Genomic DNA, 68,678 nt, shown 5'->3' on the forward strand with positions numbered 1-68,678 from the left:
CTGTGTACACTTGCACAAACCTACGCATTACATAAAGAAAAGGTGGATGTAATTGAAAGATTACCGGCCCCAATGAATGTGAAAGGAGTCAGAAGTTTCTTAGGCCATGCTGGTTTTTATCGAAGGTGTATCAAAGATTTCTCAAAAATTTCTAAACTATTGTGTTTGTTGATAGAGAAAGATACAGTGTTTGATTTCAACAAACAATGTTTGGAAGCTTTTGAAGAGCTCAAGAAGCGGTTAATCTCAGCCCCAACAATCGTTACACTTGATTGGAACTCACCTTTTGAGTTGATGTGCGATGCAAGTGACTATGTCGTTAGAGCTGTGATTCGTCAAGGAAGAAATAAAGTGTTTCACCCTATTTACTATGCAAGTAGAACTTTGATGGGAGCCCAATGCAATTATACGGTAATCAAAAAAGAACTCTTCGCTATAGTTTTTTCTTTTGACAAATTTTGCTAATATCTTATAGGTACCTAAGTTACAGTATTTACTAACCATGTGGCCATTAAATACTTGCTCACGAAGAAAGATGAAAAACCAAGGCTAATTCTTTGGATGCTTTTACTCCAAGAATTTGACCTTGAGATCCAAGACAGAAAAGGTGTCGAAAATCAAATAGCTAATCATCTGTCGAGGTTGAAGCAAGATGAGGTAACTTAGTCATGTGTGCCTATCAATGAGAATTTCCCAGATGAACACTTATTTGAGGTAAATCAAATTCATGAAATACCCTGGTTTGCTAATTTTGCCAATTATCTTACAAGTGGAATAATTCCTCGACAAATGACATACCAAAAAAGGAAAAAAATTCATTCATGATAGTCGGTATTATCTTTGGGAGGATTTGTTGTTGTTTAAACAATGTACAGATAATATAATCCGAATTTGTGTAGCTGAAAGTGAGATTTCTGAGATCTTGTATCATTTCCATTCATCTCTTAGTAGGGGACACTTTGGTGGTTCACGTACTGCAGCAAAGATTTTGCAAGCAGGTTTCTTTTGGCCTACACTATTTAAAGGTACTTTTGCATATGTGAAGAACTGTGATAAATGCCAAAGGATTGGAAATATATCAAGGAGGAATGAGATGCCCTTGACAAATATTTTGGAGATTGAATTGTTCGACATATGGGTCATTGATTTCTTAGGCCCATTTCTTTCTTCGTATGGGAACAAATACATCTTAGTTGCTGTGGAGTATGTATCCAAGTGGGTTGAATTTGAAGCATGCCCTACAAATGATGCTAAGGTAGTCATGCAATTTCTACATAAGCATGAGTTTACACGATTTGGGACACCAAGAGCTATTATTAGTGATGAAGGTTCTTACTTTGTGAACAAATGGCTTAAGTGGTTGCGTGCTAAATATGATGTGAAGCACAAGATTGGTACTGTCTATCGCCCCCAGTCTAATGGGCAAGTTGAAAGAGTGAATCACGAAATCAAAGATATCCTTGAAAAGGTAGTACGCCCTAGCAGAAAAGATTCGTCTCGAAGGCTCAATGATGCATTATAGGCCTATCGAATAGCATTTAAGACTCCCTTAGGAATGATTCCTTATCGGTTAGTCTATGGAAAGGCATATCATTTTCCATTAGAATTGGAGAATAAAGCTCAGCAGTTGAACTTTGATTTTAAGCAAGCCGGTGAGAGAAGGATGTTTCAACTTGATGAGTTGGAAGAGCTGAGGTTGTTTTCCTATGAGAATGCCAAAATGCGTAAAGAAAGATCAAAGAGATGGCATGATTGTCATATACAACCTCTCGAGTTTAAAGAAGGTCAGAAGGTTTTATGATTCAAGGTTGAAGTTATTTCCTGGGAAGCTTAAATCCTGATGGAAAGGACCTTATACCATCTACCGAGTTGAAGTTGAGCGAATTGAATCCTCGCTCAAATTAGTAGACCCTTAATTTTTCATGAACTCATCTTGTAAATAAATAAATAATTAGAACTTATTTTCTTAACTTATTACATTTAATTAATTCTGTCTTAGGAGATTGAAACTTAAGCGGGACTGCTGTGACCCCTCCAACTAGTTTTTTTTAAGATACAATTTGAGTTTGAGGCCCAAGACAGTAAAAAGGGGGAAAATACATGCCTTGCCATTACACCCATTGCTTGCCGTCCAAGTAACCCTAATGTAGCTAATTTTTGCTACATGTTGCCCTATTTTTTTCCTATATAAACCCCTCTCCATTCTACTAACTTTCATATCCCTCAAAGCAATTTGCTTACACCCTAAAAATCCCTAAATCTCTCTTTTGTGTCGTCGTCCTCAAATCCCAAAAAAACCCTTAAATCTCTTCCCTTTTTGTCGAAATTCCCTATTTCCATCGGAATATTTTTGTCGTAGCAAGTTCTACCTACTTTGCCGATTTCTCTTTTCTTTTTTGTGCAGAAACTTTGCCGAATTTTTGGGAAAAGATACCATGTCTCGCAAAAGAACCAGATCTTCAAATACTACTCTTAAAAACACGATTTTGATCAATAAAGAAGTGAAAGAGAGATTTGCTTCAATATTCAAGCATCAACCTATGATGCCGGAAAAAGATTTTGACTTGAAGAGTAATGATTTGATGGTTGTTCCTACACCAATTAGAAAGAAAATCAATGCTCTCAAGTGGGAACGATTTTGTGATGCTCGTTCACTTCTAGATGATGAACTAGTTCGAGAATTCTATGCTAGTTTGACTACGCAAGATGCTACTGAAGTCATGGTTTGAAAAAAAAAGGTACCTCTTACTTCTAAGTCCATCAATGATTTGTTTAATTTACCTGATGTTGAAGAAGATGAGTACTACTCTATGATGAACAATATCAATTGGGATTGTCTTCAACAAGTGCTTGATTTTGTGACAAATCCAGGATCCCAATGGATTATAAGAAAGTATGGGAGTCATTCTTGTCGAAGAGAACACTTAAAACTAGTAGCAAAGGTATGGTTTATTTTGACACATAGTTCCACCATCTCGATGGAACGGATGCTTTTGTTATATGCAATTTTGACAGAAAATTCCATTAATGTTGGGAAAATTATCCTCAAGGATACTAACGATTGTGCTAAAAAGAAGGCAGGAAGTGCTTATTTCCTGTCATTAATCACTTCACTTTACTTAAAGGCCCATGTAAAACACAAGAAAATTTGAAGGGGCGATATGCTCAAGGATGCATTATAAATTATGATCTTGAAAGATTAGTAAAGGGGGTGCATGAACTGAATCAAGGTGAGATAGAAGAGCCAACTAAGCCGGATACAGAGGAGTCAACAGATGGAACTAAAACTAAAGCTAATTCAGTCACAGACACTTAAGAGGAAGAATCTGATAAGTAACCGAACATTCCTGAACCTAGGGTTCAGCCAAAAGAAGAACTAGTCAAGCTAAGTGTTGAACCTGAATATAAAAATGTCATGTCGACTTCAGGAAGTACTTCAAGGAAATCAGAGTTGTCAATTTTGATGGATATGTGCAAGTTCATGCACAATCAACAACAAACTTACTGGAAATATGCAAAAATTAGAGATAACTCAATTCGAAATACTTTTAAGAATATCTCTAATACTTTTGTTTATGAGTTCCCAGATGCTATCTTTGAGACATGGACGGAAGATACTGACGATACAAGCGGAGAGGAGCTAAAGAAGACAAGGGGAATAAGTCAGCAAAATAAAAAGGGGATTCTTGTCCTGTTATTTATTTAATTATTTTTAGGTCTTTAGGAATTTATTTCTTTCGTAATTAGGATTTAATTTCTGCAGAATAAAATATAGTAAGCATGAATAAACTTAGCACTTCTTTAGAAAGAATAAGACTAAGTGATGTGGTAATAGGAATGAACATGTCTAGGATTGGGTTATTAGGGAAGAATTGGCATTTAAGCAGTCTTAATGACTCACCTCTCTTTCTTTACAACCCTGCCTGGTGTTCAGTTTCCATTCATTACTTTGTTCTTACAATGAGACATTGATTCTTTTTAAAGGGGGTAAGACAAATAAATTGCTCAAACTTTTAAATTTTTTTTCAAGTATGCTTCAATTATTTCTTTCGTAAGTATGTTTTAATAAATGAATGTTTAGAGATATTTTTTTGTTTCTGAGATAGTTTGTATGCAAGTATGAATGATGATTTTATCTAAGTGAAAGTATGTTGTCATGAAGAATGGAATGCTTGTATGATCTTAGCCTTAGTAATATTTAACATGAAAACTTAGTTATTTTGAGATTAAACATGCATGAAGATTTATATCTTTAGAATTGACTTAGTAACTTTCTTGAGGCGAAATCCTAGGGGACATAAAAATCTGAAATGATATAAACACTATTTCCTTGGACCGTTTGAGCCTTTTCAAGCCAACCCTATGATGTTAGACCCTTGAAACTGTAATTTTGAGCTTAAAGGCTTGTTTTTGCAATAAACCTACATTATAAGCTAGTTACCATCTTTTTAAAATTATCCTAATTTTGTGCACCTATCTTAACTAAAGTTGTCTTGGGAATCAACATTTGAGGAAATTTTCATAAAGATGTATGTCTTCATGTTTAAAAAAAAGTGAAGAAAAGTTTGCTCAGTCTCAAAAAAAATGTATGAGTTCGAGTTCAAAATAAGTTTGGGGGTGTTCCAAAGGTTCACTTAAAGAAAAAGGTTGTATTACGAGAAAACTAAGACAAAGTTAAAGGTTAAGATTTTTAAACCAAAATGTCTCATCTCTTAAAATCCTTACCTTTAATTGAGCCCCATTACAACATTATAAAAGACCTGTTGATTTGATGATTATGCCACCTACATTAGTGAAGAGAAAGTCCTAAGTTCAACATATGAAGATCATAAATAAGCCTTGTGATTGTTTGCTTGATTGATAGGAAATTATGTTGAATGAAGAATGTTATCTATGGTTGTGACATATATGCAAACTATGATTCGTGTTGGCATATTTTGAAGCTTAGTATAATCTTAAGGAATGTTTGCATATGAATTACTTGTTAATAGAGAAGATCGATAAGCATGAAGTTGTTAATGCATGATTATGGGACAAAGATTGATGTTCCTTACACAATTAGCAATTTTGCCTTAGCAAGACCTTTTACTCTCCATAAACATTACTCGGGACGAGCAATGATTTAAGTTTGGGGGTGTGTAAATGGAAAAATATATAGGATTTTTCCTATTTAATTTATCACCTTTTATCGTAAATTCATTGTTAAAACTAAGTAATTGTCTAATAAATTAATGAAATATGTGAAAATATGAAATTAGGACATAGAAATTATTAAAATGTGATTTTATGCTTTATTATAGGGTTTTCATCCAATAAATGGCTTATTTTATATTAATTTGAATATATTATATTTTTTAAGACACAAAGTGGGCCATGCATGATGAAATTAAATAATAAAATATAAAATTATATTTAATAATTTATTCTAAAATATTTCATTAATAATTTGGGTTGTTGATTAATTAATTAAATTGGATAAATTTTATTCTTTGGTCCTCTAACTTGTTGATTTATTCTGGACAGGTCTGATAGCTTTGTTGGATTACAAAACTGTCCAAATTGGAGATCAAGTCAACCCAAAATTTGGCTGCACATGGCTGTCTATAAACCACTTTATGGTTTAATTGCACAAGGTCCTTGAAGAGTTGAAGAAATTAGAGATTTACCTGAAGATTTGTTCTTGACCGAGTCTCTGTCCTGAGTTATTGTGGCACTCAAATTGACCAAAAATCAAGGAAAAATCAGCTCAACTTACTAAAATTATGGCCGGCCACCCATGGAAGATGCTTCAAAAGATGGAAACTCCTATTTTTAGCAAACTATTTCTCTCTCCTCACCTATAAATAAGACCCTCTCATTCCTTCATTCATCATCCCTCAAGCATCCATCAAGCATCATTCTCTCTTTTTCTCTTAGCCTTTTCCATTCCCATGCCTAGCATCACCTCTTCATAGAGATTTTAACAATTAAGCCTCTTAAAGAACCCTTGGTCGACCACCTTGGAGAACCATCAGGAAATGAGCAAAGCAAAGGAACGAAGGAGTCTCATCAGTCAGAGTCTTGGGTGACAGTCACTCTGAATTGGGTTTAATCTTTCTTTTCTTTAACTTAATATAAAGATGTTTGCTATGTGTTCTTTGTTCTTGTTTGCAACAATGTTAGCTTAATTTTATTTAAGCTAGGATAATTGCTTTCATTAAATAATATTTATTTGATTCATGCTTATAATGTTTGTGCCTCAATCGATCATGGTTTCAATTAAAGTCAAGTATGTATTTCGCTCATACGTGATTGAAATGCACCTATATTAGCTGAGCGAACGGCTAGTGGACGTCTAATTGAAATCTGCATGCTCAATTTTAATCCTAACACGATTAAATTGTAGGTTGCATAACAACTCTAACTGATGCGATCCCGGTCGCATCTTGTTACGACACAACTCGATGCTACCGAGATTGGTCCAAACTCGAGGGGCCCAAGTGCAAAATGAAGTTTTTAATTTTAGTTTGTCAATTTGGCTGCTGGAAAATAAGGACTTTGATTCATTAATTTTAGTTATTTTAGTTTGTGTTTTAATTATGTCATAGTTTGCACATCATTAATATGTGTTCGCATTTAATAAAGTCATGCATTATGTAACTTTCATGTTAGTTAAGTTTGCATCATTAAATTAAGTCAAGTTAGTTTAATTATGTAACTTTCATGTTAGTTAAATTTGCATTTCAAAACCATGCATTTAAGCATCTTAGTTTAATAAATGAGTTCTTGGACATTTATTCAACTCATCTTAGTTTTAATTAATAAGTGTTTTTGTTGAACTTTATTTAATAAGTGTTGTTCTTAATTGATCTAGTTCCTAGGATTATTTATTGATGCATAAATTAAGTTTTTAAAGTATGCTTCTTTAATTAAACTAGTTGCTGGAATAATTATTGCATATATGTTTTAGTTCATTTATTTAAGTAAGTTTAATGTTTGTTATGATTAATAAGTGTTTTCATTTGTTTAATAAACTCATTTTAATGTGTTTATTGAAGGTGACTTTTTAGCTTATAGTGGTTACAATTCAAGGCTGTTACACATTTAATTAAGTGGCTGTTCAAGTTCTTTTGAGTTACAATTAAAGGGGCTGTTATAAAGGGAGCTTAAAAATCATTAAAGGAGTTCTTAAAGAGCATTTTATGCCCTTTAAAATTCAGCAGCAACTCTTCCACTTCCAGCCATTTTTGGAGCTTTCAAGAGAAATTAATCAAGCCTTTGAATGTCATTAAGGAGCTGGTTAAGAGATGGTGTCTATTCAACTAGCCAAGGACAACTTAAGAGTCATTTTCTAAGCCATTAAAGACATTCAAATAAGCTGAATTAAAGTGATTTTATGGAAGGAATTATTTGGTTCAAAGAATAAGAAAAGACATCAGTTTTTTTATGGCACATTAAGTGGATGTTTTTGACCATTCGGTTACCTTGTTCTAGCATTATAAATAGATGTAATCAGCCATAGAGGGAGGAACTTTTTGCTGAATATAGATGAAATATTTAAATTGTGAGCTATCCAATTCTCTTTGTTCTTTCGGAATTGATTTGACTTATCAAGCATAGCTTGTGGCGTCCATCTATTCTTTGTTGCTGAACTTATCACCTTTGGTGTGGCGTTCAATATACCTTTGGTTCCTATCATAGTTGATAGTGGGTCAAGGTTCCTTTACTGTTTCCTTTAACCGAAAAACACCTAAAGACCATTTTAAGATTCGGGTCAACAATTCGTTATTGTTGGTTCATTTTCGGTCTTAGCCAATTAATTTGTTATTGTTTCCTCTTTATTTTGTTTATTACCTTTGTTTGAAGCCATTATCTCTATTTTGTTTCATTTTAAAACCGAAACGAATCCATCCTTACTCAATTCACGATTGGGCAACACATACGACTCAAAACATCACGAGACGAGTTCGTATCACTAACCAAGCTCTGTTATCTGCATAGTTTTTAGATTTGTGTGATTAAATTGTTTCAAACCTAACATGTCCCTGTTATCTCACACGAATGCTAAGAAACCCTTAGTAAATAAGGATCAGTAAAATGCGTATTTACTAAGTAAAGGATTTCAAAATGACGTAATGTGGTTTCCAAACTCATGAAAGATCGAGTTGCCATGGAATGTTTTTCTGAATGTTATTAAGCATGATGATAATAAATTGAGTTTAATTAATGTAATTGTCCTAGTTTATTTATGTTATAATTGTTGCAAATTGGGTTTAATTTTACTAAAATCTATTTCATTCATATACTTTACATACTTAGGATAATTTGCATTAGGGACATTGCATTTAGTTTAATATATTTTAATCACCACTTCTCAACTATATTGTGTTTTTATTTACCAAATTGTTAACATAATTTTACAAATTAAGTGACTTAGCACAAATACAATCCCTATGGAGACAATAACTCGATACTTACTTATCACTTGATAACGACTTTGTACACTTGCACAAACCTAAGCTTTACATTTAGAAAGAAAACAAACTAATAGAAGTGTGGCTGAACATGTTTTGGGTAAGAAAATTTCTTCTCGCAAAAAATAACACTTTTCGAGCTCACTCTTTTTTTATACAATTCAAGTCTCCCCTTTTTGTATTTCAAATTTGTAATTTCCATCTCTCTCTCTTTCTTTTAATCAAATTTTTATTGAATTTTTTTATATATTTCAATATTGGGAGCTTCAAAAATGTAAATAGTTACTTAATTTGGCTAGCTCTGATACCAAATGATGCAAACTCGTGCTTGGAGTTGATTACGAGTTGCGAATGTTCCCAATCGTAAATTAAGTAGTATCGCAATTGAAGGATAAATCTGACTGGTTTCAAAGACGGTCGGTTTACAAGGGGATGTTAGATGGATAGTTTTGGCGAAGTTGAGTTTTAAATTAAGGTTGAAGAATGAACCAATATTAGATGAGAATATTGACCCGATTCTTATGTCAACACTTAGTAATGGATTGGCTAAAGATAACAAACTGTGACCCTCTACCTAGAAAGATAGGAACCGATCGATATAGGGGTTAAACACCACACTTGCTAGAAGTGATAAGTTTAGAATGAATTAGATTGACGCCACTAGACTTAGCTAGATAAGTCAATTGAGTCACAAAAGAACAAACAGAGTTGAATAACTCACAAATAGCTTAAAATTCATAAAATGTTCAAAAAGTTCCAATTACATGATTTAGACCAAGTATTTATAGGTTGATACAAGGTCCAGCCCAATGGACATGTTCTGAATCAACTTAGTTGAGCTGATTGCCAATTAAATTGAACAATAATATCCTTGAAGATTTCTAAGCATGGAAGACACCAAAAACCTTGTCCGTTGCAATGTCCAAACAGTCAAACCACGTGGACTTTGAAGTTAGCTGAATATACAAGTATCTGATCAGTTAAGGAGGTGTGAACATGAATTGGTGCCTCCTTGGGAAGTCAAATACGCCTCAATGATTTATTACTGATTGTGGTGCACGAATAGCTTTTAGGTGTGAATAGCCGAAGTTGGATGGTCACCTTGGTTTGAACTGAAGTTATCAGCTGATTAATCAAGTGTAAAAACACTTGATCCATTGACTTCCACAAAGAGTTGCTTGGAAGAAAGCAAACAACAGCTCTCTAGTGCATGTATATCCAGATGCAGGCTTCTCCTTAAATGTTGTCCATTGAATCTGTTTAATGAGCAACCAATGCATTCAACCTACAAGACAAAAATAAACTCGGCTTAAATACAATCATAAGACTTAATTTAAACAAAATTTAATTTGTCTAAACATTAGATACAATTATGGTGTATGAACTAAGACCAAATTAAAACACCTAATAAAGCTGTACGAAATAAGACAAAATTAATAAACTTAAGACATATTTAAAATACTCAGATTATGACATATTTTAAACTAAAATTATTGATGTTCAAACTATGACATAATTATAAACCTTAATCTAATTTAACTAACTAACTAGAACTGAATTAAATCTTTATTCCAGCAATTAAATTCTCAAGTTAAAGGAAACTAGAACCGAATTAATTCCTTATTACAGCAATTAAATTCTCAAGCTAAAAGAAACTAGAATTGGGCTCGAAGTAAGTTGCATGGCACGCTTGGAATGCATGCCAAGATTGATGAATAAATCCAGCAACGGCTTCAACCCAAATTCAATCAATAAGATGATACGAACTCGTCTCGTGATGTTTTGAGTCGTATGTGTTGCCCAATCGTGAATTGAGTAAGGATGGATTCGTTTCGGTTTTAAAATGAAACAAAATAGAGATAATGGCTTCAAACAAAGGTAATAAACAAAATAAAGAGGAAACAATAACAAATTAATTGGCTAAGACCGAAAATGAACCAACAATAACGAATTGTTGACCCGAATCTCAAAATGGTCTTTAGGTGTTTTTCGGTTAAAGGAAATAGGAAAGGAACCTTGACCCACTATCAACTATGATAGGAACCAAAGGTATATTGAACGCCACACCAAAGGTGATAAGTTCAGCAACAAAGAATAGATGGACGCCACAAGCTATGCTTGATAAGTCAAATCAATTCCGAAAGAACAAAGAGAATTGGATAGCTCACAATTCAAATATTTCATCTATATTCAGCAAAAAGTTTCCTCCCCTCTATGGCTGATTACATCTATTTATAATGCTAGAACAAGGTAACCGAATGGTCAAAAACATCCACTTAATGTGCCATAAAAAAAACTGATGTCTTTTCTTATTCTTTGAACCAAATAACTCCATCCATAAAATCACTTTAATTCAAATTGATTTGAATGTCTTTAATGGCTTAGAAAATGACTCTTGAGTTGTCCTTGGCTAGTTGAATAGACACCATCTCTTAACCTGCTCCTTAATGACATTCAAAGGCTTGATTAATTTCTCTTGAAAGCTCCAAAATGGCTGGAAGTGGAAGAGTTGTTGCTGAATTTTAAAGGGCATAAAATGCTCTTTAAAACTCCTTTAATGATTTTTAAGCTCCCTTTATAATGACCCCTTTAATTGTAACTCAAAAGAACTTGAACAGCCACTTAATTAAATGTGTAACAGCCTTGAATTGTAACCACTATAAGCTAAAAAGTCATGATACGGCCACGCGTCAAGTCCTACCTCGCTCGAACAAGGAGCCGTTGGAGTTGCCCCAAGGTCCCATCACCCGATCACGAGCTAAACAATTCAAGGAGGCTGTTTCGGCTTTAGTTGACAAAGTTTGGGGCGAGATCTTGGTTGGTCACATCGAGGAAGCTTGGACCAACTCGAAAAGCAATCCGTGCACTTTAATACGAGCTGAATTAACTTCCATTTCAGCTCAATGAGCTCAATTAGCTCAACTTCACTCAAACCTTTTCAATTCAAATTAATATCAACTAGACATTAATTTAATAGTGAATATTTATTTAATTCGATTTAATTAGTTTATTACAGCTTATTAATATGTTTGTTGCATGTTTTTAATATGTCAAGTTTTATTACATGATTTTAAGTTGCTTTAAAGCTGCCGAATTTAATGAGCTGATTTTAGTGATATAGTTGACCGAATTAATGTTTCATGGTTTTAATATTAATTTTGTTCAGCTAAATATCATATTAATTTTAGTTCTTCTTATTTATATAGGTTGGCCGAATGTGTGGGATCATTTAACAAGTGATACGATGTAGCCTAACGAAACAGACTATCTTCGTATGTTACGGATCTAGGAATGTTGTAAGCACGTTCCTGCAACAAGAAAACAGCACGGAATTAAAGAAATAATCATGGTAAAATATGGGTAAAATAAAAGAACGAAAATGGAAGGAAAATGAAGTTGTTGGCGTTTAAAACAAAAAGAAATTCAATCGGTGAAGTCGAACGCTTCATGAACGGCCAAGGCAGCAACTTGAGTGTTCAACAATGGCAAAGGTAATCGTTGGAATAGATTAACGTTAAACTCGAAAGAACTTGCACAATCATCGAGCAAACCCGAATCGAATCTGCTCAACGTCAAAAGGACTTGGACCTCTATATAGCGATCTAGGAACCCAAGTATCAAGAAAATTTGACACAACAAACTAAGTCCGAAATGCCAAGGAAAGTTCAATGAAGAACCAAATTGAGAGAAATTCTCAAACGTAATTGTTTTCATAAATCATCTAACCTGAATACATCATTTTAATATGTATTTATAAGTACAAAAGAGGGTGTTGAATGGAAATTCGTGGCTGTAATCAAAAGGGTTTAAAATAAGGAGTTATAACTCCTTTTGGCGTCATTTAATAATGACCATACATTTAAATTTCAAACGACAACCTCCCTTGTTCTTATCCTTGTATATTCGGCACACATGCACACACACACTCTTGTGCACAAGCGGTCATGTGCTCCTCACATGTTTGGATGCCTCATGGGCTGCCACAAATGCATAGGACACTTGCCATTACATAGGACACGTTTCAGCTGCTTCTGGACTCGTCAGCTGGAGTTGAGCTGGTGGAGAGCTGAGTTTGAGCTAGCTAGAAATGTATTGAGCTGAAATGAGCTAGAAATAATCTTTTAGAACTATTTCAAGCTGAGATGAGCTGCATGCACATATTTGAGCTTCAACCGAGCTAGAAATGATATCTTAAGCTGCTGCCCATTACGTTTCCTTATGGTAAACAAAACAAACATGCATTAAAGTAATGCAAACTTATTGAAAACTTATTAACAAGCTGTAAACATAATGCAAACTTATTCATTAAAACACAAACAACATCAAATCAATACCAAAACATACTTAAATACACACATAATACATAGTAGAACCTAAATACGTCACATATCAAGATGCAACATGTTATAAAGCCTATGTTCTAAGGCATGAACATGATCGAATAAATCTGGAATCGTAGCACAAGTAAGGAACAAGGCTTCCTGAATTTCTTTGCCCTATATCGAGTAATAGGTCCTAATGGTAAGACCTCCGGATCGGTTTGCTTTGTTGGTGTGGCGCGCACATCATCCCCCTTCCGGAAAAGGATTTGTCCTCAAATCAGAGAATCATCATAAGGGTTAAATCGGATACATTAAATGTGGCACTCACATTGTATTCTCCGCAAGTCTAACTTGTAGGCATTGTCATTCACTTTCTCCAACACCGAAAAGGACCATCACTACTGTAATGACTTGGACCGCCTGGTCGGAAATCGTTCCTTTCGAAATGAACCCAAACCCAATCTCCCACATCGAAGGTGACTCGCTTTCGCCCTTGTTTGCTTGCTTTGTATATCGTTGAGTCCTTCGCTCGAGGTTCTCCTTAACTCGTTGATGCAATTTCTTCACGATTTCGCTTTTGCTTTACCGTCCTGTTCATCACCGTTCTCGGCAAAGGCAACATATCTAGAGGCGTAATAGGATTAAAGCCATAAACAACCTCAAAAGGTGACATCTTAGTAGCAGAATGTACAGCATGGTTATAAGCAAATTCAACGTGTGGCAAACAATCTTCCCAAGTTTTGATGTTCTTTTTAATGATGGATCGAAGTAAAGTAGATAAAACTCTGTTAACAACCTCAGTTTGCCCATCAGTCTGGGGATGACAAGTAGTAGAAAACATAAGTTTCATACCTAGTTTGCTCCAAAGAGTCCTCCAAAAATGACTCAAAAACTTCACATCCTTGTCAGAAACAATCGACCTAGGAATACCATGTAATCGTACAACATCTTTAAAGAACAAGTTAGCCACATTAACAGCATCATCAGTCTTATGGCATGAAATGAAATGTGCCATCTTCGAGAATCTATCAACCATAACAAATATACTATCCTGACCTGTTATAGTTCGAGGTAATCCCAAAATAAAATCCATTGAAATATCAGTCCAAGGGGATTCAGGAATAGGTAAAGGTAAGTACATACCATGTGGTGAAACCTTTGATTTTGCTTTCTTACATGTCACACAACGCTCACGATGGCGTTCAACGCCCGGCGCATCTTAGGCCGTAAAAGATGCTCTTTTAAGGTGTGTAACGTTTAGTGACCCCAAAATGACCCATCAATCCACCTTCATGTGCTTCACGGATCAAGATATCACGCATTGAACCTCGTGGAATGCATATCCTGTTTTCTTTGAAAAGATATCCATTATGCCTGTAGAATTTTCCATTTGCACCTTTCTCACAAGCATTATACTTATCGCAAAAATCATGATCATCAAAGTATAACTCTCGAATATATGCAAATCCAATCAAATGTGAATCAAGATAACTCAATAGTACATATCTGCGTGATAATGCATCAGCAACGACATTATCTTTCCCTTTTTTGTATCGAATGACATAAGTAAAAGATTCTAAGAATTCAACCCATTTAGCATGTCGTTTGTTCAATTTATGCTGACCTGTGATATATCGTAAAGCCTCGTGGTCAGTGTGGATCACAAACTCCTTAGGCAACAAGTAATGCTGCCATGTCTCCAATTCCCGAATCAGTGCATACATCTCTTTATCATAAACCGGATAATTCAATGTTGCTCCACTCAGTTTCTCGCTAAAATATGCAACGGGCCTCTTTTCCTGTATTAAAACTGCGCCTATACCAACTCCAGAAGCATCACATTCAATTTCAAAAGTTTTATCAAAGTCAGGTAAGGCTAACACTAGTGCTTTTGTTAAACAATCCTTAATTTTCAGAAAGGCATCTTCTTGTTCTTTACCCCACAAGAAGCTGGAATTCTTTTTAATAATTCAGTTAAGGGTGCGGTAATAGAACTGAAGTTAGGAACAAACCGTCGATAAAAACTAGCTAAACCATGAAATGATCTAACCTGAGTAATCGATGTCGGTCGTGGCCATTCCTGAATTGCCTTTATTTTCTCATGATCAACTTCAACACCCTGTGCACTCACAATGTAACCAAGAAATGTAAGTGCATCAAGACAAAACACACATTTCTACGTTACCATACAATCTTTCTTTTCTCAAAGTCTGCAATACAGCTCTCAGATGTTCTACGTGATCCTGCAAAGTCTTGCTATAAATTAAAATGTCATCAAAGTACACAACACAAAACTTTCCAATAAAAGATCGCAGAACATGATTCATTAGTCGCATAAAAGTACTAGGTGCATTACTTAAACCAAAAGGCATCACTAACCATTCATACAAACCTAGCTTTGTTTTGAAGGCTGTCTTCCATTAAATCGCCTTCTCGCATGCGAATCTGATGATATCCACTCTTCAAGTCAATTTTGGAGAAGATGACGGCTCCACAAAGCTCGTCCAACATGTCATCAAGTCTAGGAATAGGATGACGATACTTAATTGTAATTTGATTCACAGCTCTACAATCTACGCACATCCTCCAAGACCCATCTTTCTTCGGTACTAACAACACCGAACAAAGACATGGACTCGGACTTTCTCGAATATAACCCTTGTCCATCAATTCTGCAACTTGCCTTTGAAGCTCTTTCATCTCTTCAGGGTTAGTACGATAAGCTGGTCAATTTGGAATGGTAGCACCTGGAATGAAATCAATCTAGTGCTCAATGCCACGAAGAGGTGGTAATCCCTTCGGTGTTTCTTTCGGAAACACATCCTCAAACTCTTGCAAAAGGGACACAATCGATGCAGGCAAATCAGCAGGGAACTCAGCCAATAAATAATGATCTTTAAATATTAAAATAAACAAGGATTGGTGAGAGGAAAGACATTTCCTGATTTCTCGACTACTTGCATATACGCTCATCTTTTTCTTCTCCTTTGCAACTTCCTTACTCTTTTTCAAGCTTGTTTGATCTTTAATTACTTGACTCGGTGTCAAAGGAGCCAAAGTAATCTTCTTACCTGCATGCATAAAAGAGTATCGATTTGTAAAACCATCATGCATTGCCCTCTTGTCATATCGCCAAGGCGCCCCAAAAGAAGGTGAGTAGCATCCATCGACACAACATCACAAAGGACCTCGTCCTTGTAGTTTCCAATTAAAACGGTACAACCACTTGTTTCGTCACTTTAAGTTCTCCACCGTCATTCAACCATCGCAACTTGTACGGATTCGGATGCTTTGTCGCCTTAAGACCTAATCATCAACCATCATCGAACTAGCAACATTAGTGCAACTACCGCTATCAATAATCACAACACATACCTTATCTTGAACCTTGCATCGTGTGTGAAAGATAGTCTCATGTTGTTGCTCGTCTTGCACTGTTGCACATTCAAACTACGTTTGACAACCATGATCTCCATAACTTGACCAGATTCAAGAACTTCTAGGTCATTCTCTTCATCTTCTTTAGTCGGAGTTCATGTACATCTTCCTCGAATCGACTCGATCTCTCCATCTTCTCGCATCAACATAACCCTCCGATTAGGACACCGGCTAGCAACATGTCCTCTACCAAGGCACTTAAAGCATGAATATCTCTTGATCGCTCGGTGCCACCATTGGTTGTTTGCCACGTCCATTATCAGCAATGGGAGGCTTTGGTTTGCTGGGTTCGCCTGGCTCTCGAATCCGTAATGGCGGTTGTGGTGCTTGTTTCCTGGTATTGTTAGGGGTGTATAAAGGATTTGAAAAAGATTTAAATGGAGTATTACCTCGAGTAGAAGCTTTTCTACGTTGTTGTCGCTCAATTTTGATCGCCATATGCACCATGTCATCCAACTCAACATAATGTTGCATTTCAACAATGTTTGCTATTTCAGAATTTAAACCTCCCAAAAACCGAGCCATAGTCGCCTCACGGTCCTCAACTATGTTTGCACGCATCATGGACATGTCCATCTCCTTGAAATAGTCCTCAACGCCTGCTGCCTCTGTTTCAAGGTTTGTAATTTCAAATAAATCTCGATGATAGTGAGAAGGAACAAATCGCTCCGCATGATACACTTCATATCTTCCCATGTTCTCACTAGACCTTCACCGTACGTCGTCGACTAATCAAGAATTGGTCCCACCATACCAAAGGCATAGTCAACAAACTCCATAGTCGCTAGTCGAACTTTTTCTGCTCGAGTAGTTATAACACTCAAAACGTGTTCAACCTTGCTTTCCCATGTCGATAAGCATCCGGATCGAACGCCCCGAAAAGAAGGTATGGCAACTTTAATGTTAGAAATATTATCGCCAACTGTAAGGCCCCGGTCGTTGATTCACCCTTGGTGAATGTTCAATGTCATTTTCATCATTATGTTCATTATGGACAAATTGTGAACCACCCCCTTCAATCTTGTCCAAACGAGAGTGTATAGGCTCTAATGCATTTTCTAATAGACGTTGCAAGGTGCGAGTAATAGCTTGCATTTGCAAATCTGGTGGTTGATCTCCACCACGACTACGATCTTCCGATCCCGTCATCTAAAGCAACACACAAAAATACGATAATGAGTTAAGTAAAACAAAAGTAAAAGTCCTCACAAGACACTCTCAAAACCTCTCGCCACTCCAAAGAACTGCACTCTAAAATAGCACTCAGTACTCGTGTTTCACTCGGGAGAATGCGTGAATGACTCTTTTGTCTCCCTTCGTTCTCACAACGCTCAATGTCTTTTCCCTCACAATTTCTCGTGTTTTAGTTCTTTAAAGGACTAATCCAACATTTCAAAACTGTTATAATTGTGTTGGCTATAAGGAAAACACACGGTTAGAGAGAGAGAAAAAATAAATAAACAAAGGAAAGGATAAGAAAAGAGTAAAAGGATAAGAAAATAAAATAAACAAAGGAAAAGGATGGAATTTAAATAATTTAGTTTCATCGCAAAGAAGTGCTTTACAACGTTCCTAGCTCGAACAAATAAGAATAGTTCGTTTGGTTGATATCCAAGCACTTCGCAATTACAGAGTACAAAACTAAACATTATTCAACATTTCAACATAACAAAACACACTTTTTTTTTCTTTCCCAAACTTGATAAATTTCAATTCCTCCTTTATTTTTTTTATTTTTTTATTTTTGAATCTGATTTTCTTTCTCTTTTCTTGTTGTTTTTTTTTGAATTTTTGAAACTGATATATATATATTTTTGTTTTGAATTTTGAATTTTCTTGTTGGAGAAGAAAAGTACAACAATTCCAACCTATGCTCGGATACCAGATGATACGATGTAGCCTAACGAAACAGACTATTTTCGTATGTTACGGATCTAGGAATGTTGTAAGCACGTTCCTGCAACAAGAAAACAGCAAGGAATTAAAGAAATAATCATGGTAAAATATGGGTAAAATAAAAGAATGAAAACGGAAGGAAAATGAAGTTGTTGGCGTTTAAAACAAAAAGAAATTCAATCGGTGAAGTCGAACGCTTCATGAACGGCCAAGGCAGCAACTTGAGTGTTCAACAATGGCAAAGGTAATCGTTGGAATAGATTAACGTTAAACTCGAAAGAACTTGCACAATCTACTGAGCAAACCCGAATCGAATCTGTTCAACGTCAAAAGGACTTGGACCCTCTAGATAGCGATCTAGGAACCCGAAGTATCAAGAAAATTTGACACAACAAATTAAGTCTGAAATGCCAAGGAAAGTTCAATGAAGAACCGAAATTGAGAGAAATTCTCAAACGTAATTGTTTTCATAAATCATCTAACCTGAATACATCATTTTAATATGTATTTATAAGTACAAAAGAGGGGTGTTGAATGGAAATTCGTGGCTGTAATCAAAAGGGTTTAAAATAAGGAGTTATAACTCCTTTTGGCGTCATTTTAATAACAGCCATACATTTAAATTTCAAACGACAACCTCCCTTGTTCTTATCCTTGTATATTCGGCTACACATGCACACACACTCTTGTGCACAAGCGGTCATGTGCTCCTCACATGTTTGGATGCCTCATGGGCTGCCACAAATGCATAGGACACTTGCCATTACATAGGACACGTTTCAGCTGCTTCTGGACTCGTCAGCTGGAGTTGAGCTGGTGGAGCTGAGTTTGAGCTAGCTAGAAATGTATTGAGCTGAAATGAGCTAGAAACAATCTTTCGTAACTATTTCGAAATGAGATGAGCTGCATGCACATATTTGAGCTTCAACCGAGCTAGAAATGATATCTTAAGCTGCTGTCCATTACATTTCCTTATGGTAAACAAAACAAACATGCATTAAAGTAATGCAAACTTATTGAAAACTTATTAACAAGCTGTAAACATAATGCAAACTTATTCATTAAAACACAAACAACATCAAATCAATACCAAAACATACTTAAATACACACATAATACATAGTAGAACCTAAATACGTCACATATCAAGCATGCAACATGTTATAAAGCCTATGTTCTAAGGCATGAACATGATCGAATAAATCTGGAATCGTAGCACAAGTAAGGAACAAGGCTTCCTCAATTTCTTTGCCCTAGATCGAGTAATAGGTCCTAATGGTAAGACCTCCGGATCGGTTTGCTTTGTTGGTGTGGCGCGCAGCACATCAACAAGGTTAGCCAATTTGAAGATTCATTTTAGCAAGGTGCATGCATGTTAGATACATTGCACCGGAGATACATGCATCAAATTGGTGAGTGAATTCAACATTCCTAGGTGACTATTCGCCAAGGGAGCTAATGTTTCCAACTCCAAAGTGCCCATTAATTCCTTTCACATTTCTTGGATGCATCTTGGCTTTTCGGTTCCATGTGTTCACACTCCATGACTCTTCAACGTTGAGCTTTCACACTTGAATTGGCTGCTCATTATCCTCTTAATTGCTGGTCACCTTTCACCAAAAGTTACAACATAAATGACCTAATTTATGCCCATTGGCCGAACCTAGCTATCCATGCATCATCCAAGTTTTTCTAAGTCCAATGCTTCATCTAGAAGGTGTCTAATGGAGCTCCATGTTCAATTGAATCTAGCTAGTTCATTTAAGTGATTCATTTGCTTAATTTTTAAGGAATGTAAGTGACCATTCGGCTAGCTTAGGTGTTGCTTATAAATAGCTGAAATTTTACTTTGTAAAGGACTTTTGACATTTTTAATTAGCGAATTGCTGCCAAAATTGTGAGGCATTTTCTCTCAAATTTCGTTCGAGACCCGTAAGACTTATCTAAGCTTTTAGTGGCGTCTTCCGAGTCTTTTCGAACTTATCACTCCTTAAACCGAGTGTATGCGTTCACCTTTGATACCTTTGGTTCATACTTTCCTAAGTATCGGGTCAAGGTCCTTTTCAACCATTTCCAATTCATTTAGTTCCTATAAGTTTCGGGTCGACACTTTTTCTTTAGTGTTGGTTCATTCTTGACCTCTTTGAACCATTACCAATTCGTACCAAATACCATACCATTTCATACCAATTCCATACCATTTCGTACCAATTCCCAAATACCAAAACGTACCAAAACCAAATACCATTTCTTAATTATCTTAAACCGAACTCTTCCATTCTATTCATACCATTTCGACTTAAACCAAATCCACATCCAACTTTGCACAAACTTGGAATGGGAGAAGAAGATCGAACTGGTTTTTGATTGTCATAATTATTCTGAGATCAAAAAGGTGAAGTTGGCAGCCATAGAATTCTCCGATTGTGCTATGATATGGTGGGATCAACTCACTACGAGCCGAAGAAGGAATGGGGAACGGCCAATATCCACTTGGGCCGAGATGAAGGCCGTGATGAGACGTCGTTTCATTCCCTCCTACTACCATCGGGAACTCTATCAAAAGCTTCAAATTCTCACTCAAGGTTCAAAGAGTGTTGAGGATTATTTCAAAGAGATGGAGATCGCAATGATCCGAGTCGATGTCCATGAAGATCGTGAAGCAACGATGGCGCGGTTCCTTGCTGGTCTCAACCGAGATATCGCTAACATTGTGGAACTCCAACATTATGTTGAGATAGTGGACATGGTACACATGGCCATTAAGGTGGAGAAGCTACTCAAGCGAAAGAGTACCACTCGAAGTTTTCCTACTCCAAGCACCACTAGATGGGGGCAAAGTTCGAGTAAAACTAATCCACCAAGCGGTGCCAAAGAACCAATGTTGCCTACCAAAGCAAACAATCCTATGGGCGATACGAGCAAAGGTAAGGCAATCGATTCATTTGCTAATCGTTCAAGAGATATTAAGTGTTTTAAGTGCCTTGGAAGGGGCTATATTGCAAGTCAATGTCCCAACCGCAACGTCATGGTGGTTCGTGCAAATGGAGAAATCGAATCGGAGGAGGAAGAACTTGAAGACGAGCCCGAAATCGTTTCTGACAACGATGAAGAAGTTGAACACGCTCTTGATGGAGAACTCCTCGTTGTTAAAAGAAGTCTAAGCATCCAAAGCATCGACGATGAACAACAATGAGAGAACATCTTCCATACTCGTTGTCAAGTACAAGGAAAGCTATGTAGCGTCATCATCGATGGAGGAAGTTGTACGAACATGGCGAGCACTCTCATGGTGGAAAAATTAAATCTACCGACAACCAAGCATCCAACCCCGTACAAACTTCAATGGCTCAACGATGGAGGAGAGTTAAAAGTGGTAAAGCAAGTTCTAGTCTCCTTTTCCATTGGGAAATATTCCGATGAAGTGCTATGCGATGTTGTTCCAATGCACGTGGGTCACTTGTTATTGGGCCGTCCATGGCAATTCGATCATCGAGTCATGCACGATGGTTACTCAAATCGATATTCTTTCAAACATATGGGAATAAATGTAACCTTAGCCCCATTAACGCCAAAGCAAGTCTATGAGGATCAACTTAAGCTGAAAACTTCCGTGGATCAAATGAGAGAAAAAGAAAAGAGCGAAAATACAAAAGAAAAGAAAAATGAAAAAAAGAAAGAAAATTCAAAAAAAGAGAATGAAAAGAGAGCGAGAAAAGAAAAAGATGAAAAAGAAAAAGTGAATGAAAAATTGAATGTCTTTGCAAAAGCAAGTGATGTTCAAAAGCGTTTTGGCAAGACAACCGATCCTTGTACTTATGCATAAGGAAAATTTGTTTAACACTAATGACTTATCTGGAGATCCCCTTCTTCTGCTTTTGTCTCTCTTGCGGATTTCAAAGACGTTTTTCCGGATGAAGTGCCAAGTGGTTTGCCACCACTTCGTGGGATCGAGCACCAAATCAATTTTGTGCCTGGAGCCGTTATCCAAATCGACTGGCATACCGAACCAATCCCGAAGAGACCAAAAAGCTTCAACGTCAAGTTAACGAACTCATGGAAAAGGGCTACATTCGAGAAAGCCTTAGTCCATGTACCGTACCGGTTTTGTTGGTGCCTAAGAAGGACGGAACTTGGCGCATGTGTGTCGATTGCCGCGCTGTAAATAAAATAACTATTAAGTATAGGCATCCCATACCGCGCTTGGATGACATGCTCGATGAGTTAAGTGGTGCAAAGTTATTCTCAAAAATTGATCTCAAAAGCGGATACCATCAGATTCGAATGCGCGAAGGTGACGAGTGGAAAATCGCTTTTAAAACGAAACATGGTTTGTATGAATGGTTGGTAATGCCATTCGGCTTAACCAACGCCCCTAGCACTTTTATGAGACTTATGAACTATGTTTTACGAAATTTCATTGGTAAGTTTTGCGTTGTATATTTCGATGATATCCTCATTTATAGCAAATCGATGGATGAGCATGTAATTCATTTGCGAGCTGTTTTAGAAGTACTTAGAAAAGAGACTTTGTATGCTAATCTTAAAAAGTGTACATTTTGTTCTGACAAAGTTATCTTTTTAGGTTTCGTGGTTAGCTCGGAGGGCCTCGAAGTAGATAGCGAAAAGATTAAGGCGATTCAAGAATGGCCGAGACCGACGAGCATAAGCCAAGTGCGAAGCTTCCATGGCCTAGCAAGTTTCTATAGGCGATTTGTACCTAACTTTAGCACGTTGGCCGCACCGTTGACAAGCACTATCAAGAAGAATTCGACTTTTCATTGGGGCGAAGAACAAGAAAATTCTTTTAATCTTATTAAAAATTGTCTTACTAAAGCTCCATTATTAGCATTGCCTGATTTTTCTAAGACATTTGAAATTGAGTGTGATGCCTCAGGTGTTGGAATAGGTGCCGTGTTAACTCAAGACGGGAGACTGATCGCTTACTTTAGTGAAAAGTTGAATGGTGCTGTGCTAAACTACCCCATTTATGACAAGGAGATGTATGCACTTATCCGCGCTCTCGAGACTTGGCAACATTATTTGTGGCCAAAGGAGTTCGTGATCCATTCGGATCATGAAGCGTTAAAGCACATTAAAGGACAACACAAATTAAACAAACGTCATGCTAAGTGGGTGGAGTATTTGGAGTCATTTCCCTATGTCATTAAATATAAAAAGGGTAAGGAAAATATCGTGGTGACGCTCTTTCAAGAAGGTATACCCTTTTGTCGTATTTGGATTCTAAACTGCTTGGTTTTGCATTGTTAAAAGATTTATATCCTGCTGATGATGATTTTGGAGAAATGTTTGTTGCTTGTGAAAGTGTTGCTATTGATAAGTTTTATAGGAGTGACGGATTTCTTTTTAGAGAAGGAAAATTATGTGTGCCGCGGAGTTCCGTACGAGACCTATTAGTACATGAGGCGCATAGCGGAGGCCTTATGGGCCATTTCGGCGTTGGAAAAACATTAGCAACCCTCCAAGAGCATTTTTATTGGTCGAAAATGAAAAGGGACGTCGAACAAGTGTGTGCGCGATGTGTGACGTGCAAGAAGGCCAAATCCAAGATTAAGCCACACGGGTTGTATACGCCACTCCCTATACCCGACGCACCTTGAAAGGACATCTCTATGGATTTTGTCCTTGGATTGCCTAGGACTAAGACGGGGAAGGACTCTATTTTTGTTGTTGTTGATCGTTTCTCAAAAATGTCTCATTTTATTTCTTGTTCAAAAACTGATGATGCCATTCACATTGCTAATCTTTTCTTTAAGGAAATTGTTTGTTTGCATGGCATCCCGAGGATGATTGTTTCTGATCGAGATGCAAAGTTTTTGAGCCATTTTTGGAGATCGCTTTGGGGAAAGCTCGGAACTAAGTTGCTGTTTTCAACCACTTGCCACCCCCAAACAGATGGACAAACGGAAGTGGTCAACCGAGTGCTATCAACTTTGTTACGAGCCATCATACGAAAAAATCTCAAGACATGGGAAGAGTGTCACCTCATATTGAATTTATGATAACCGATCCGTTCATTCGCAACCAAACACTCTCCTTTTGAAATCGTTTATGGATTTAACCCGTTAACTCCTTTAGATTTAGTGTCTTTGCCTAATGATCAACTTATCCATGCAGATGCTAGAAAAAAGGCCAAATATGTAAAGGAGTTACATCGGAAAGTTCGAGCCAACATTGAAGCAAGAACCGAAAGTTATACTCGGAAGGCGAACAAGGGTCGTAAAAGAGTTATCTTCGAACCGGGTGATTGGGTTTGGGTTCACATGAGAAAGGAACGTTTTCCCGCCCAACGAAGGTCAAAGCTACTACCACGTGGTGACGGACCATTTCAAGTTTTGGAGCGAATCAACGAGAACTCTTATCGACTTGATCTACTAGGTGAGTATAATATAAGCGCAAGTTTTAATGTCTCTGACTTATCCCCTTTTGATGCAGATTCTGATTTGAGGGCAAATCGCTTTGAAGAGGGGGAGGATGATACGGCCATGCCTCAAGTCTTACCTAGCTCGAACAAGGAGTCGTTGGAGTTGCCCCAAGGTCCCATCACCCGATCACGAGCTAAACAATTCAAGGAGGCTGTTTCGGCTTTAGTTGACAAAGTTTGGGGCGAGATCTTGGTTGGTCACATCGAGGAAGCTTGGACCAACTCGAAAAGCAATCTGTGCACTTTAATACGAGTGAATTAACTTCCATTTCAGCTCAATGAGCTCAATTAGCTCAACTTCACTCAAACCTTTTCAATTCAAATTAATATCAACTAGACATTAATTTAATAGTGAATATTTATTTAAGTCGATTTAATTAGTTTATTACAGCTTATTAATATGTTTGTTGCATGTTTTAATATGTCAAGTTTTATTACATGATTTTAAGTTGCTTTAAAGTGCCAATTTAATGAGCTGATTTTAGTGATATAGTTGACCGAATTAATGTTTCATGGTTTTAATATTAATTTTGTTCACTAAATATCATATTAATTTTAGTTCTTCTTATTTATATAGGTTGGCCGAATGTGTGGGATCATTTAACAAGGTTAGCGAATTTGAAGATTCATTTTAGCAAGGTGCATGCATGTTAGATACATTGCACCTGGAGATACATGCATCAAATTGGTGAGCTGAATTCAACATTCCTAGGTGACTATTCGGCCAAGGGAGCTAATGTTTCCAACTCCAAAGCTGCCCATTAATTCCTTTCACATTTGTTGGATGCATCTTGGCTTTTCGGTTCCATGTGTTCACACTCCATGACTCTTCAACGTTGAGCTTTCACACTTGAATTGGCTGCTCATTATCCTCTTAATTGCTGGTCACCTTTCAGCCAAAAGTTACAACATAAATGACCTAATTTATGCCCATTGGCCGAACCTAGCTATCCATGCATCATCCAAGTTTTTCTAAGTCCAATGCTTCATCTAGAAGGTGTCTAATGGAGCTCCATGTTCAAATAGAATCTAGCTAGTTCATTTAAGTGATTCATTTGCTTAATTTTTAAGGAATGTAAGTGACCATTCGGCTAGCTTAGGTGTTGCTTATAAATAGCTGAAATTTTACTTTGTAAAGGACTTTTGACATTTTAATTAGCTAATTGTCGCCAAAATTGTGAGGCATTTTCTCTCAAATTTCGTTCGAGATCCGTAAGACTTATCTAAGCTTTTAGTGGCGTCTTTCCGAGTCTTTTCCGAACTTATCACTCCTTAAACCCGAGTGTGGCATTCACCTTTGATACCTTTGGTTCATACTTTCCTAAGTATCGGGTCAAGGTCCTTTTCAACCATTTCCAATTCATTTAGGTCCTATAAGTTTCGGGTCGACACTTTTCTTTAGTGTTGGTTCATTCTTGACCTCTTTGAACCATTACCAATTCGTACCAAATACCATACCATTTCATACCAATTCCATACCATTTCGTACCAATTCCCAAATACCAAAACGTACCAAAACCAAATACCATTTCTTAATTATCTTAAACCGAACTCTTCCATTCTATTCATACCATTTCGACTTAAACCAAATCCACATCCAACTTTGCACAAACTTATCTTACTTCTTTGTACACAAATATATTCTAACTCCTTCTCGTCTAATCTACTTCTTCGTTTACGATTGGGAACCAAACGACTCGGACTCAACTACTAAACCGAGATCGTATCAAGTCACCTGCAATAAACACATTAAAATGAGTTTATTAAACAAATGAAAACACTTATTTATCATAACAAACATTAAACTTACTTAAATAAATGAACTAAAACATATATGCAATAATTATTCCAAGAACTAGTTTGATTAAAGAAACATAATTTAAAAAACTTAATTTATGCATCAATAAATAATCCTAGGAACTAGATCAATTAAGAACAACACTTATTAAATAAAGTTCAAAAAAACACTTATTAATTAAAACTAAGATGAGTTGAATAAATGTCCAGCAACTCATTTATTAAACTAAGATGCTAAAATGCATGGTTTTGAAATGCAAATTTAACTAACATGAAAGTTACATAATTAAACTAACTTGACTTAATTTAATGATGCAAACTTAACTAACATGAAAGTTACATAATGCATGACTTTATTAAATGCGAACACATATTAATGATGTGCAAACTATGACATAATTAAAACACAAACTAAAATAACTAAAATTAATGAATCAAAGTCCTTTTTTCCAGCAGCCAAATTGACAAACTAAAATTAAAAACTTCATTTTGCACTTGGGCCCCTCGAGTTTGGACCAATCTCGGTAGCATCGAGTTGTGTCGTAACATGATGCGACCGGGATCGTATCATAAGACCCGCAATAGCCTTCTTGAACTTCTTAATTCGAACATAAGTAATTGGTCCCGTTGGTAGCTCCATGGGTTATTCGGCACCCTTAAATGAGTCTTGGACCATGATCGTATCAATTTATTTCCTTTCTCAGACTTATCACTCTTTGAGTGTGGTGTTCACCCCTTCATACTGACTAATTCTTATCTTCCTAGATAGAGGGTCACGATCATATCCAGCTATCCATTGATCCCCTTAATAGCCCTATAAGATTCGGGTCTCTATTCCTTAATAGAGGTTCTTTCTGTCGCTGTTAAGAATGAATTCCATCTATCCACAAACTTATCTTACAATTGCCTTCTTTGTTTTAAATTATAAACCTTTGTAATAGGTTTTGTAAAACGAAAAATTCTTGTTACTTAATTTTATGATCGGAGAACTAACAACTCAACTTCGACAACAAATATGAGTTTGTATCATTTGGTATCAGAGCTAGTAAAATTAAGTAAGTTTTATCGTGTTTCATACTTCCGGGATTGAAGAAAAGTATAAAAAATTCGTGTATATAAAAAAATTTTTGTTGCAAAATATAAAAATTGAACAATACAAAAGGGGAGTTCGGTTTTGTGTAATTTCAAACAAAAAGAAAGCTAGCTTGCAAAAGTGTGAAAATTTCCCCGGTTGTGAATTATTGTTTTCTTTAAAACCGATTTAAGCCACACTCCTTGAATCTATTTTCTTTCAAACCTACCTTGTACCTAACATCATACATTTTTTTTAACCCCTTTCAAGCCGACCTACAAGGCTTGCTAATAAGTCTAAGGCAATCACTAAGAACTCTGAGAAACAAACTTGAGATGAAAAATGCTAGAGTGGAGAGTTCATCAAAGAGGTAAAAGACAATATTCGAGCGAAAACACGAGTGGAGTGCTCAGCTTTATTTTGTTTGGGAGAGATTGGTGAGTATTTGTGGTGAGGTTTTAAAACAAAATGTCAAGGAGACCTGATAGGAATGCTATTGATGGAAAGTTCTAGTCATCAAATGAAGTCTCAACCTTCAAAGCATGGAGAACGAGCAGCAACGAGAAAATATCTTTCACACTCGCTGCCACGTGCAAGGTAAAGTCTGTAGTGTCATTATTGACGGTGGGAGTTTCACCAATGTGGCCAGCATAATGATGGTGGAAAAGCTTGGTCTAACTACTACCAAGCATCCACACCCCTACAATTTGTAATGGCTTAATGAAAGAGGTGAACTCAAGGTGACTAAACAAGTGCCCGTTGCCTTTTCAATTGGTAAGTACCAAGACGAGGTTGTATGCGACGTGGTACCTATGCATGCCGGACATCTCTTGATTGGAAGGCCATGGAGATTTGACCTGAGAGTTATTCACGATAGATACACCAATCGTTACACTTTCAAACACTTAGGAAAAACTGTGACTTTAGCCCCTCTTACCCCGGAACAAGTTTATGAAGACCAACTTAAGTTGAAAGTTTCTGTTGAAAATTCAAGAGTGAGTGAACAAGAAAAGAAAAAGGAAAAAGAAAAAGAAAAGAACTCAGAAAAAATAGAGGAAAGAAAGAGTTGAAAATAAGTGGGAAAAAAGAAAATGAGTTGCAAAAAGAAAAAGAGATAGTGATTCTGAAAAGAAAAATTTCTTTGTGAAGGAAAAGGAAATCTGAAAATATTTCTTGTTACAACAGCCTTTGTTTGTACTTATGTACAAAGAAAGTTTGATGGGAACTAACGAACCTAACAATGCCCTTCCTTCTTCTATTTTGTCTTTGCTACATGAATTCGGTGATGTCTTTCTAGAAGAAATCCCGAATGGTTTGCAACCCATACGCAGGATTGAGCATCAAATAGATTTCGTGCTCGAAGCTGCTATTCCAAATAAACCTGCCTACCGAAGCAACCCCATAGAGACTAAAGAGCTTCAAAGGTAAGTGTCTGAGTTGTTAGAAAAAGGCTATGTGCGTGAGAGCCTAAGTCCTTGTGTTGTTCTCGTTCTTTTGGTTCCTAAGAAAGACGGTGGCATATGTGCATGGATTGCCGAGCCATTAACAAAAGTACTATCAAGTACCGGCATCCTATTCCGCATTTGGACGACATGTTAGACGAGCTTAATGGAGCTCAACTATTCTCTAAGATCGATCTTAGAAATGGCTACCATTAGATTCGGATGTGAGAGGGAGACAGATGGAAAACCGCATTTAAGACGAAACATGGATTGTACGAATGGTTGGTTATGCCTTTTGGCCTAACTAACTCCCCGAGTACTTTCATGAGGCTTATGAACCATATCCTTCGTTTATCTATCGGTAGATTCTGTGTAGTTTACTTCGATGATATCTTAGTTTATAGTAAATTAGTGGAGGAACATGTGAAACATTTAAAAGCTGTTTTGAATGTTTTACGAAAAGAGACTTTATTTGCGAATCTTAAGAAATGTTCCTTCTGTACTAAAAAGGTTTTTTTCTTAGGTTTTATTGTTAGTTTTAAAGGTCTTGAGGTCGATCGAGACAAGGTGAAAGCCATACGTGAGTGGTCCTGACCGACAAGTATTTCTCAAGTGGGGAGCTTTCATGGTTTAGCTAGCTTTTTATAGGAGGTTTGTGCCTAACTTCAGCACATTGGCTAATCCTTTGACCGAGGTAATTCGAAAGAACTCCAACTTTCATTGGGGTGACGAGCAAGAAAATGCTTTTAAGAAAATTAAAGATTTTCTAACTCATGCTCCTTTGTTATCGTTACCTGACTTTAACAAGACTTTCGAGATAGAGTGTGATGCTTCAGGGATAGGAATCAGAGCGGTGCTAACACAAGATAGATGTCCTATTGTATACTTCAGTGAGAAACTTAACGGTGCTGCCCTTAATTATCCAACATATGACAAGGAGTTGTATGCTTTAATTCGGGCCTTAGAAACTTGGCAGCACTACTTGTGGCCCAAGGAGTTCGTCATTCATACCGACCACAAAGCATTGAAGCATCTTAAGGGCCAACACAAGCTGAATAAAAGACATGCTAATTGGGTTGAGTACCTAGAATCCTTCCCTTACGTGATTAAATATAAGAAAGGTAAAGATAACATAGTTGCCGATGCCTTGCCAAGGAGGTATGCTTTACTTAAAGAACTACGCATTCCTCAAGGATCTGTCTAAGATATCCTAGTGAACGAGGCGCACATTAGGGGTTCAATGGGTCATTTTGGAGTGACCAAAACCATGGCCATACTTTAAGAACACTTCTTTTGGCCAAAGATGAAGCGAGATGTGGAACGACTTTGTGAGCGATGCAATTCCTATAGGAAGGCTAAGTTCCGCATCAAGCCGCACAGTTTGTATAAACCCCTACACATTCTTGAAACTACTTGGACTGATATTTCTATGGATTTTGTGTTAGGACTTTCTAGGATTAGGAATGGAAAAGATTCTTTCTTTGTTGTAGTTGATCAATTCTCTAAGATGGCTCACTTTATTACTTACCGTAAGACCGATGATGCTGTGAATGTAGCTAATCTAGTTTTCAGGGAAGTAGTTCGGTTGCATGGCATGCCAAGAACAATTGTGTCCGATCGAAACACCAAATTTCTTAGCCACTTTTGGAGAACTTTGTGAGGAAGGCTTGTGGAATGACAGAAATGTGCAAGTGTACACAATCGCAACAAGTAATAAAGTGACAAGTAAATGTCAAGTTATCATACCCACAGGAACTGTGAAAAGAATTATTTATGAATGCTATTTAAAACACTTTGGTGAAGAAAATTATTTTGTTTGAAGAGGGTGATTAAAAATTAAGATTTTATACTAAGTGAACTAAATAAATAAATCTCAATGCACGATTTCAAAATATGATTTTAATCAAGATGACATAATTGTGTTAGATTAATTACATTTCTTAACTTAGAATTATTAAACTCATGTTTATACTATTATGAATAAATTCATGGCAACTCGGTAATTTGCTAACTTATGAACATACTCACCTACCAAAATCCTTTTATCTCTTGACTATATCCCTATGTCAATTCAACCGATTAAACAAATCTTAATAGGCAAATATGTTATTGCACATACATACTTATTAAATCGAAATAATCTCTTGTACATATCCCTACGTCAATTCAAACAATTAAATCGATTTAATAAGCACATAAAAGACTATGTGAGGTAACAAAGTATCCTTACCTTGAAATAGTTTAATCGCAATAATCTTGCAAGTTATGCAAGGCAAATGTATCGTTAGATACCGTTGCTAATCTAACCCTAAGCCACCTTAGATGATTAAACATGCACTGATTAAGTACTATGACCATTAATTAAAATTTCAATCCATTTAAATAATTAATTCATTTGTTACCTAACAATTTTAATGCAAGAATAACTTAGTCATGATTTTACTTAATCAAGCATCTTACCGAGGCCTATAATAACATAAACATAAATTGAATAATTTTAACAAACGAAATGCAATCAACCTAACACGAATTAAATTCAGAAAAATTGATTAAATTAGCCATTCCAACAACATAAATATTCATAGATATGTTCAGCATAACAACAATAGAAATTAAAGAGATAGGGAACAAGAATCAAATCTGGTGTTTTTCCGTGGCTTGACTAGTTGCTTCGTTCTTCCTTCTTCGTTTTCCTCATCGACCAAGGCTACTATGAACACTTAATTGCTGCTCCAAATAGCTGATGAATACCCCTTTCCCAAGAGGAGAAATTGGCAAAAGAGCAAGGGAATTTTGGAATGGAAAAGAAGAGAGAAAGTGGAGAGAAGAGAGGAAAGATGAGAATGCTTGAGGTGTGTTTCTAAATGACTAGCCTAAGGGGGTTTTATAGCTAAGGAGGGCTGCCAAATAGCTAAAATTATCATCCAAAGAGCCCTCCCTTGGCCGGCCACACATGTGGCAAGGTTGATAGTTTCAACTTTGTTAATTTAGGCTTGGGGCAAATCTATAAAGCCACCAACTGTGGAAGGGTTTTAATGCAACTTGAACAAGTCTTCAAGGGCCTCTTTGCAAGCTTAAATAATCAGCTAATAAGCTGATTTGGGTTAGCTCTTGGGATGGTTTTTGGGTTGTCCATTTCTTGGTCGGTTCGGTTCACTCGGTTCAGTTCAACTGGACCACTTTTTCATAATTAATTAATAATAATTTATTAAACCAAATTAACTTGGATATAACTTAAAATTAATTTTATTATGAATTAATACATATAATTTTGAACCGTCTTAGGCTAAAATTTAGTTCACCTCGATACTTCAAATTTCTTCTCGATTTTGTGCTTCTAGTAGTGTCTGTCGAGCCATTTTTCGCCCTTTGTGCCAATTTGTCAAAAATAACCAATATTCATCAAAACTAATTATAAAATTAACTAAAATTCAACATGTTCATATTTTCAACAAGAATTTTATCCAAACTGTATGATTTTAAGTTAAAAAGGGTATGTAAAAATGTGTAAATTTCTGTGTTCCCACACCCCTAAACTTAATTCATTACTCATTCCGAGTAATGCACAAATTAAAAATAATTACTAAAAAAACATCTTTGAAAAATTTCATCGAATAACATTCTTCCCAAAATTATGATTTCAATATACTTATGCTCAACAAAAGAAATTTTATAGTTATGCTACTTAAGTATACATATCGTTCAAATTAATCTCAATAACTATTATGATAGCACAATTAGACTAAATGCTTCCTTAACAAGACATGTTAACCCTTACCAATTTGTTTTTATTTTCTTATCCTAGATTAAGCTGCAATCATTAAGTTTAACTTATACCTTCATATGTTGAACATAGCAATTTCTATCCACTAATGTAGGTAGCATAGAAAACTTGAATCAATAGTTCTTTAAAAAGGTTGTAACATAGCTAGGCTAGAGGTAGGTAAAAGATAGATAAATTTAGGCTTTTAAGCCCTAGACTCAGCTTCAATCGGACCTTTGGAATAATTTCCCTCAATACACCAACTTACTTTGCTTTCACATGCTCCTTTGTACATCTATTTTCTTTCAAGTACATGTGCTCTTTTTTAGCATTTTACTGTATGTACTACAATTTTTAGAGTATTTGATACTTCTTTCAACTCCCCCAAACTTATTTTCAAAGAATATTCTGAATAGTACTGAGTCTAGTGTTTGGGACAATTTAAAGATAATTAAGAGAGAAGTGATGGCTAAATATTGCAAGGGTTCAAATAAGATTAGGCCATATAGTCTCAAAGTTGGGTTTCAAAGTATAAAATTTCATCAAGGTTGGCTTGAAAGGCTCAAACTGTCCAAACAAAAGTTGCTTAACTCATTTTCAACATTCCAGGCTTCCTAGGATTTTGCCTCAAGAAACTACTAAGTCAATTCTAGAGACTTAAACTTTTATGCATGCCTGCCTTTCTTAAGGAACTAAAAATTTTATGGTACGATTTGCATGCTTTATTAAAAATACATTTATATCATTATTCAGCTAACATAACACTTTATTGAAATAATAGAACTTTATTTATACTGAAGCTTAGCGTACTTAACAAAATTTCAAATTATTGAACAAAATATATCCTAATCATAATTAAAAGAACTATTTATTTTGAGTGGAAATAATTTCAATTTTCCCCTACTTAAAATGAACAATGTCCTCATTATTTAAAGTGAATAGATACTATACACCAGGTAGGATTCTAGAAAAAAGGAGGTGAGTCAATTTGACTACTTAAGTACCAAACTCTTTCTCAATCCAATCCTAGACATGTATATATCTATTGCCACACTTTATACTTTGCGACTTGTTCAATTTTATTAATGATTTCCATCTCTTGTTTTATTATGCAAAAATTTCTAATTAACTTTATCCTAATATAACCTAAGAACATAAATGAAATAAAGTCGAGATCCCCCCTTTATTTATTTGCAGATCCTTCTGAATTCGACTCATCTTTTGCTCCATCATTATTGTCTTTGCATAACTGCTTCACTCATTTTTTGATAATGGGCTCCACGGTTCAAATATGTGATCTGGAAACTCAGGCACAAAAATAAATTGGTCATTGTAAATTTTTGTAAGAGCATTTCTCATCAAGCCATCCCTTATTTTTCAGTATTTCAAGTAAGTTTGTTGCTGCCACTGCATATGTTGCATTATGTCCATCAACTTTGACAACTCATCTCGAAGATCTGGGCGAGGCAGTTGAGCTCTGAACATTGAAGTCTTGATATTAGGTTCAGCTTCTGGTTCCATTGGTTCCACCATATCAAGGACTTCAGCCGATTGCACTAGCTCAATCTCTGTAGGATCTTCTTCTTCTTCTTCTTTTTCGGGATCCTCACTTTCATCAACTTGTTGCTGTAGAACAAAGTCTCCAGCTATTTGATAGAGGTTCCAATCTGTGATTGTACCTGATACGACCCCGCCCCGGAAACATTTTTGATTCAGCTCATTCGAGTTCAATTCAGCTCATTGAGCTTGTTATTAGCTCACTAGCTCATTTAATTTAATTTGCTGGAATAAATTAATTAGTTGAGTTAGTTATTTTAGCTTAAATAATTACTAAGTATTTAATTAAGAAATCTGGACATTTTAAATATGTTTTATTTGTTTTAATGCATGCTTTAATTTGTCTTAAGCCTATTTAAATGTGTTCTATTTAGTACGACTTTTAATGTGTCCGGACGGATTTAATCTTTGTTGTTTAATGTGTCTTTAGTGCTTTAAAGTGCGAATTTAATATGTCTAATTGTTGACTTAATTCAGTAGAATTAATGAACCACTTTAATGTGTCTTGTGGTGCGAATTTAATGAGGTTTAATTTATGTCTTGACCGAATTTATTTTGTGTCTACAGTAATTAATTCAATTGAAACAACTACTTAATGGCAAAGGAGACATGCATTTAAGTTGTTGTTCTACATGCAAGGAACGTCATTTAAAGGGAAGCAAAGACATGAATTAAATCAAGACAATAAAGGAGGTGTTGGCGAATTTAATGTAAAGCATAGACATGCATTTAAGGTGATGTTCAACAATGACAATAAAGGAGGTGTTGGCGAATTTAATGTAAAGCATAGACATGTATTTAAGGTCTTTGTTGGGCATGCAAGAGTCGGCCATTCAATGAGATCTTGGAATGCATTAAAGTGGTGGTCAATTCAATGTGCAGAGAACATGTTTTAAAGGAGTTGTCCAACATGCAAGGGACGTCCATTAATTAGCTGCTGAAAAGAGAATACATGAAGCATTAAAAGTGCTATTTTCGTGAACATCAAAGGGTGCTGGTTGGTATTTTCAAGTAGCCATTCGCCAACAACATGCTTGGCGTTTCCTCTCTTTAAGGCTGAACTTTACACTACCCAAAGAAGTCTGTTTTGTGTGCCAAGACGTCACTAATCTGCTGCTGATCATTAGGATTCTCAAAGTGATTTAATGAAGAGAATTTAAGTCATTATCTACTAAAACGTTGAACTCTTCCACCTAAGAAATCAACTCATTTATTCAAATTGAATTGGGACTTTAAGCTATCGCCCATTACCGTTTCCAAGGCCTAGAATATTTCAAAAAGCATTGAGCTTAGTTATTAAGATATTTCAGCTTATTAATTTAGCTCAATTAAATCTGTTTATTGTGACTATTCGGTTGGGCACTTCTTAGACTATAAATAGTTTGTTTTGTAATCGTTTTTGGGTTAGACAATATACTTTTGAATTATAGATGAATTTTGATTACTTTGTGAGTTTATTTTCAACTCTCATTGTTCTCCAAAGACTCGTCTGACTTATCAAGCAACCCTTGTGGCGTCAACCTGTCTTCTATTCCGAACTTATCACTTTGCACCTAAAGTGTGGTGTTCAAATTATACCGAGGTTCCTATCATCTTTGATAGCGGGTCGAAGGTTTTATTCATTTTCCATCCATACACCATTTGGCCTATCTAAGTATTCCTATAAGTGCCGGGTTAACACACTTATATTGTGTTGGTTCAACTTGAATACTTGGATTTCATTCACATATCAACCTCAATACATTCCATCACCCCTTTTTGAACCAATTTGAGCCTTTATCTCTTGTTTCTTAACCTATTTTCGACAAACCTTAATATTACTCCAATTCACGATCGAGCACATCAACGACTCGACTCTCCTTCCCGAGCCAGGGTCGTATCATTTGGTATCAGAGCTAGCTGAATCGGAGTAAGAATCGTCGTTTTCGGTATTACGAGATTGTAAAAAAAATTCGAAAAAAAAAATTTGAAAAAAAAATTCGAAAAAAAAAGTTTGTATTCAATTTACTTTTCCTTTTTGTATTTAGTATTGAAGAAAAAAAGAAAAAATTGAATTAAAAAGAAAAAAATCGAAATTGAAAAAAAAAAGAGTGATTGAAATTCATTTTGAGTTTGTAAAAGCATTGCTTGTTACCTGAAGGACCATATCTATATAGCCACACTTAACCATTTCTATTTTGTTTGATAGCCTACCATTTCCGACATCATTACCCACCAAGCCAAATCAATTTTGTAAGCCGACGCCAAACGGTATTGATTCGTCGACTTAGTTTGCGAAGAACTTCGAGAGGCGAAAAATCGAGTGGAAAAAGGCAAGAGTGATTGGTGTGAGTTCATTCGAGAGAAGAAAAGCCAAAAGCGAGCGTAAACACGAGTGGAGTGAAAATTTTCTTTTGAGTGACTTGCGAGGTTTTGTGGTGAGGTATCTAATTTTCTATTATTATTATTATTATTATTATTATTATTATTAACATTTCTTCTTTTATTGTATAATCATGTCTCGAGAAGAATTTTCCGAAATAGACTTCCAATATTTGATGCAAGAGATGCGTAGAATGGTGAAATCAAAATTTGATAAGTTGCATGATAGATTGGATCGAGTGGAGGAAAGATTCCGACGGAAGCCAAATTCACCGAATCAAGAGACGGAGACAAGATCATTTCGAAAGCACACATTCCATGATTATTCGAGAAGAGATGAACGAGTTTCTTATGCATCGAGATATTTTCCCACGGAGGGTTATTCACAAAGAGATGATCGTGACTTGCACGATGAATCTGCCATTTCTTTCGAACGAGAAGCTTTTCGTTATGATTCTTATAAGTTATCATCTTCTTGTAATGGAAGAACAAGACAAAAAGAAAATAGAAGAAAAGAAAGACAAGAGATGTTGATGCAAGAAAATGAACGAATCTTGAATGAAATTGAGAGAAGAAAAAAAGAAATGAGAGAAAAAGAAAAAGAAATAAAAGAAAAAGAAAATGAGAGTGCGAAAAAGAAAAAGAAAAAAGAATTTGAGATTGAGATTGAGATTGATATTGAGAAAAAAATTGAAAAGGAAAAAGATGTTGAAAAAGAAATGAGAGAAAAGGAAGATGGTTAGCGAGAACAAGAAAAAGAGAGGAAAATTTTAACTAACCCCCGAGATGTTTGTTTTTGTTCTGTTCCTTCTTTTCAGGTTTCGACAAATCTCTATGACGAATATCAACTTCAATATCTTCCTGACGAGCGACGTTTTTGCCTGACCGAAAAAGGTAAGGATGAAGTTGAAATTGAACCACATGAGCCCGAAGGTAAGATAGGTAAGGAGCACCTAGCACTTGAATTTCCATTATCTTCCTTGAATGTGGATAAACATAATGTCGACTTCATCTTTGTAAAAGCTCCATGCCAAAAAGTGGTTGATTTTCCTTCATCGATTAGTGTTTTAATCTCAAATGGTGGTGAGACAAGCTTTCCCAAAACAAATTTTTGCGTTGACAAGTTTGGTTTAATGAACTCTTTGCTACTCTTTGGCATAAATAATCAAAATCAAATTTTAAACCCGAATGCTTTTAGTACATTTGTTGGGAAATTCAAGCATGACCAATTGTGTGCGAACAATTTCTATTGTTTTGACGCTTGGTTGTTCAATAAGGAAGCGGGTATGATAAATTTGATTTCAATTCAATCCTTAGTCTATTTCTGTGGTTATACCTGAAGTACGTATTTCATTTCGACAAGGTTAATTCCACCAAGGAGCTTCGATTGCATTACAAGTCCAAGGAGAGAAGATTTGTGATGATCGACAAAGGTAAAAATGATCCTTGTTTTCCATTCTTGAGGTGAACAAGGTATGACTCATGAGAACTTTAAAATCTTTACGCCTATTCGTTTGGAAATAAACATCTTTTGAAGAATTGGTTTTGCAAAGTATTTCAATCGTGAAGTGTTTAATTGTTCACTTTATTTGAAAGTGATTTATCTATTTTGATTGATCTTGATAATGCGAATTTGGAAGAACCCATCGTTCAATTTCCATTGCCAAGTTTTATTGTGCGAGATTTCCATTCATTTGTTTGTGATGAAAGGATTACTGGTGGTGTCTTCATTTCATTTGAAATATGTTGGTAAGACTATTATTGTTGATAAATTTGTTGGTGAATCAACAGCAAACGTCCACTACAAGTTTCAATCGAACAAGAGCATGAATCCAATGGTTTTTATTTACCGATAATGTAGAAAATGTGTGGTCGTTGAATTGTCGTGAAAGCTTACTATGTTTGAACGAAGAAATTTGGAAAAGATTCAAGGCAAATGAACGTTTTAACATACCGATTTTGTGAGCCTATCCATTCCATGCTATCATAAAGGGTGTATAAGGACAAACTTTTATGAGGGACAAGAAGCTCGACTTGAGGACAAGTCGCTCAAGAAGGGGGATGGTACGACCGCCGGAAACATTTTGATTCACTCATTCGAGCTCAATTCACTCATTGAGCTCGTTATTAGCTCACTAGCTCATTTAATTTAATTTGTTGGAATAAATTAATTAGTTGAGTTAGTTATTTTAGCTTAAATAATTATTAAGTATTTAATTAAGAAATCGGACATTTTAAATATGTTTTATTTGTTTTAATGCATGCTTTCATTTGTCTTAAGCCTATTTAAATGTGTTCTATTTAGTACGACTTTTAATGTGTCCGGACGGATTTAATGTTGTTGTTTAATGTGTCTTTAGTGCTTTAAAGTGCGAATTTAATATGTCTAATTGTTGACTTAATTCAGTAGAATTAATGAACCACTTTAATGTGTCTTGTGGTGCGAATTTAATGAGGTTTAATTTATGTCTTGACCGAATTTATTTTGTGTCTGCAGTAATTAATTCAATTGAAACAACTACTTAATGGCAAAGGAGACATGCATTTAAGTTGTTGTTCTACATGCAAGGAACGGCATTTAAAGGGAAGCAAAGACATGAATTAAATCAGCAGACAATAAAGGAGGTGTTGGCGAATTTAATGTAAAGCATAGACATGCATTTAAGGTGACGTTCAACAATGACAATAAAGGAGGTGTTGGCGAATTTAATGTAAAGCATAGACATGTATTTAAGGTCTTTGTTGGGCATGCAAGAGTCGGCCATTCAATGAGATCTTGGAATGCATTAAAGTGGTGGTCAATTCAATGTGCAGCAGAACATGTTTTAAAGGAGTTGTCCAAACATGCAAGGGACGTCCATTAATTAGCTGCTGAAAAGAGAATACATGAAGCATTAAAAGTGCTATTTTCGTGAACATCAAAGGGCTACTGGTTGGTATTTTCAAGTAGCCATTCAGCCAACAACATGCTTGGCGTTTCCTCTCTTTAAGGCTGACCCAAAGAAGCTGTTTTGTGTGCCAAGACGTCACTAATGCTGCTGCTGATCATTAGGATTCTCAAGGCTGATTTAATGAAGAGAATTTAAGTCATTATCTACTGAAAACGTTGAACTCTTCCAGCCTAAGAAATCAACTCATTTATTCAAATTGAATTGGGACTTTAAGTGCTTGCCCATTACCGCTTCCAAGGCCTAGAATATTTCAAAAAGCATTGAGCTTAATTATTAAGATATTTCAGCTTATTAATTTAGCTCAATTAAATCTGTTTATTGTGACTATTCGGTTGGGCACTTCTTAGACTATAAATAGTTTGTTTTGTAATCGTTTTTGGGTTAGACAATATACTTTTGAATTATATATGAATTTTGATTACTTTGTGAGTTTATTTTCAACTCTCATTGTTCTCCAAAGACTCGTCTGACTTATCAAGCAACCCTTGTGGCGTCAACCCGTCTTCTATTCCGAACTTATCACTTTGCACCTAAAGTGTGGTGTTCAAATTATACCGAGGCTCCTATCATCTTTGATAGCGGGTCGAAGGTTTTATTCATTTTCCATCCATACACCATTTGGCCTATCTAAGTATTCCTATAAGTGCCGGGTTAACACACTTATATTGTGTTGGTTCAACTTGAATACTTGGATTTCATTCACATATCAACCTCAATACATTCCATCACCCCTTTTTGAACCAATTTGAGCCTTTATCTCTTTATTTCTTAACCTATTTTTGACAAACCTTAATATTACTCCAATTCACGATCGGGCACATCAACGACTCGACTCTCCTTCCCGAGCCGGGGTCGTATCAGTACCCTGGCTATAGCCTGTCTTCTTTACATTTGTAAGAAGTTTAGCTTTCAAGCACAAAATTATTATCGTAAAAGGAAAGTAAGCTGGGCCAGAACGTGAACGTCTAACGACGCAATTCTGCATTTCCCTGAGGATGATTTGTCCCACATCAATGGTCTTCCCAGTTAGAATCGAGTATAATAATTTGCTCTAATGAGATTATAGTCCCATGTGAGTTAGGCATAAGGCTGAATCAGATGAAGTAGAACCATACTTTTGCGCGTGATGTCAAATATTCTCTTCGACAAGTGTGGATTCCTTGCTTTAATACAATCCGCTTAGAACTTGGAACTGTATGTTCCTCGAGAATTTCTTGCAAATTTTTAGGCTCTATATTGCTCATCAAGGAGGAATATTTGTTGTTTTCAAAATCAGGCAATTTAAAGAACTCATTAATAGCGTTTGAAGTTATTGGTACCTTGATTCCGCGAATTGGAACTTTCATCAACACGCTTGAGATTGAATTCGCGCACTAACTCCTCATCCACACTAGGCCTCTTCTCACAAAACAACTCCCAATTGAGAGTTTCAACAACCTGACGAATACGGGCCATAAAACCAATATAGTTGCTTTCTTTCAATGTGAAACCTTTCTCTAGATGCATCTGTTGATTCTTGAAGATACTCTCGTATCTTGCTTTGGCTTCTTCATGGTGGAACTTGTTTTGTGATTCGTCAATTTGGGCAGATGCAAGAGTTCTCTTGTGAGGCATGATTAACCTGATCATAAGATGGTAACAATTATTGTCTCAAAAATTTAATTTATATAAAATATTAATATTTCAATAAATTGAAAAATTAGATAATAAAATTAAATTTTAATAGAAAAATTGGTCTTACCACCTTTTTTTGTAAAAATTAAGAGCTCTTAAGAAAAATAATTTTGAATCAAAAGATGGAAAATTAAAATAGGTTGGGAGTTTTTGGCTAAGAATGGGTGAAAGGGTGGTGTGCCACTCGGGTATGCAAGGCAGTAGCGTGCAGCAAGGGATGGATGTGAGCAGTGTGCGGATCGTTGAACAAGCCTAGTGTGGGTGCGCGCGGGGTGCTGCTGACTGATCAGCTGGGTGATGCTGTGGCTAGGGAATTGTTAGGAGGTTTCCGCACATAAGGGTTTTGGTGTTATTGGAGGGAATGGTGTTATGAATTAAAAAAAAAATAGATGGGTGGAATTTATAGTGAAAGTAGGAGCTAGAGTAGAATTCTTATAAATTCTAAGTTCTAATTCTACTCAAAGTAAATAACAATTAATAATTAATATAATGCATATTAAATTATTATTTGCTATTATTTTATTAAGATAAAACTTATAGAATAAAATATGATTAAATTAAAACTAATCCTAACTCTAAATAAAGTTGATAATAATTAATATATATTATAATGGATATAATTATATATTAATAATTATCATCTTTATTTTTCTTTTTCTTTTTATTGAACTAAAACATTTATTCTAGATGCTTTTTGAAAATATTTACCAAAAGAGCAACCAAATTTTTAAAAATAATTCAAGTTCCTAGACTTAATGAAAATTCAAAATTGAGTTGCAACATAAAATTTGGATCAAAATTAACCCTTTTATTTGAAAAACTAGAAATTTATTTTGTCATTTAGGGAATAATTTCTTGGGAAATTATGTTAAAATCAATTCCTAGGAAAGATTGGAGAGGTCACAAGTGGTCTCGCTTAAGTTCCAATCTACTAGACAGAATTTATTTAAACAACTAATCCTGAAATTATACCACTAATCATTTATTCAAACAGAAGAACAAGAAAAATTAAATATCTAATAAAATGAACGAGATTTGATTCTGTTCAATTTTATCTCCCTAGTAATGCTTCAAACGTTGAGCATTAACTCGAAACTTACCTCCCTTTCCTTAAAGCTCAACAACTCCGTATGGATAGACTTAATGAATCATAAATGGACCAGACAAATGTGATTTGAACTTACCTAGAAAGAACTTTAATCTGGAATTGAATAACAAGACTTGTTGACCTGCTTCAAATTCTCGAACTCGAATGTGCTTTTCATGTCATTTTTTGCATCTCTCCTTAAGTAAATTAACATTCTCGTATGAAGTCATTTGAAATTCTTCTAACTCATTAAATTGAAGCATTCGTTTCTCTTTTGAACTTTTAAGATCCAAGTTGAGTCGTTGGAGAGCCTAGTAAGCTTTGTGTTCTAACTCCAAGGGTAGATGGTAGACTTTTCCAAAGACTAACCTATAGGGTGACATCCCTAAAGGTGTCTTGTATGTTGTTCTGTAAGCCCATAAAGCATCATACAGTCTTTTGGACCAATCTCGTCGGTTCGAGCAAACTACCTTCTCTAGTATGCCTTTGATCTCCTTGTTTGCCAGTTCAGCTTGCCCATTCGTCTACGGATGGTAAGCTATAGCGACCTTGTGTTTCACTCCATTTTTATCTAATAACCATTTCAACCACTTGTTCATAAAATGGGACCCTTCATCACTAATGATGGCTCTTGGGGTTCCAAACCTTGTAAACACATGTTTTTGTAAAAACTTTATTAGAACCTTAGCATCGTTTGTCGGATATGCCTCTGCCTCAACCCACTTAGACACATAGTCTACTACTACTACTATGTACTTGTGACCAAAAGACGAAGGGAAATGACCGAGAAATTCAATACCCCAAACATCGAATAATTCTACCTCAATAATGTTTATTCAAGGCATCTCAATTCTGTTGGTGACATTTTTGACCCTTTGACATCAATCACAACTCTTTACGTAAGCATATGCATCTTTGAATAGTGTTGGCCAAAAGAATCTGGCTTACAATACCTTGGCTGCAGTACGTGTACCTCTGAAGTGTCCCCCACTCGGAGCTGAGTGATAATGGTATAAAATCTTATGTACTTCATCTTCTACAACACATCTCCTGATCATTTGATTTGCACACTTTTTAAACAAATATGGTTCTTTCCAGAAATAGTACTTCACATCATGAAGAAACTTTTTCTTTTGATGATATGTCTTATCAATCGGCATCAAACCACAAGCTAAAAAGTTAGCAATACCAGCAAACCGAGGGGTATTATGGACATGATTTACCTTCAATATGTGTTCATCTAGAACCGTCTCTCGAATTCGTATAATAGGAGAGTTCCCTTCTTGCAGCTCCAATCTGAACAAGTGGTCTGCTACTTGGTTTTCCATTCCCTTTCGATTTGAATTTCTAGATCGAACTCTTGAAGTAGAAGTACCCATCGGAGCAGTCTCGGCTTAGCGTCTTTCTTGGCAAGTAAATACTTAATTGCTGAGTGGTCCGTATAAATAGTCACTTTGGTACCTCCAAGATAAGATCAAAACTTGCTAAAAGCAAACACAATAGCAGGTAACTCTTTTTCTGTTACAATGTAATTTAGTTGAGCTCCTGTCAGAGTCCGACTCTCATAGTAGATGGGATGAAAAACTTTGTTCCTTTGCTGACCCATGACAGCTCCGACCGCGAAGTCACTTACTTTACACATCAATTCAAATGGCAAATCCCAGTCTAGTGTGACTATTATGGGTGCCGAGACTAACCGACTCTTCAAATCATTGCAAGCTCTTAAGGACTCCTCATCAAATTTAAACACCGTGTCCTTCTCCAATAATTTGCATAAAGGTTTAGCAACTTTGGAGAAGTCCTTGATGAATCTTCGATGGCCCAAAAAGCTCCAACACCCTTTACAGATATTGGAGGTGGGACTTTCTCAATAACATCTACCTTTTCTTTATCTACCTTGATTCCATGTATTGTTATCTGATGCCCTAGAACAATACCTTCTCGTGCCATGAAATGACACTTTTCCTAGTTAAGTACAAGGTTTGTTTCTTCGCATCGCCTTAGTACCTTGGCTAGATGGCTAGGAAATCATCATATGTATCTCCGAATACTAAAAAATCATCCATAAAAACTTCCAAATATTTCTCAACCATGTCAGTAAAAATAGACATCATACATCTTTGAAATGTAGCAGGTGCATTACAAAAACCAAACGGCATGCGCCTAAATGCAAATGTAATGTACGGGCAGGTGAATGTTGTCTCCTGAGTATCCATCGAGAAAATAGTACTAGTTTCACCCTGCGAGTCTATCCAGCATCTAGTCCAAAAACGACAAAGGAAAGTGATCTTTCCTAGTTGACTTGTTCAGCTTCCGGCAATCGATGCAAATTCTCCATCTCGTAACAGTTCTAGTTGATTTATTGGCTTGCACTGGACCAGACTTACCCATGAACTATCTGAGATGGGGTAAATTATACTCGCATCTAACCACTTGATGATTTCTTTCTTGACTACGTCCTTCATGATGGGGTTCAGTCTTCATTGTCCATCAATTGTCCCTTTTTCACCATCTTCTAAGATAATCTTGTGCATGCATGCAGATGGACTAATTTCGTGAATATCGGCTATGGTCCATCTGATAGCCTTCTTGAATTATTTCAACACCAAGATGAGTTTCTCTTATTGCTAAGTAGTTAATTCTGCTGAAACAATCACAGGCAGAGTAGAAGAGTTACCTAAATAAACATACCCCAAACGTCAAAATTTTCAAACAAAATTTTCACGAAATCATTTTGTGAAATCGTAGACCATAAAAATATAAGGAAAATAATTTTTTTTCTCATCGAATTTGTGGTCTCGAACCCACTATTCCGACTAGCCCCAAATCCGGGCTGCTACAATAAGTGTTACCAAAAATAGAAAAATCATCCATGAAATCCTCAACAAAATTTTTAACCATATCAGTAAATATTACCATCATGCATCGTTGAAAAGTTGCAGGTGCATTTCATAAACCAAAAGACATTCGCCTAAAAGCAAACGTACCGTATGGGCAAGTAAAGGTTGTTTTATGTTGGTCCTCTAAGGCTACAAATATTTGGTTATATCCTAAATAGCCATCTAAAAAACAATAGAATTCATTACCTGCCAGTCGATCTAACATCTGATCCATAAAAGGAAACGGAAAATGGTCCTTCCGAGTGGCTTTGTTCAACTTTCTATAATCAATATAGATTCTCCAACCTGTAATAATTCTTGATGGAATTAATTCCTTACGCCCATTTTCAACAATCGTGATTCCACCTTTCTTCAACACACACTGCACCAGACTTACCCACGAACTATCTGAAATAGGATAGATGATTCCTACATCTAACCATTTAATCATTTCCTTTCTCACAACTTCTTTCATAATAGGATTGAGCCTCATTTGCCCATCAATTCGAGCTTTTTCACCATCTTCTAAAATGATTTTATGCATGCAAAAAGAAGGGCTTATACCTCGAGTATCAGCTATGGTCCAACCAATTGCTTTCACCATCTTGATCTTTCATCAGTTCCGCTAAAATAATCACACGCAAAGTAGAATAATCACCTAAATAAATATATTTCAAATAGGAAGGAAATACCTTTAGCTCGAGTTTAGGTGGTTCTTAAATTGACAACTTAGGTTGCACGAATTCTCTGACTTCCAACTCCAATAGTTCAAACCATATGGATTGAATAAAACTTCCCTAATTGGCTTCCATCAAAGCCATGTTTTCTTCACCTTCTTCATCCTCCAATGGGTCAAGATCTAAGGCTTTCTCCAATGGATATTCTTCAAAATTGCTTTCCATAGAAACCAAGGTTTCTATCTCTTCCATAACTGAACACTCCTCTGTCGGATCAGGAAATTTCATCACTTTAAGAATGTTAAAGTTACGTGATCATTTTGAACTTGCATGGTGAGTTCTCCCTTCTGCACATCAATTAATGTTCTTCTCATGGCTAAGAAAGGTCTCTCAAGGATGATCGACACTTCATTGTCTGCTTCAAAATTTAAGACAATGAAATTAGCAGGAAAATTAAATTTGTCAAATCTTACCAAAACATCATCGATCTTTCTTTCGGGATATGCTAAAGATCGATTCGCTAGCTGAAGCGTCACAGTTGTAGGTCTTACTTCACCTATCCCTAAAATCTTGAAAATAGACTTAGGCATCAAGTTGATACTCGCTCCTAAGTCACACAAAGCTTTACCACAGTAAGATTCACCAATATTACAGGGTATAGTAAAGCTTTTTGGGCCTTTCAATTTCGGTGGCAATTTGTTCTGCAGGAGCGCATTGCACTCTTTTGTCAAGGCAACAGTCTCATACTCACTCAGTCGTTTCTTCTTAGACAATATATCCTTCATAAACTTCACATAATTCGGCATTTGTTCTAAAGCCTCCACCAACAAAATATTGATGTGCAACTACTTCAAAACATCCAAAAACTTGTTGAATTGCACCTTCTATTTTTGCTTGTTTTGCTGTAATCTTTTCGGATATGGAGGTGATGGAACTTTTGGTTGAACCGGACAACTTTTTTGAGTAGGTAAATCTGCATCCAAAGAAGATGTTAAAATATTTGAATTCACTAAGTCAGGGTTTACCTTGTTAGACTTTGCAGATTTTGATTCCTTTGGTGTAGGAGCTTCAAGACCTTGTTGATTCTTCTCAATGGGCTTATCTTCGACATCAATCAATTAGGGTTCTAGAATTTTACCACTTCGCAATGCCACTGCCTTGATATGTTCTTACCCAAATTTCTTGATTTCTCAGTATCGCTCGGCAAGGTTCCTTGCGGTCTTTTACGTAACTCTGTAACTAACTGACCTATTTGGTTTTCCAAATTTTTCAGTGTTGTTGCATGGCTTTGGATCAAATCGTCATTCTTTGCCATGTACGCTTTCAACAAGTTCTCTAAACTATTTGATGCCTCAGCTTGAGGTGGTTTTGGAGCTTGCTGATTAAACCCTTGAGACTGGTTGGGTCATTGCTGCAATAAGTTGTTGTTCGGTCCATTTCCTTGGTTTCTCTAAGAAAAGTTAGGATGATTATGCCATGAAGGATTGTAGAAGTTTGATTGGGGTCCTAGTCTGATACGACCACACCTCGGGCACACTTTTGGACCAGCTCCCTAAGCATTGCTTGCAAACCCATGCGAGCTGAATTAGTTCAATTCCTTCTCATTGAGCTCCATTTAGCTCGTTTCCAGCTCACTCGAGCTCAAGTCAGCTCATTCGAGTTGAATTCAGCTCAACCTCAACCCAATGAGCTTATTTTTAGCTTTCTTTAGCTTGCATTTATTTTCTTGAAATAAACCATTTAATTTGTCTTGGTGAATTAGTTGTTTATTTTAAGTTAATTAAATTGTTAAAATCTGGACAAATAATTAATTAAGTGTTTTAATTATATCTAAATTAAATATTTAAATAATTATGATGTTTTAAATATGTCTGAAATTGTTAATATGTATGGACCAATTTAATGTGCAAATTATTGAGTTCATATGCTACTAATTTAATGTGTCCGAAGAGCATTTAACTTCTCGATGTTATTTGCTACTGTGCTCATGAATGGATTAGTGCAATGTATGGGAGTGTGCATGCACAATTGAGGTTCAATGGATGGCATTTAAAGGAGCACATGCATTTGGGACGTTCATGCAAGAGGGAGTTCTGAAAGTTCATGTATTTGAAGATTCATGGATCATATTTATGGGGAAAACACATGGGACGTTTCATGCATGATTCATGCATTTTCAAGATGACCATTCAAGTATTTTAGGCACATTAATGCCTCATTCAGCCAAGGGAGATGTAGGATCATTAAAGGGCTGCACATTCATGGAATTATGGAGATTCTTCAAGGCTAAGGATGCATGAATACATCAAGTGAAGCATCATGATGGTTCGCCAATTCATGTACCATTTTCAAGCATGAACCAAATTTTAATGCTTTTGTGTGAACATGTTAAATACATATGTGAACAGATTTAAGTTAATGTGAACAACATAGATGCCGAATATCAATAGGCATTTTAGGCTTATAAATAGCTTACTTGTTTATTGTAAAGGTTCTGAATTTGATTATTGAAAACTTGATTGAGAGGTATCCTCCTATCCTATTTAAATGCAGTCTCGTTCGACTTATCTAGCTCGCTAGTGGCATCAACCCGACTCCTTGAACTTATCACCATTACGGTGTGGCGTTCCCCACCTTTTTATACCTTTGGTTCTTACCTCAATATAGGTAACGGTCAAGGCCCATCTTCGACTATCCATCAAATTCACCTTAAGCAACATAAGTCCCGGGGCAATACTTCATATAGTATTGAATTGTTCTTCAGCTTGAGTTCACTTTACCATCTCCATTTTAACTTTAAAATTATAAACTTTATTTTTCTTGTAAAACCCGAACCTAACATCAATCATCAAACTTCACCTATCCTTTGAACCCTTTTTCCAACTTCCGCTTAAAGTTAATCAAAATCCATTTTTCGCATCAAACAAACGACTCTTCTCGTCAACGATCAGGCAAACAAGTGACTCAACTCTACATCATCGAGCCGGATCGTATCATTTGGTATCAGAGCTACTAAAACGAGGAGTGCCGGTATTCGTATCAAGCTCGGAGTAGGTTCGTAACGTAAAAAAAAAGCCAAAAAAATAAAAAAAAATTTGAGTTGGAATTTAATTTTTTTTCTTCCTTGTATTTAGTTTACTATTGTATTGGATTTAAAAAAAAAAGAGAATAAATTTAGAAAAAAAATTCAAAAAAATCGAAAAAAAGGAAAAAAAAGAAGTGACAAAAAATCGAGTTAAAAAAAAAGAAGAAAGAAAAAAAAAGTGAAAAGTCTTGCGAGTTTTTATCATTATCACTTATTACTCCGATCATCAAGTTTCCCTTCCTATCATTATTTACCCATCCCAACGCCACATTTTAAACCAATTTTCTTCTTTGTTCAACCTACCCTACACCCGACATTATCCCTTGTAACCCATTTTGAAACCGACCCTTAAGCAGCAAATTAAGTCTATCGAGACGAATTACGAATTTGTGAGACGAAGTCGAGTGGTAAAAGGCAAGAGAGCGTGAGTTCATTGAAAAAAACCTAAAGAGAGTTCAAACACGAGTGAGTGAATTTTTCTTTGTGAGCGAACTTCGAGATTTGTGGTGAGGATTATTTTTCTTTCTAATTTAACTTTTGTTTTCTAATATTTTGTTGAAGCATGTCCGAAGAATTTTCTAAATTTGAATTCCAAATGTGGAGACAAGAAATGCAAAGGATAATGCAATCTGAATTTCGACAATTCGACAAAGATAAAGAAGATTTGACACCTACTATCGTTGACATCAAGATTAGTTTAATCCTTCAAAGATTGGAAAATGAACCACAATGTGAAGATATGTTTCACACGCGTTGTCGTGTCCACGATAAAGTTTGTTGCCTCATTATTGATGGTGGAAGTAGGTCAAACATGGCTAGTATTCGAACAGTGGAAAAACTTGGCTTGGCCACTACCAAGCATCCACGCCCCTTTCAACTGCAAGGACTTGGTGTTGAAGGCAAATTTAAAGTCACTCAACAAGTGCGTATGGCCTTTTCCATCGGAAGATACCAAGACGAAGTCATTTGTGATGTTGTGCCTATTCAAGTCTGCCATTTGTTGCTAGGAGAACCATGGCAATCGGATCGCAAGGTCATTCACGATGAACGTACCAATAGGTATTCCTTCAAGCATCAAGGAAGGAAAATCACTTTAGCTCGCTCACACCGAACAAGTGCATGAAGACCAATTCAAAATGAAGCAATCCATTGAGCGAGAAAAGGAGAAAGAGATTGAAAAGAAATTGAAAGAAAACAAAAGAAAAGCGAAAAAGAAAAGAAATTGCAAAAGAAAAAGAAATCGAAAAAGTGAGAGAAAAAGAAAAGGAAGAAAAGAAAATTGAAAAGGAAATTGATATTGAAAAAAAATTGAAAAAGAAAAAGATGTTGAAAAAGAAACGAGAGAAAATGAAGATAGTGAACGAGAACAAGAAAAAGAGAGCGAAATTTTAACTAACCACCATTCATGTTTGCTTTCTTATTCTCCTTTGTTACAGGTTTGTAAATTTCCAATCCAAGACAAGTTCCAACTTCATTACCGAACGCATGAACGCCAATTCAATTAATTGAAAAAGGTAAATTGGATGATGTGACTACCTTTCAAAATTTCAAACGTAAGTCAAGTAAGAAACCTTGTGATATTCAATCTAATTGTGGTTTGGTTTCTTTTGACAAATTCGTTCATTTTGTTGATCTTAGAGGAAGTCCATTCAAACATTTATTTTGTTGTTTAACCTTAGATCGAAATGTTGATTTTCTCTTGAAAAGAGTCTTGCACTGCTCTAATCATCATTTGTTTCCTACTGATTTCCATCACGATCAATTGCAAGATATCATTCTTCCAATGTTTCAAGGTAAGCAAGGTATGAATGTTGAAAATTTGAAAGCACCTCTGCCTTTCTCGATTGTTGATGGACACATTGTTGATGATTTGGACTTTAGAAATGATCTAAATTTTGATGTGGTTACTTGCCATCCTTTGATTGATGATAATATGATACGATGTAGCCTAACGAAACAGACTATCTTCGTATGTTACGGATCTAGGAATGTTGTAAGCACGTTCCTGCAACAAGAAAACAGCAAGGAATTAAAGAAATAATCATGGTAAAATATGGGTAAAACAAAAGAACGAAAATGGAAGGAAAATGAAGTTGTTGGCGTTTAAAATAAAAAGAAATTCAATCGGTGAAGTCGAACGCTTCATGAAACGGCCAAGGCAGCAACTTGAGTGTTCAACAATGGCAAAGGTAATCGTTGGAATAGATTAACGTTAAACTTGAAAGAACTTCCACAATCTACTGAACAAACCCGAATCGAATCTGTTCAACGTCAAAAGGACTTGGACCCTCTAGATAGCGATCTAGGAACCCGAAGTATCAAGAAAATTTGACACAACAAACTAAGTCTGAAATGCCAAGGAAAGTTCAATGAAGAACCGAAATTGAGAGAAATTCTCAAACGTAATTGTTTTCATAAATCATCTAACTGAATACATCATTTTAATATGTATTTATAAGTACAAGAGGGGTGTTGAATGGAAATTCGTGGCTGTAATCAAAAGGTTTAAAATAAGGAGTTATAACTCCTTTTGGCGTCATTTAATAACACCATACATTTAAATTTCAAACGACAACCTCCCTTGTTCTTATCCTTGTATATTCGGCTACACATGCACACACACACTCTTGTGCACAAGCAGTCATGTGCTCCTCACATGTTTGGATGCCTCATGGGCTGCCACAAATGCATAGGACACTTGCCATTACATAGGACACGTTTAATTTATACGGACTCGTCGGTGGAGTTGAGTGGTGGAGTGAGTTTGAGCTAGCTAGAAATGTATTGAGCTAAAATGAGCTAGAAACAATCTTTCGAACTATTTCGAGTGAGATGAGTCTGCATGCACATATTTGAGCTTCAACCGAGCTAGAAATGATATCTTAAGTCTTTGTCCATTACGTTTCCTTATGGTAAACAAAACAAACATGCATTAAAGTAATGCAAACTTATTGAAAACTTATTAACAAGTGTAAACATAATGCAAACTTATTCATTAAAACACAAACAACATCAAATCAATACCAAAACATACTTAGATACACACATAATACATAGTAGAACCTAAATCGTCACATATCGGCATGCAACATGTTATAAAGCCTATGTTCTAAGGCATGAACATGATCGAATAAATCTGGAATCGTAGCACAAGTAAGGAACAAGGCTTCCACAATTTCTTTGCCCTAGATCGAGTAATAGGTCCTAATGGTAAGACCTCCGGATCGGTTTGCTTTGTTGGTGTGGCGTGCGCACATCATCCCCTTCTGGAAAAGGATTTGTCCTCAAATCTGTAGAATCATCATAAGGGTTAAATCGGATACATTAAATGTGGCACTCACATTGTATTCTCCGACAAGTCTAACTTGTAGGCGTTGTCATTCACTTTCTCCAACACGAAAAGGACCATCACCACGTGATATGACTTGGACCGCCTGGTTGGAAATCGTTCCTTTCGGAAATGAACCCAAACCCAATCTCCCACATCGAAGGTGACTCGCTTTCTGCCCTTGTTTCCTTGCTTTGTATACTGTTGAGTCCTTCGTTCGAGGTTCTCCTTAACCTGTTGATGCAATTTCTTCACGTATTCTGCTTTTGCTTTACCATCCTTGTTCATCACCTGTTCCTGCGGCAAAGGCAACATATCTAGAGGCGTAATAGGATTAAAGCCATAAACAACCTCAAAAGGTGACATCTTAGTAGCGAGAATGTACAGCATGGTTATAAGCGAATTCAACGTGTGGCAAACAATCTTCCCAAGTTTTGATGTTCTTTTAATGATGGATCAAGTAAAGTAGATAAAACTCATTAACAACCTCGGTTTGCCCATCGATGCAGGGATGACAATTAGTAGAAAACATAAGTTTCGTACCTAGTTTGCTCCAAAGAGTCCTCCGAAATGACTCAAAACTTCACATCCCATCGAAACAATCGACCTAGGAATACCATGTAATCGTACAACATCTTTAAAGAACAAGTTAGCCACATTAATGACATCATCGGTCTTATGGCACGAAATGAAATGTGCCATCTTCGAGAATCTATCAACCACAACAAATATACTATCCCGACCTGTTCTAGTTCGAGGTAATCCCAAAATAAAGTCCATTGAAATATCAGTCCAAGGGGATTTAGGAATAGGTAAAGGTAAGTACATACCATGTGGTGAAACCTTCGATTTTGCTTTCTTACATGTCACACAACGTTCACAGTAGCGTTCAACGTCCCGGCACATCTTAGGCCAGAAAAGATGCTCTTTTAAGGTGTGTAATGTTTTAGTGACCCCAAAATGACCCATCAATCCACCTTCATGTGCTTCACGGATCAGTATATCACGCATTGAACCCTGTGGAATTCATATCCTATTTTCTTTGAAAAGATATCCATCATGCCTGTAGAATTTTCCATCTGCACCTTTCTCACAAGCATTATACTTATCGCAAAAATCATGATCATCAGAGTATAACTCTCGAATATATGCAAACCCAATCAAATGTGAATCAAGATAACTCAATAGTACATATCTGCGTGATAATGCATCAGCAACGACATTATCTTTCCCTTTTTTGTATCGAATGACATAAGGAAAAGATTCTAAGAATTCAACCTATTTAGCATGTCGTTTGTTCAATTTATGCTTACCTGTGATATATCGTAAAGCCTCGTGGTCAGTGTGGATCACAAACTCCTTAGGCAACAAGTAATGCTGCCATGTCTCCAATGCCCGAATCAGAGCATACATCTCTTTATCATAAACCGGATAATTCAATGTTGCTCCACTCAGTTTCTCGCTAAAATATGCAACGGGCCTCTTTTCCTGTATTAAAACTGCGTCTATACCAACTCCAGAAGCATCACATTCAATTTCAAAAGTTTTATCAAAGTCGTAAGGCTAACACCGGTGCTTTTGTTAAACAATCCTTAATTTTGAGAAGGCATCTTCTTGTTCTTTACCCCACAAGAAGCTGGAATTCTTTTTAATAATTTCGGTTAAGGGTGCGGTAATAGAACTGAAGATAGGAACAAATCGTCGATAAAAACTAGCTAAACCATGAAATGATCTAACTCGAGTAATCGATGTCGGTCGTGGCCATTCTCGAATTGCCTTTATTTTCTCATGATCAACTTCAACACCTGTGCACTCACAATGTAACCAAGAAATGTAAGTGCATCAATACAAAACACACATTTCTACGTTACCATACAATCTTTCTTTTCTCAAAGTCTCGCAATCTGACTCTCGGATGTTCTACGTGATCCTGCAAAGTCTTGCTATAAACTAAAATGTCATCAAAGTACACAACACAAAACTTTCCAATAAAAGATTGCGAACATGATTCATTAGTCACATAAAAGTACTAGGTGCATTACTTAAACCAAAAGGCATCACTAACCATTCATACAAACCTAGCTTTGTTTTGAAGGTCATCTTCCATTAAATCGCCTTCTCGCATGCGAATCTGATGATATCCACTCTTCAAGTTAATTTTGGAGAAGATGACGGCTCTGCAAAGCTCGTCCAACATGTCATCAAGTCTAGGAATAGGATGACAATACTTAATTGTAATTTGATTCACAGCTCTACAATCTACGCACATCCTCCAAGACCCATCTTTCTTCGGTACTAACAACACCGGAACAGCACATGGACTCAGACTTTCTCGAATATAACCCTTGTCCATCAATTCTGCAACTTGCCTTTGAAGCTCTTTCGTCTCTTCAGGGTTAGTACGATAAGCTGGTCGATTTGGAATGGTAGCATCTGGAATGAAATCAATCTGGTGCTCAATGCCACGAAGAGGTGGTAATCCCTTCGGTGTTTCTTTCGGAAACACATCCTCAAACTCTTGCAAAAGGGACACAATCGATGCAGCAAATCAAATAGGAACTCGGCCAATAAACAATGATCTTTAAATATTAATATAAACAAGGATTGGTGAGAGGAAAGACATTTCGATTTCTCATTGCTTGCATATACGCTCATCTTTTCTTCTCCTTTGCAACTTCCTTACTCTTTTTCAAGCTTGTTTGATCTTCAATTACTTGACTCGGTGTCAAAGGAGCCAAAGTAATCTTCTTACTGCATGCATAAAAGAGTATCGATTTGTAAAACCATCATGCATTGCCCTCTTGTCATCTTGCCAAGGCGCCCAAAAGAAGGTGAGTAGCATCCATCGACACAACATTACAAAGGACCTCGTCCTTGTAGTTTCCAATTGAAAGCGGTACAACCACTTGTTTCGTCACTTTAAGTTCTCCACCGTCATTCAACCACTGCAACTTGTACGGATTCGGATGCTTTGTCGTCTTAAGACCTAATCATCAACCATCACCGAACTAGCAACATTAGTACAACTACCGCTATCAATAATCACAACACATACCTTATCTTGAACCTTGCATCGTGTGAAAGATAGTCTCACGTTGTTGCTCGTCTTGCACCTGTTGCACATTCAAACTACGTTTGACAACCATGATCTCCATAACTTGACCAGATTCAACAACTTCTAGGTCATTCTCTTCATCTTCTTTAGTCGGGAGTTCATGTACATCTTCCTCAGAATCTGACTCGATCTCTCCATCTTCTCGCATCAACATAACCCTCCGATTAGGACACTGGCTAGCAACATGTCCTCTACCAAGGCAATTAAAGCACTGAATATCTCTTGATCGTTCTGGTGCCACCATTGGTTGTTTGCCACGTCCATTATCAGCAATGGGAGGCTTTGGTTTGCTGGATTCGCCTGGCTCTCGAATCCGTAATGGCGGTTGTGGTGCTTGTTTCCTGGCATTGTTAGGGGTGTATAAAGGATTCAAAAAAGATTTAAATGGAGTATTACCTCAAGTAGAAGCTTTTCTACGTTGTTGTCACTCAATTTTGATCGCCATATGCACCATGTCATCCAACTCAACATAATGTTGCATTTCAACAATGTTTGCTATTTCAGAATTTAAACGTGCCAAAAACCGAGCCATAGTCGCCTCATGGTCCTCAACTATGTTTGCACGCATCATGGACATCTCCATCTCCTTGAAATAGTCCTCAACGCTCCTGTTGCCCTGTTTCAAGGTTTGTAATTCTGAAATAAATCTCGATGATAGTGAGAAGGAACAAATCGTCTCGCATGATACGCTTCATATCTTCCCATGTTCTCACTAGACCTTCACGCACGTCGTCGACTAATCAGTAATTGGTCCCACCATACCAGTGCATAGTCAACAAACTCCATAGCTGCTAGTCGAACTTTTTTATGTTCTGAGTAGTTATAACACTCAAAAACGTGTTCAACCTTGCTTTCCCATGTCAGATAAGCATCCGGATCTAAACATCCACGAAAAGAAGGTATGGCAACTTTAATGTTAGAAATATTATAAATCAGCTGCGTCCTAGTCGTTGATTCACCCTTGGTGAATGTTCAATGTCATTTTCATCATTATGTTCATTATGGATGATTGTGAACCACCCCTTCAATCTTGTCCAAACGAGAGTGTATAGGCTCTAATGCATTTTCTAATAGGCGTTGCAAGGTGCGCGTAATAGCTTGCATTTGCGTCGGTGGTTGATCTCCACCACGACTACGATCTTCTGATCCTGTCATCTAAAGCAACCCACAAAAATACAGATAATGAGTTAAGTAAAACAAAAGTAAAAGTCCTCACAGCACACTCTCAAAACCTCTCAGTTTTCACTCCAAAGAACTGTGCACTCTAAAATAGCACTCTGCGCTCATGTTTCACTCGGGAGAATGTGTGAATGACTCTTTTTGTCTCCCCTTCTGTTCTCACAACGCTCAATGCCTTTTTCCCTCACAATTTCTCGTGTTTTTAGTTCTTTAAAGGACTAATTCAACATTTCAAAACCTGTTATATTTGTGTTGGCTATAAGGAAAACACACGATTAGAGAGAGAGAGAAAAAAATAAATAAACAAAGGGAAAGGATAAGAAAAGAGTAAAAGGATAAGAAAATAAAATAAACAAAGGAAAAGGATGGAATTTAAATAATTTAGTTTCTTCTTGCAAAGAAGTGCTTTACAACGTTCCTAGCTCGAACAAATAAGAATAGTTCGTTTGGTTGATATCCAAGCACTTCGCAATTACTGAGTACAAAACTAAACATTATTCAACATTTCAACATAACAAAACACACTTTTTTTTCTTTCCCAAACTTGATAAATTTCAATTCCTCCTTTATTTTTTATTTTTTATTTTTGAATCTAATTTTCTTTCTCTTTTGTTGTTGTTTTTTTTTGAATTTTGAAGCGATATATATATATATATTTGTTTTGAATTTCAAATTTTCTTGTTGGAGAAGAAAAGTACAACAATTCCAACCTATGCTCTGATACCAGATGATACGATGTAGCCTAACGAAACAGACTATCTTCGTATATTACGGATCTAGGAATGTTGTAAGCACGTTCTTGCAACAAGAAAACAGCAAGGAATTAAAGAAATAATCATGGTAAAATATGGGTAAAACAAAAGAACGAAAATAGAAGGAAAATGAAGTTGTTGGCGTTTAAAATAAAAAGAAATTCAATCGGTGAAATCGAACGCTTCATGAAACGGGCAAGGCAGCAACTTGAGTGTTCAACAATGGCAAAGGTAATCGTTGGAATAGATTAATGTTAAACTCGAAAGAACTTGCACAATCTACTGAACAAACCCGAATCGAATCTGTTCAACGTCAAAAGGACTTGGACCCTCTAGATAGCGATCTAGGAACCCGAAGTATCAAGAAAATTTGACACAACAAACTAAGTCTGAAATGCCAAGGAAAGTTCAATGAAGAACCGAAATTGAGAGAAATTCTCAAACGTAATTGTTTTCATAAATCATCTAACCTGAATACATCATTTTAATATGTATTTATAAGTACAAAAGAGGGTGTTGAATGGAAATTCGTGGCTGTAATCAAAAGGGTTTAAAATAAGGAGTTATAACTCCTTTTGGCGTCATTTAATAATGACCATACATTTAAATTTCAAACGACAACCTCCCTTGTTCTTATCCTTGTATATTCGGCTACACATGCACACACACACTCTTGTGCACAAGCGGTCATGTGCTCCTCACATGTTTGGATGCCTCATGGGCTGCCACAAATGCATAGGACACTTGCCATTACATAGGACACGTTTCATTTATACGGACTCGTCAATTTGGAGTTGAGTGGTGGAGCTGAGTTTGAGCTAGCTAGAAATGTATTGAGTGAAATGAGCTAGAAACAATCTTTCGAACTATTTCGAGTGAGATGAGCTGCATGCACATATTTGAGCTTCAACCGAGCTAGAAATGATATCTTAAGTCATTGTCCATTACATTTCCTTATGGTAAACAAAACAAGCATGCATTAAAGTAATGCAAACTTATTGAAAACTTATTAACAAGCTGTAAACATAATGCAAACTTATTCATTAAAACACAAACAACATCAAATCAATACCAAAACATACTTAAATACACACATAATACATAGTAGAACCTAAATACGTCACATATCAGCATGCAACATGTTATAAAGCCTATGTTCTAAGGCATGAACATGATTAAATAAATCTGGAATCGTAGCACAAGTAAGGAACAAGGCTTCCCTGAATTTCTTTGCCCTAGATCGAGTAATAGGTCCTAATGGTAAGACCTCCGGATCAGTTTGCTTTGTTGGTGTGAGCGTGCGCACATCATAATATATTTGCGTGGAATGATGGCAAGAAGAATAACGTTTTTGGAAATTGTGATGCTGATGAGTTTGTTAGTGAAATAATAATTATTCGACACTTGCAAGATAAGAAAACATATAAGCCTTTCCATCTACTTGATTTGGGTAAAAATGTGCACTTATTGATCTTTTGTGAGGAACTACTTTGTCTAAACAAGAATGTGCGTATGAGATTTGAGATGCATGAATGCTTGAAAACATGCATGTCTTTGATTTGTTTTTTTGATACGACAATGACATGTAAAATGGTTAGTGCACTTAAAGTTGAAGATGGTGTCTCAAATTTGCCTTGTTGTATAAATTTTGCATGTTTGAAAAGGCCTTTGCTATTTTTAACAAAGAATGATCAAAATCATGTGTTTAATCCTGGAGTTTGTTCTTATGAATCATCCCTGAAAGAAAGCAAGCATCGTAAATTTTGTTTGAATGAAGGTGTAAACAATCTTTGTTTGTATGATGCTTTGTCTTCAAGTTTGAAAATGAGACATGTGAATCTTGTTGGTTTGTTAAGTCAAAATCAAAATTTTGTTTTTGGAGGTTGTTCTCAAATGTGGTTTAAAAGATCCGAACATGTTTTGCATGATAATGATTTTGAATTGCTTAGTGTTCTTTCTATGAAGTCTGTCATGAAATTGCCAAATCAAATTGAAATGGCAAGAGAAAATTTTGTCTTTGACCCCGGTGAACACCATTCTATATCATTGCCTAAGGTAATCGAACCATGGAAAGTTGACTTCCAATACCATAGCTATCAAATGCCTTGTGATTTATGTTTGTTTCCATCGGAGAAAAAGGTAAGAACGATTTCTATTTTTGACCCCAGTATTGGATTATTTGTTCAAACTGTGAATCAAGTCTCGAAAAGTTCCTTTGTGTTTAATCTTAATCGTGTCATTAATTCGTTTTATTCTTTTATAGGTGACGATGTGAGGTGGTACCCTCCTAAAGAGGGAGTGCGTGCGAATGAGCTTCTTTCGATCCAAGCCATTTGTGGCTTTCAGAATCTTGAACGATTTTTCGCGAGCAAATGGCCCGATTTGTGGACAAATCGCTTTAAAGAGGGAGGGGATGATACGACCACGCCTCGGGCACACTTTTGGACCAGCTCCCTAAGCATTGGTTGCAAACCCATGCGAGCTGAATTAGTTCAATTCCTTCTCATTGAGCTCCATTTAGCTCGTTTCCACTCACTCGAGCTCAAGTCACTCATTCGAGTTGAATTCACTCAACCTCAACCCAATGAGCTTATTTTTAGCTTTCTTTAGCTTGCATTTATTTTGCTGAAATAAACCATTTAATTTGTCTTGGTGAATTAGTTGTTTATTTTAAGTTAATTAAATTGCTAAAATCGGACAAATAATTAATTAAGTGTTTTAATTATATCTAAATTAAATATTTAATTAATTATGATGTTTTAAATATGTCTGAAATTGTTAATATGTATGGACGAAGTTAATGTGCAAATTATTGAGTTCATATGCTACTAATTTAATGTGTTTGAAGAGCATTTAACTTACTGATGTTATTTCCTACAGGTTCATGAATGGATTGGTGCAGTGTATGGGAGTGTGCATGCACAATTGAGGTTCAATGGATGGCATTTAAAGGAGCACATGCATTTGGGACGTTCATGCAAGAGGGAGTTGCTGAAAGCTCATGTATTTGAAGATTCATGGATCATATTTATGGGGGAAACACAAGGGACGTTTCATGCATGATTCATGCATTTTCAAGATGACCATTCAAGTATTTTAGGCACATTAATGCCTCATTCAGCCAAGGGAGATGTAGGATCATTAAAGGGCTGCACATTCATGGAATTATGGAGATTCTTCAAGGCTAAGGATGCATGAATGCATCAAGTGAAATATCATGATGGTTCGGCCAATTCATGTACCATTTTCAAGGATGAACCGAATTTTAATGCTTTTTGTGTGAACATGTTAAATACCTATGTGAACAGGATTTAAGTTAATGTGAACAACATAGATGCGAATATCAATAGGCATTTTAGGCTTATAAATAGCTTACTTGTTTATTGTAAAGGTTCTGAATTTGATTATTGAAAACTTGATTGAGAGGTATCCTCCTATCCTATTTAGATGCGAGTCTCGTTCGACTTATCTAGCTCGCTAGTGGCGTCAACCCGACTCTTTGAACTTATCACCATTCTGGTGTGGCGTTCCCCACCTTTTTTTATACCTTTGGTTCTTACCTCAATATAGGTAACGGGTCAAGGTCCATCTTCGACTATCCATCAAATTCACCTTAAGCAACATAAGTCCCGGGGCAATACTTCATATAGTATTGAATTGTTCTTCAGCTTGAGTTCACTTTACCATCTCCATTTTAACTTTAAAATTATAAACTTTATTTTTCTTGTAAAACCCGAACCTAACATCAATCATCAAACTTCACCTATCCTTTGAACCCTTTTTCCAACTTCCGCTTAAAGTTAATCAAAATCCATTTTTCTCACCAAACGAACGACTCTTCTCGTCGACGATCGGGAAAACAAGTGACTCAACTCTACATCATCGAGCTGGATCGTATCATAGTCCACTCCTTTTTTAATATTGGTTCCCCACATAGTACACTGACTCGAGATTTGATGAACAATTCTCCAAAGAATGACCTTTCCCACATTACACACAGTAAACTAATTCAAACGAACTTGGTGGCTGAGCTATAGAATTATTAGTACTATTAGCGGTTAACTATTTTATCATAGAGGAAATAAACGATACTTGAGTTGATAACGAAGTGAGGGCGTCAACTTCATGAACTCTAGCTACACGTCTTCCTGAAGCTGTTCGATTTGTTGGCCATTGATAGTTATTACTCGCGATCCTCTCGATGATCTCATAAGCCTCATTATAAGACTTAGACAAAATTGCACCATTCGCAGAAGCATCTACCATGAATTTTTTATGTGCATTGAGACCTGATACGGCCACGCCTCAAGTCCTACCTAGCTCGAACAAGGAGCCGTTGGAGTTGCCCCAAGGTCCCATCACCCGATCACGAGCTAAACAATTCAAGGAGGATGTTTCGGCTTTAGTTGACAAAGTTTGGGGCGAGATCTTGGTTGGTCACATCGAGGAAGCTTGGACCAACTCGAAAAGCAATCGTGCACTTTAATACGAAAGTGAATTAACTTCCATTTCAGCTCAATGAGCTCGAATTAGCTCAACTTCACTCAAACCTTTTCAATTCAAACAATATCAACTAGACATTAATTTAATAGCTGAATATTTATTTAAGTCGACTTAATTAGTTTATTACAGACTTATTAATATGTTTGTTGCATGTTTTCAATATGTCAAGTTTTATTACATGATTTTAAGTTGCTTTAAAGTGCTTAGAATTTAATGAGTGATTTTAGTGATATAGTTGACCGAATTAATGTTTCATGGTTTTAATATTAATTTTGTTCACTAAATATCATATTAATTTTAGTTCTTCTTATTTATATAGGTTGGCGAATGTGTGGGATCATTTAACAAGGTTAGCGAATTTGAAGATTCATTTTAGCAAGGTGCATGCATGTTAGATACATTGCACCTGGAGATACATGCATCAAATTGGTGAGCTGAATTCAACATTCCTAGGTGACTATTCGGCAAAGGGAGCTAATGTTTCCAACTCCAAAGCGCCCATTAATTCCTTTCACATTTCTTTGGATGCATCTTGGCTTTTCGGTTCCATGTGTTCACACTCCATGACTCTTCAACGTTGAGCTTTCACACTTGAATTGGCTGCTCATTATCCTCTTAATTGCTGGTCACCTTTCAGCCAAAAGTTACAACATAAATGAGCTAATTTATGCCCATTGGTGAACCTAGCTATCCATGCATCATCCAAGTTTTCTAAGTCCAATGCTTCATCTAGAAGGTGTCTAATGGAGCTCCATGTTCAATAGAATCTAGCTAGTTCATTTAAGTGATTCATTTGCTTAATTTTTAAGGAATGTAAGTGACCATTCGGCTAGCTTAGGTGTTGCTTATAAATAGCTGAAATTTTACTTTGTAAAGGACTTTTGACATTTTTATTTTAGCGAATTGCTGCCAAAATTGTGAGGCATTTTCTCTCAAATTTCGTTCGAGACCCGTAAGACTTATCTAAGCTTTTAGTGGCGTCTTTCCGAGTCTTTTCTGAACTTATCACTCCTTAAACCCGAGTGTGGCGTTCACCTTTGATACCTTTGGTTCATACTTTCCTAAGTATCGGGTCAAGGTCCTTTTCAACCATTTCCAATTCATTTAGGTCCTATAAGTTTCGGGTCGACACTTTTCTTTAGTGTTGGTTCATTCTTGACCTCTTTGAACCATTACCAATTCGTACCAAATACCATACCATTTCATACCAATTCCATACCATTTCGTACCAATTCCCAAATACCAAAACGTACCAAAACCAAATACCATTTCTTAATTATCTTAAACCAAACTCTTCCATTCTATTCATACCATTTCGACTTAAACCAAATCCACATCCAACTTTGCACAAACTTATCTTACTTCTTTGTACACAAATATATTCTAACTCCTTTTCGTCTAATCTACTTCTTCGTTTACGATCGGGAACCAAATGACTCAGACTCAACTACTAAATCGAGATCGTATTAGTTCTTGTGAGGTTACCTCCTCTCTTCTTTCGTTCGAGTCTCGAAGTGACTTATCTAGCTTGCCAATCCGAACTCCATTGAACTTATCACCGAACCGGTGTGGCGTTCAACCATATTATTATACCTTTGGTTCTTACCTCCATATAGGTAACGGGTCAAGGTCCACTTCTATCTTTCATCAAATTTCACCTTAAGCAACATAAGACTCGGGCAATAGTTTTTAGTATTGAACATTCTTGACGTTTAAGTTCTATTTTCCATCTCCATCTTCATCAATTACCTTTTTTCTAACCTACCTTGTTTCTATTCTAAACCGAACCTATCAACACCAAACCACTCATCTAAACCCCTCTCAAAGCTTCCGCAACCCTTAGCCTAAATCACCCAATTTTGACAACTCCAACTACTCCTCATCGACGATTGGGCAACTTCGCGAAACGACTCGATTAACCCGGGCCGGATCGTATCACAACAATTATAACATAAATAATCTAGGATAATTACTTTAATTAAACTCAATTTATTATCAACATGCTTAATAACATTCAGAAAAAAATTTCATGGTAACTCGATCTTTCATGAATTTGGAAGCCACATTAGGTCCTTTCAGAATCCTTTACTTAGTAAATATGCATTTTACAGATCCTTACTTACTAAGGGTTTCTTAGCATTCATGTGAGGTAACAGGGACGTGTCAGGTTTGAAACAATTTAATCACACAAATCTAAAAACTATTTAGATAACAAAGCTTGGTCAGAGTTGTTATGCAACCTTCAATTTAATCGGGTCAGGATCTAAATTGAGCATGCACATTTCAATTATATGTCCATTAGCCCTCGTCTGGTCAGGATCGCTCAGGTAATTTAGGTGCATTTCAATCACGTATGAACGAAATACAAACTTGAATTTAATTGAAAACATGATTGATTGAGGCACAAACATTAAAAGCATGAATCAAATAAATATTATTTAATCAAAGCAATCATCCTAGCTTAAATAAAATTAAGCTAACATTGTTGTAAATAAGAACAAAGAACACATAGCACACATCTTTATATTAAATTAAAGAAAAAGAAGATTAAACCCAATTCAGAGTGGTTGTCACCCAAGACTCTGACTGACGAGGCTCCTTCGTTTTTTTGCTTTGCTCCTTTGCTAATGGCTCTCCAAGGTGGCTGACCAAGGGTTCTTTAAGAGGCTTAATTGCTAAAATCTCTATAAATAGATGATGCTGGGCGTGGGAATGGAAAAGGCTAAGAGAATTTGGAGAAAAGAGAGAATGATGAATGATAAGAATGAATGAGGAATGATTGAGGGATGCTTGAGGGATGATGAATGAAGGAATAAGAAGGTCTTATTTATAGGTGAGAAGAGGGGGATAGTTTACTAAAAATAGTGGATGTTAACCTCTTCAAATCTCCTCGAATTGTGGCCGGCCATGCTTAGTGGCTTTTGACTTGATTTTTTTGCTTTATTTTTAAGCAATTTTGGATGCCACACAACTCAGGACTGAGACTAAGTTAATCATAAATCTTCGGGCAAATCTCTAATTTCTTCAACACTGCAAGGACCTTGTGTAATTAAACCAAAGAATGGTTTAAATGGATAGCCATGTGTAGCCGAATATTAGGTTGACTTGGTCTCCAATTTGGACGGTTTTGTAATCCAGCAAAGCTATTATACCTATCTAGAATAAATCAACAAGTTAGAGGACCAAAGAATAAAATTTATCCAATTTAATTAAAACCCAAATTATTAATGAAATATTTTAAAATCATTTATTAAATATAATTTTATATTTTATTATTTAATTTAATCATGCATGACCCACTTTATGTCTTAAAAAATATAATATATTCAAATTAATATAAAATAAGCCATTTATTGCATGAAAACTATATAAAAAGCATAAAATCACATTTTAATAATTTATATGTCCTAATTTCATATTTTTGCATATTTCATTAATTTATTAAACAATTACTTAGTTTTAACAGCGAATTTAAGTAAAAAGGTAAAAAATTACATAGGAAAAATCTTATATATTTTTCCGTTTACACCTATAAAATTTCTCAAAAGCTCTCTTTTCGCAAGCTTTATACACTTCACCAAAATCAATATCAGTTTCATACAACCCTTTTAGATATGCAAACCCAAGCAATTTTGAGTCTAAATTATTAAGAAGCGCATACCTTCTCGACAATGCATCAGCTACAATGTTCTCCTTACCTTTGGAAATGACTCAAGAAACTCTACCCACTTGGCATGCCTCTTGTTCAATTTGTTTTGCCCTTTAAGGTGCTTTAATGCTTCGTGCTCGGTGTGAATAACAAACTCCTTGGGCCACAAGTAGTGCTACCAAGTTTCTAATGCTCGAATCAGTGCATACATTTCCTTGTCATACGTCGGATAGTTCAGGGTGGCTCCATTAAGTTTCTAACTGAAATAGGCTATGGGACGCCCATTTTGAGTTAACACTGCTCTGATCCCTATTCCTGAAGCATCACATTTAATCTCGAAAGTTTTGTTAAAATCAGGTAAAGATAATAAAGGAGCATTCATCAAATAGTCTTTAATCAGTATGAAAGCTTTCTCTTGTTCCTCACCCCATTGAAAATTAAAATTTTTCTTAATAATCCTCTTCAAAGGAGCAGCCAAGGTACTGAAATTAGGAACAAATATTCTATAGAAACTAGCTAAGCAATGGAAACTCCTTACTTGGCTAACGCTTGTAGGTCGTGGCCATTCTTGAATTGCCTTTACCTTTTCTTGATCGACTTCAAAGCCTTGAGCTAACCACAAACCTTAGGAAAACAACTTTGTTAGTACAAAATGAACACTTTTTAAGATTAGAAAACAAAGTTTCCTTCGTAACACCTCCAAAACAGATTTCAATTGTTGCACATGATCTTCTAATGATTTACTATAAACCAAGATATCATCAAAGTAAATCACACAAAATTTATCAATAAATGACCGAAGGATATGATTCATTAAACGTATGAAGGTACTTGTGCGTTAGTTAGGCGAAAGTCATAACCAACCACTCGTACAAACCATGTTTGGTTTTGAATGCCATCTTCCACTCATCTCCTTCCCTCATTCGGATTTGGTGATAGCTACTCTTGAGGTCTATCTTGGAGAATAGTTGAGTTCCACTTAGCTCATCCAACATGTCATCTAAACATGGAATCAGATGTTGATATTTGATGGTGATCTTGTTGATGGCTCGGCAATCCACACACATGCACCACGAACCATCCTTTTTAGGCACCAAGAGTACGGGTACAACACACGTACTTAGACTCTCTCGGACGTATCACTTTTCCAAAAATTCAGTTACTTACCTTTGAAGCTCCTTGATTTCCTCAGGATTACTTTGAATTGCGGCTCTGGGTACAAAGTGATGCAATCGAGCCCCATGAGCTATCAAGTGCAAACGATGTCTCCCTCGAGCTGCCTAAAGGACCTATTACCCGAGCTAGGGCTAAGAAGTTCAATGACGGAATTTCAGCTTTGGTTGATCGGATTTGGGGTGAATCTGTGGCCGGTCTACTTGAGGGCTCATGGACCAGCAAGATGAGTAAATCGTGCACTCTACTTAAAGCTCTTCAAGCTCAATGAGCTTGTTTTAGTTCATTCGTCTCATCTTAGACTTATTTGACTTTATATTTATTTCTTTGGAATAGTTATTTAATTTGTCATAAGTCCAAGTATTTAAGTTATTAATTCGGTCAAATAATAATTAGATATTATTAAATATGTCCTAATTAGTTTATGTGTTTTAATTATGTCCTAATTAGTTCAAGTGTTTTAAATATGTCCTAAACTAATACATGATTAAATGTGCGATTTTTACAAGTATTTGTCTTGAATTTAATTTGTTTTATACATGATTAATTTTTGTTTTAATTTGGTGCGAGAATTTACCTTGACGGCAAAGGTGCATGCATCTTAGATTCATTGCATTTGGCCGATTCATGCATGGCAACCCAAATGAATGTTCAGCCGAATGTTCCATTTTAAACATCTACATGCAACTCATTTTAAGTGTTCACATGAGGGACTATTCAGCTGTTGATGTTCACACACATTTGACTCTTCAAAACCGACTTTTCACACTTGGTGGCTGTCCATCAACCCTCTTCAATGTTCCTATCTTTTCAGCCAACAAGTGCCAATTTAAGGATTCAATTAAAGGCTGGCGAATCTAGACATGGCCATTTGACTACCAAATGCATTCATCTCTACAAGGTCCATTTGCTTAATGCCTAAGCTGCCCATTGGAGCTCCCATTCAGCCGAATCTTTCTAGGGACTTAATTCTGGATCTTTCTTGATTTTTCTTAGCTATTAAGCATGACTATTCGGCTAGCTTATGCAACACTATAAATATTTGCTTGTTAATTTGTAAAAGGACTTTTGCCATTTTGAATATTGAATTAAGTATTTTGTGAGGAATTCTTCTCTCAATTTCGTCCAAAGACTTAGTTGGCTTATCTACTAGTTAGTAGCGTCAACCTTTGTCCTTTGCATCCCGAACTTATCACTTTTAACCAAGTGTGGCGTTCAACTATACCGAGGTTCCTATCTTCGTTAGATAGTGGGTCGAGGTCCTATTTACATCATTCTTAATCCACCTTAAAAACATATAAGAATCGGGTCAACTTAAACCCTTAAAGTTTGTTCACTCTTGTTTTTAAGCTTTCCATCCATTCTACCTTAAAACGAAACTCCAAACCTTTTAATAAACATTTTCTTTCATTTTTAGCCGAAGTACCTTATATACCATTGCCATTTTAACCTTGATTGAACCATTAACATCTTTGTTGGACAAACATAACCTTTTGAATCAAGTCGACCGAAACTTCATCGTTAGAACGATCGGGCAACAAAAAAGACTCGAAATCATCCACGAGGCCGGGGCGTATCACAAAGTCAATTTGATGCTCGATTCCTCGAATAGGTGGTAATCCACTCATTATATCCTCTGGGAATACATCATCGAATTCCTGCAACAAAGTCACGATAGAAGAAGGCAAGGTATCAATTAATTCTTTAGTTCCTATCAAACTTTCTTTGTACATAAGTACAAACATGGGTTGTTTCAGCAATAATGATTTTCGAATCTCTTTCTCTTTCGCATAAAAATTCCATTTTCCATAATCACTTCTCTTTTCTTCTTGTGTTTACATTTCACACTCTTTTCCTCACTCATTTTTCCTTTCTTTTCTTTCTCATTTTTTTCTCTTGATCATTTGCTCTCAACTATTCAATGTAATTTTTCAATCTAAGCTGATCTTCGTACACTTGCTTTGGCGTAAGTAGTGCTAAAGTTACATTATTTCCTAGATGTTTAAATGTATATCTATTGGTGTAACCATCATGGATCACACGTCAGTCAAATTGCCATGGTCTTCCCAAGACAAATGGC

General features: G+C 36.1%; 1 protein-coding gene across 1 annotated transcript; it reads right to left on the reverse strand.

The window, feature by feature from the left end:
• Window positions 1-53,253: 53,253 nt before the first annotated feature.
• LOC128037756 (uncharacterized) lies at window positions 53,254-56,128 on the reverse strand. Its single transcript, XM_052627369.1, has 9 exons — window positions 56,105-56,128; window positions 55,771-55,958; window positions 55,322-55,683; window positions 55,041-55,213; window positions 54,495-54,742; window positions 54,306-54,404; window positions 53,853-53,908; window positions 53,541-53,732; window positions 53,254-53,459 (listed from the first exon to the last, which is right to left on the reverse strand). The coding sequence occupies exons 1-9, from the start codon at window positions 56,126-56,128 to the stop codon at window positions 53,254-53,256; spliced, it is 1,548 nt and encodes a 515-aa protein (XP_052483329.1).
• Between the last annotated feature and the right edge of the window lie 12,550 nt (window positions 56,129-68,678).

The sequence above is a fragment of the Gossypium raimondii genome, unplaced genomic scaffold, assembly GCF_025698545.1.
Source record: "Gossypium raimondii isolate GPD5lz unplaced genomic scaffold, ASM2569854v1 Contig00274, whole genome shotgun sequence".
Taxonomy (NCBI): Eukaryota; Viridiplantae; Streptophyta; class Magnoliopsida; order Malvales; family Malvaceae; genus Gossypium; species Gossypium raimondii.

Bases quoted from the DNA above. Each gene is read 5' to 3' on its own strand.
- LOC128037756 (XM_052627369.1), bottom strand. From the start codon at position 56,128: ATGGAGTTTGTTGACTATGCACTG. The intron at 53,909-54,305 runs GTTTGTATGAAT...TCCTATCTTCAG, and splicing joins GACCTTCAAAACAAAGCTAG to TTCTATTACCGCACCCTTAA. The intron at 53,733-53,852 runs GTAAAGAACAAG...GAGTTGGTATAG, and splicing joins GAATTCCAGCTTCTTGTGGG to ACGCAGTTTTAATACAGGAA.